Consider the following 62568-nt stretch of genomic DNA (forward strand, 5'->3'; position numbering starts at 1 on the left):
TCAGCTTCAACATCAGTCTTTCCAATGAATACCCAGGACTGATATCCTTTAGGATGGACTGATTGGATCTCTTTGCAGTCCAAGGGACTCTCAAGAGTCTTCTCCAACACCATAGTTCAAAAGCATCAATTCTTCGGCGCTCAGCTTTCTTCCTAGTCCAACACTAGTTTAAAAAAATAGTGTCTTTTTATTCCACCTCGCCACACTACAACATGCAGAGGTTCTTCATATAGAATCCGTGGATGGACAGTAGAGAATCTCAACCCCCCCTGAAACTTTAGCGTATCAGTGTAAATGTTTGTGGGGACAGGATCTAGAGCTCTCATTGGATTTTTAAAGAACTCCATGTCTTTTAGAGATTCCTAGCAAAAGCTCTTGACCTCTGGAAGGCAAATACCAATGTCTTAAGTTCCTGTTCAGCCTCAGCATTGATGTAACCTCGGGTAAAACTCAGCCTGTGTTTCGTCATGTGTAAAATGGGGATAGTAATGTCTACCTCTCTAGGTTAGCTATGCAAATTAAATGATACACTGACATTATAATTCACAATATATATGTCATACTATATAAAACTTATAACGTTAAAACGTATAAAAGACTAGAAAATGTCAAACAAACGAGAGTTACGATGAAAACCACTTTGTAACTTTTTTTTAACAATACAGTGAATTGGGTACCTGAGCAACCCTCCTGATGAAAACTTTAAAATATTGCATAAAGAGGTACTTAAAAATTGATCTTTAGGTGTTGCTGAGCTGCTATGAAAGCAAGTGAGTGAAGTCGCTCAGTCGTGTTTGACTCTTTGCAACCCCATGGACTGTAGTCCACCAGGCTCCTCTGTCCATAGGAGTTTCCAGCCAAGGGTACTGGAGGGGGTTGCCATTTCCTTCTCCAGGGGATCTTCCCGACACAGGGATCAAACCCGGGTCTTCCACGTTGCAGACAGATGCTTTACCATCTGAGCCACCAGAGAAGCCAGGAATATGCCAAGCCCCCAAATGAAGTGAAACTGGGAACTGTGGAGAGGGGGAAGTAAATGCCCAAATTGTCCTTAACCCTCAGGATGCCTGTCAAACCCTGGAGACCATAATGTCCTCCTTTCCTACCTGGAAAAGATATATGGGAGACAGGAAGTAACTCCAAGGGCCCTCCCAGATGGAATTCTAATAGGCAATCCTGCACTGCGGATAGAAGTTTTACTGTCTGAGCCACCATGGAAGCCTCTATGCTGCTGTTCAGTCGCCCAGTCATGTCTGACTCTTTGTGACCCCATGGACTGCAGCACACCAGGCCTCCTTGTCCCTCACCATCTCCCGAAGTTTGCCCAAGTCAATGTTCATTGCATCGGTGATGCTGTCCAGCCATCTCATCTCTGATGCCCTCTTCTCCTTCTGCCCTCAATCATTCTCAACATCAGGGACTTTTCCAATGAGTTGTCTGTTCACATCAGATGACCAAAATACTGGTGCTTCAGCTTCAGCATCAATCCTTCCAGTAAATATTCAGGGTTGATCTCCCTTAAGATTGACTGGTTTGATCTCCTTGCTATCCAAGGGACTTTGAGGAGTCTGCTCTAGCAGACTCCTGAAATATAATACAATTCAAAGGCATAATTTCTTTGGCATTTTGCCTTCTTTACGGTCCAGCTCTCACAACCGTACATGACCATTGGGAAGACCATAGCCTTGACTATGTGGAAACCCCTATAGGAAATTCCAAAGGATTATAATTACAATGCAACAATCAATGCAAAGTAAACTCTGACCCTCAGAAGGGAGGAGATATGTAAGTTTCTGATATCAACTCTGGCCAAGGGAAGAGAAGAAAATAAAAATTCTCCTTTAGAAATTCATAATTTACAAATCAGTTTTCTTATAAAATTGGAAGTCAAATCACATAACTTCTATAATCCTAAAACCCTGAAGTGGAAAATTTAATTTTAAGGGGGGTGGGCTGATGGTACCAGCACATTATTGACAGAAATAAACACACATAGTCTATGAAGGAACTAAATTTCAACACAGGCCTCAATTCTCACAAATTTCCAGGCAATTTGGGCAGCTCAGGGTAAAAAAAAAAAAAAAAAAGTTGCCAAACACATGAGGTAACAAGGCACCTTAATGGAGAACAAGTAGAACTGAGATGTGGTGGAAACAGATCTTCAAAGATATTGGAAGTACCAGACACATAATATTTACTGTAAACACAAAATGTTTACTGTATTCAAAGAAATAAAAAAGAAACTTGATACTGTGTGAGAACTAGTATATTTGAAGAAAGAATCAACTTTCTTTAAATGTAAAAGTATGTTAATTGAAATAGAAAATTCAGTAGATAATAGGTTAGAATTGTTGTTGTTGCTGTTCAGTCAATCAGTCCTGTCCGACTCTTTACAACCGCATGGACTGCAGCAGGCCAGGCTTCCCTGTCCTTCACCATCTCCCAGAACTTGCTCAAACTCATGTCCATTGAGTCAGGGATGCCATCTAACCATCTCATCATCCTCTGTCATCCCCATCTCCTTCCTTCTATCTTTCTCAGCATCAGGGTCTTTTCCAATGAGTCGGCTCCTTGAATCAGGTGGCCAAAGTATTGAAGCTTCAGTTTCAGCATCAGTCCTTCTAATGAGTATTCAGGATTGATTTCCTTTAGGATTGACTGGTTTGATCTCCTTGTAGTCCAAGGGACTCTCAAGAGTCTTCTCCAACACCACAGTTCAAAAGTACCAATTATTCAACATTCAGCCTTCTTTATGGTCCAACTCTCACATCCATACATGACTACTGGAAAAACCACAGCTTTGACTGGACAGACCTTTGTCAGCAAGGTAATATCTCTGCTTTTTAATATGCTGTCTAGGTTTGTCATAACTTTTCTTCCAAGGAGCAAGCATCTTTTAATTTCATGGCTGTAGTCACCATCTGCTCTGATTTTGGAGCCCCCCAAAATAAAGTCTGTCACTATTTCCATTCTTTCCCCATCTATCTGCCATGAAGTGATGGGACCAGATGCCATTCTTAGTTGTTTGAATGTTGAGTTTTAAGCCAACTTTTTCACTCTCCTCTTTCACCTTCATCAAGAGGTTCTTCAGTTCCTCTTCACTTTCTGCCATAAGGGTGGTATCATCTGCTTATCTGAGGTTATTGATATTTCTCCCAGCAATCTTGATTCTAGCTTGTGCTTCATCCAGTCCAGCATTTTGCAAGATGTACTCTGCATATAAATTAAATAAGCAGGGTGACAATATATAATCTTGACGTACTCTTTTCCCAATTTTGAACCAGTCCATTGTTCCATGTCCATTTCTAACTGTTTGCTTCTTGACCTGCATACAGTTTTCGCAAGAGGCAGATAAGGTGGTCTGGTATTCCTATCTCGAAGAATTTTCCACAGTTTGTAGTGATCCATATAATCAAAGGCTTTAGCATAGACAATGAAGAAGTAGATGTTTTTCTGGAGTTCTCATGCTTTTTCAATAATCCAACATATGTTGGCATTTTGATCTCTCATTCCTCTGCCTTTTCTATATCCAGCTTGAACATCAAATGTTTTAAGTTTAAGTACTATTGAAGCCTGGCTTGGAAAATTTTGTGCATGACCTTGCTAGCATGTGAAATGAGTGCAATTGTGTGGTAGTTCGAACATTCTTTGGCCTTGCCTTTCTTTGGGATTGAAATGAAAACTGATCTTTTCCAGTCCTGTAGTCACTGCTGAGTTTTCCATAGTTGCTGGCATATTGAGTGAAGCACTTTCACAACATCATCTTTTAGGATTTGAAATAGCTCAGCTGAAATTCCATCACCTCCACTAGCTTTGTTCATAGTGATGCTTCCTAAAGTCCTCTTGACTTAGCACTCCAAGATGTCTGGCTCTGTCTTAGAATTGCTGTGATAACCATTACAAGAGTCTACAACCTCAAAAAAGTAGAGGCAAGGGTTAGGGAGATCAACCCAAAAAAACAATGTTTAAAAAAAAAAAAAGACACAGAGGGGGAAGGTACAACAAATATAGTGCATATTACAAGATGAGAGAAATAAATAAAAATATATCAATCTCAGTGAATGAGCTAAATTCTCCAATTCAAATAAAAGAACAAAAGCCAGCAATGTTCTATTTACAAAAGACAGATCTAAAACATATGAACACAGACTAACAAAGTTTGAAAAAAGAAATACTAGGCAAAAAACAAATAGAAAGGAAAAAATAACTATAGTAAGATGAAAACCAACACTAGAGATAAACAGGGTCACTACAGGATAATAAAGTTTAGTTCACCACAGAGAGAAAGCACACTTATAAGTTGGTATGCTCTAATAATACAACCTCAAAGTATTTCTCCTACAGGGAGAAATGGATAAATCCATCATCTCACAGTGGGATATTTTAACATAAATCACAAAATTTGTAACAGTAATTGATAGGTCAAGTGAACAAAAATTCAGTAAGGACATGGAGATTTAAATGGTACGATTAATAAACTCTATGTGTTCCAGCCATCTCTTTGTCTGCCCCCACTGTCTATCCCTACTTCACTGTTTTAATTGCTGTAGAATTAAATAAACCATCTCTTAAGCTCATGCTTGTCACACAGTGAGTGCTTACTAGATGTTAGTGATAGCAGCAGCTTATTGTGTAACTTTGGTCGAGCCACTCAACCTGTGAGCCTCAACTACTACTTCGAAAAGTGGCCATAATAATAAATTATTTTCCCAAGTTTCTTTGCAAATGGAATGAGCGTAATGTTTGTGAAGATACTTCATGAAATATGGAGGAAAACATACATGAAGGAATCATTGCTCTCACCAGTTAACTGGCATTACAAAGCACCAAGTATCAAGATAAATAACATCAGAGCACTCACCAGCTAGGGCAGTGGCACAAAGGATGTCCAGAGGGCGCACTGTTATCCTAAGCAGTGGTGTGGACCCTTGGGCTCTTGGAGCTGGGAGCAAAGCTGGCAGACGGAGACCGATCAGGAAAGCGTCTAAAAGGGCGAAGGCTGCCCTCTGGTGGATATTGTTGTTCAGTCACTCAGTCCTTGAAAGCTGGTGTCCACCACAAACCACCTGGAGCCCTCAAATTCACTGCCCTGTACACAGTCAAGGGGCAGCTCCTCCAGGAGTCCCCTGGCCCTCTTCCTGAGGGAATTCAGAAAGGAATGTTAGTGGGAAGAACCACAGCTCCCACCACTGCGGCCGCCTCCGCTACCCATGCCACATTCCCCCCAGCCCTCAGCGACCGTGAGTGGCTCGCTTGGTGGCATGACCCAGACCCTCAGCGTGCCGGAGCCCCCGGTCACCATGCCCGTCTCAAGCCGGGGTTATCTTTGTTGTTGTTGTTGCTGCTGTTGTTCAGCTGTTCAGTCCTGTCCAACTCTTTGCGACCCCATGGACTGCAGCACGCCAGGTTTCCCTGTCCTTCACCATCTCCTAGAGTTTGCTCAAACTCATGTCCATTGAGGCAGTGATGCCATCCAACCATCTCATCCTCTGTCGTCCCCTTCTCCTCCTGCCTCCAATCTTTCCCAGCATCAGGGTCTTTTCCAGTGAGTCAGTTCTTCACATCAGGTGGCCAAAGTATTGGAGCTTTAGCATCGGTCCTTCCAATGACTATTCAGGGACCTACTTTACAGTTACAACTGGCCTGCAGAGTACCAAGAAGCAGCCAAGTAAATTATCTGGGATCCACACTTATTCCTCCATGCCCCCATGGAGCAGCCTATTCATAATCAGGTTGAACACTCCTGCCAGGATAGTAAGCTCACTTCTTGACTGCTGGTCCCTGGATACAAGGAGTCCAAAGCACCCAGGAAACAGACATAACTTAGAATTCAGTGTAACTTTTTTGGGCAAAAGTGTGCCCCCTTTGAGAACCAGGACCCTTAACCCTGCAGATTGGCCAAGCTGGTAAACAGGAGGTCTCCAGGGGATTATCAGAGTAGGGGTAAGTGGAGTCACGCGTGCTTCACCCCTGCGGTTCCTGTATGCCTGTATTCTTCCTTATGGGGGCATAGGTCCGTGAAGGTCTTTGATTCAACCCAAGCTTTGGTGCCCCTGGAGAAGGAAATGGCAACCCACTCCAGGATTCTTGCCTGGAAAATTCCAAAGACAGAGGAACCTGGCGGGCTACAGTCCATGGGGTTGCAAAGACTCAGCCACGACTAAGCACATCGGCACATTTTTTGGAGCAAGTACTGCCCGTCAGAGTCCCATTTGGGCTAGAAATACTTTATACCCTCACCTCTCTCAATCACTAGATGTGGGCCACCTCCCACGAGGATGTGACCTTGGGGAGGGGGACTCCCAGCAGCCGAGACAGACCTGAAGGAGGTGACAGCCATAGGCAGTCAACTAACTGCAACTAACTGGGGGTTGGGGGGTGGGGGGCAGCGAGCCCTTCCCCAAGGGCACATTATGAGTAAATGGCTCTGATTATCCACATGTCCAATCCCCCTCCCCCACCAGCCCACACTCATTTTTCCTTAAACTTGCTGTCCCCATGGTCCCAAGAAGATAGAATAGTTCTAAGAATCACATCCAGAGAAGGAAAGGGGCCTTTTCCTCCAGTGTCTCCTTGAGAGTGAGAACCCCTTCCCATAACCCTTCATCAGACTTCCCCTCTTGTGTCACTGACCAGAAAGGGAAACTGCATGGTTCTGGAAGGCCTTCTGGGGCCTACAATTCATATCACTCTGGTCCCAAGGCCCATCCTCTCAAGAAACTCTCTGGTCCCCTTCACAGTCCCTCCAGGGGCTCTTCAAAATTCATTCATGAAATGAATGTATTGAGCACTCCCTGGGCACTAGCTACTGTTCCAGGTGTTTGGGATGTATCAGTGAACCAAACTTACATTCGTGTGTGTGTGTGTGTGTGGCGAGGGGGGGTATTTATGAGCACAAACAAGTAAATTATTCAGTATGTTAGAATGTGATGCTTTTTAAAAAATCAAAAAGAAGCAAAGAAAAAGTCCTGTGCTGTGTTAAGCTGTGTCCAACTCTTGCAACCCCATGGACTGTAGCCCACCAGGCTCCTCTGTCCATGGGATTTTCCAGGCAAGAATGCTGGAGTGGATTGTCATTTTCTCCTCCAGGTGATCTTCCCCACTCAAGGATCAAACCCAAGTCTCCTGCATTGGCAGGTGGATTCTTCACCACTGAGCTGCCTGGGAAGTCCCAAAGGAAAGTAGACTAGAATAAAAACGATCGACATGGACACCCTACTACATATAAAACAAATAACCAACAAGGACGTAGTAGGCTTCCCTGGTGGCTCAGAGGGTAAAGCGTCTGCCTGCAATGTGGAACACCCGGGTTTGATCCCCAGGTCGGGAAGATCCCCTGGAGAAGGAAATGGCAACCCACTCCAGCACTCTTGCCTGAAAATATTCCATGGACGGAGGAGCCTGGTGGCCGTAGTCCATGGGGTCACAGAGAGTCGGACACGACTGAACAGCTTCACTTCTCACCTACTATATAGCACAGGGAACTCTCCTCGATGCTCTGTCATGACCTATGTAGGAAAGGAATCTAAAAAAGAGTGGATATGTGTATAGCAGATTCACTTTCTGTACAGCAGAAACTAACATACCATTGTAAATCAACTATACTCAAGCAAAAATTAATTTTAAAAAAAGGATTGGGAATGCTGCAGAAAGGGCTAACTGACTTAGTAAACAGTCAGGGGAGGTCTCACTGGGTGAGATATCAATAAAGTCCGAAAGGAAGTGAAAGAGGCATCAAAGAGGGGACCTAAGGAATGGGCATTCCAGGCAGAAGATCAAAGGCCCTGAGGTGGATGTAGTCAGCATTTTCAAGGAACAGGCCGGAGGCCAAAAGTACCTTGGGCAAAGTGAATGAGAGGGAGAAGAGTAGGACATCGGGTCAGAGAGCCAGCAGGGCCAGGTCATGGAAAGCCTTGCAAGTCACTGAGGACTCTGGCTTTCTCTTGAGTGAAATGAGGAGACTTTTTCTTGGATTTGAGCAGATCAAGTGATAGAATTGACTTACATTTTTAAAGGACTGATCAAACTATTCTGCTGAGAGTAAACTATTAGGGATGAGCTTAGAAGAAGGGAGACTTAGGGACTTCCCTGGTGGTCCAGTGGTTAAGGCTTCACTTTCCAAGGCAGGAGGTGTGGGTTCGATCCCTAGTCGGGGAGCTAGGATTTCTCAGCCAGAAAATCAGAACATAACAGAAGCAAGACAGTAGCATATTCAATAAAGATTTTTCAAATGGTCCACATTAAAAAAGATCTTTTAAAAAAGAAGAAGAAAAAGGGAGACTTACAGACTATTGCAGTAATCCAGCTAAGAGATGGTAATGGTGTGGACCAGGGTGGTCAGAGTAGAGGAAGATAGAAGTGATTAAATCTGGGGAGTTTCCATGGTGGTCCAGTGGCTAGGACTCCATGCTCCCAGTGTAGGTGGCCCGGGTTCAATCCCTGGTCAGGGACCTAGATCCCATAATGTCACAACTAAGACCCAGCATAGTCCAATATATAATTAAAAAAAAAAAAAAAAAGATTAAATCTCATGTCTTTTGAAGATGGAGCCGGCAGATGTTGCTGATAAATGAGACATGGAATGTAAGAGAGAGAGAGAGATGTCCAAGATTACTCAAAGGTTTTGGCCTGAGCAATTAATTGGAAGGACACAGAGATAGAGAGGGATCGACTGAGAAAGGCAGTAGTGGGAGAGATACAGGGGAACAGGAGATAGGTCAGTAGTTTAGTTTTGCACATGTTGATTCTGGGGTTCCCAGATATTAGCATCCATTCAAAGCTAATGTCCAGTAATCCGTAAAAGGTCTGGATTTCCCCGTCCCCCTTTCTTAGAGGAAGATTCCCGGCATACTCTTGTGACAGTGCCACGAAGTCCTCCCTGCAGGGACCTGGCCTCCTAGGACTTCAGGTCTGTGAACTGGCTTAGATGTGGAAATTAGCTGACAGGTTGAGATGCTCTATTGTGACAATTTAAGTTAGGTTTCTGGCCCTAAGACATGGTTTTGTTGTTGTTGTCGTTTTCCTGTTATGTAACTCTATCATATTTATTAAGTTGCTTATCTGTTTCATTCCTAGAGACACTCTGATCAAAGATCGCTGCAAGCCAAAAGATTCTAAGTATCACTTCATCCTGCCACAGGGAACAGGGAAGGCCCCCACCTCGTCTTTGGCAGTTCAGCCACTTTTCCTGTGTTCCTCTAGGATCCTGTCATCTCCAGTGAAGTCAGGGAGCCCATTTCAGGGGCGCCTCTTTCAATATCCAAACCACAGAGGACATCTCCCATAACACTTTTTGAGGTTACTAATGCTGCTGTCTCTCATGCTTTCACCTAGGTGAAAAACTACCCTCTGAGTTCCCTTGGGAATGTACTTGGTGGGAATAGGGAGTATGTGCAATTTCATGTGCTAAATCTTCTCCAACCTTCCTATCTTTTTGATATTTATTTTTATTTGTTTACTTGACTGTGCCAGAGTTGTATCACACCAGATCTTGGATCTTCATTTCAGCATGCAGGATCTCTCTTTCTCAGATGGGTCGTGTGGGATCTAATTCTCCCACTGGGGAGGGAATCCAGGCCCTCTGTGTTGGGAGCATGGAGTCTTAGCCACTGGACTACCAGGAACGTCCCCACATTCCTATCTTTGTAGACATCAGACATATTCACCAGGTAAGTCCTAATATCTCAGCCTCACTGAATACAGGTCACGTTGAATACTAAGTTCAGTCAACTGAATAAGCCAACTATGAGAGCTACTTTCAGTTGCAAGAGATAATATGTTAAATCTAAAATCTCCACTCAGAACAGTAAAATCAGCCTGAGCAAATGTTGCAGTCTTTCCTCCCTGACTCCACCCCAGTTCTACTCAGTTAGATTCTCCAAGTATGGAGGCCTGGTGTTGGTCTTGTTAACAAATACCCCAGGGAGTTTCCTAGTGGTCCAGTGGTTAGGACTCGGCACCTTCACTGCCAAGGGTCTAGGGTTCAATCTCTGGTTGGGGAACTAAGATTCCCCAAGTCGCCCAACATGGTTAAAAAAAAAAAAACACAAGCATTTCAGGTAAACTTCGTGGACCAAACTGGAATCCACCCTAGGAATAGTTTTGGGGGAACCAATGGTCTAATCCACTTTCCTCCTTTTAACACATCAGAACCTAAGGCCAGAGAGAGGAAGTGACTTGCTCCAGACCAAAAGTGAGTTCATGTCCAAGTCAAGACCATAACTCTGGCCTCCTGACTCTTTATGGGAATTTCTGCTGCTCTTCTAGGCCAGTTTTACCATGAACCTGGAGGGATCTGGTCAGCACACCTGAGAAGTTAGGGTGGAGATGGGTCAGAATGGTGGGCAAGCCAAGGCTGCACCTATTCAATGCTACAGGCACTGTGAGGAAGGGACCTAGTTTGGGAGAGAATGATGGGTTTCCTTCTGGTTGATTTTGGTTGTAAGTGAATCAACCCCCCCAACCCCCACCCACACACACACACAAAATGTACTGGCTTACACAGTGTAAAGCCCATATGTAGGTTTGCTTTAGACATGACAAGATATAGAGGCTCCGCTCACCAAGTTTGGTTTTCACTATCTCTGCTCTCTGTTGACTCTGTCCTCAGCAGGCTGTCCTCTCAGGGTCCTGTCTGCCAGGCTTCTGCACATCAGAGAAAAGAGGGAAGTTTTGTTTCAGCCATCGAAGCAGAAGTCCCTCTACTATAATCAAATTAAATGAAGTGCTGTAAACCAAAGAGATGTGATAGATTTTTTGACCCAGACCTAGGTCAAGTGCCCCTCTGAGTCATGTTACCCGACTCTGGGAGCACAAGGACTGAGAGTGGGAGAAAAAGTGGCCAAAGATCAAGGCAAGAGTGCCAGAGAAAGATGAGTAACTGCTGAAAGGCAAAAAGTACAGATGTTCCCAGGCCTAGGCATGATGGGGAACCTGACAATGGCCATGGAGAAGGTGACAGAAATAATCCAGTGGTGATATTAAGGTGTTGGTTATAATGCTATGGTGCTATGAGAGGTGGTGTTTATAGTGTCCACCTCTTGGGGTGTCTGCCCAGCCTTCAAACTCCACCTTCTCTGGGAATTGCCCTTCTCACATATAAAAGGGTAGATCCTGGACTTCCCTGGTGGTCCAGTGGTTAAGAATCTGCCTGCCAATGTAGGGGACACAGGTACGATCTCTGATTTGAGAGGATCCTACATTTTGTGGAGCAGCTAAGCTCATGTGTCACAACTACTGAGCCTGAGCTCTAGGAACTGGGAGCTGCAACTACTGAAGCTCGCACATGCATAGCCTGTGCTCAGCAACAAGAGAAGCCACTGCAATGAAAAACCCACACACGACAGCAAAGAATAAGCCCTTGCTCACCACTTGCTCACCAGAGAAAGCCTGCTCAGCAACGAAGATGCAGCACAGCCAAAATTAAATTAATACAGTTTTTAAAATAAAAATAAATAAATAAAAGGGTATGTTAACATCAGGGCTTCCCCAGTGGCTCAGTGGTAAAGAATCTGCCTACAATGAGGGAGCCGCAGGAGACATGGCTTTGATCCCTGGGGTGGGGAAGATCCCCTGGAGGAAGGCATGGGTACCAACTCCTGTATTCTTGCCTGGAGAATCCCATGGAGAGAGGAGCCTGGCGGGCTACACAGTCCACAGGGTTGCAAAGAGTCAGACAGGACTGGAGCAACTTAGTATCGCTCGAAACATTAACATCAAGTATGTTCAGTGTGACACAGGACCTCCGTGACCATAGCTCAGTGCCACCGCTACAAGTGATCAGAGATGCTCCTGCCGATTGGGGGTCCTTGATATCAAAAGTATCCCAAAAGTCATTTATTAAGGACCACATGGGCATCTGCCACTTGGGACCCAGTGCTCCGCGCTGCACGGAGTAAGGCATAACCCTCAACATCTGCTCAGACCTAACTGCACTCGGCCCCAGGGAAATAAACTCTCTTCTCCACATCTCCTGCCTTGTCCTCCAAACAAAAGACGGTTGCATCCCAGTGCCAGCAGGTTTGCACTGCTGCTGAAATTGCCGACAGCCACTGCTTGGAGTGTGGGGGAAGACTGGAGAAAGCTCTTAGGTAAGAGAAAATACAAATTAATTAGCTTGTCAAATCCTTCCTCTCAGAGCGCATTAATGCACAGATTCGGGCGTAAGGGGGTATTGTTTCCAAGCAAGGGCTCAGCATCCATTTTCTTGCTTCACTTCGTGTTTCAGCAGGTAGTATGGTGTTTGCAATAGTAGCATATGATGGCTGAGGAACATTCTGCAATGTTAAACAATACATTTTGCACTTAATTTGTAAATGCAGGCAAGACATTACATGCAAGAAGCCTGGCCCCAATTCTATACTGTTATAAAACTAGACATTGCTGTATGAGATGGTAACAATTGTGATGCAAGAGATGGGGATTTATATAATGCCATTAAAATAAACTGTAATATGTTCTATGCTAATGATAATTTATCATATACACACCATTTAAATGTTTGCACGTTATGTAACATTCATAGCTCATCTCTAAATTTAAGAATTGTTTTAAGAATTTTATTTTTAAAAAAAAGAATTTTTTTTCAATTCTAGTTGTTACTACCTCCACACAACAAAGTTTCCCCAAATTGAGATTTTAAAAAACTAAAAAAGACTGAAGAAAGATTGTTTAATTAGGAATTACAATCAGTAGAATAGAAATTATGTGAAAATTTAATTATAGCAACACGATTGATCATTTTGCTGAAATCAAAGCAAGAAAAATAGGTTTTATGGAATGAAGGTATAATAACATGAATTATCGCATCTTTGTTTTTTCACTCATCTAATTTTGCTGTTCCTTTAACAAAACACCTGTACATCCTTAATGACAATGAAATATAGTCATCTTTGGTACTTTGATGATGTTCTCTGTATAAAAAAGCAAAACAAAACAAAATATTTTTCATAGTGTCTTTATGAAGGTGTATTTGTCAAAGTAGGAGGATAGACCTGTCACTGCATTCTGGGAGAAGCCCCTGATTCCCTTCTGCATGTTCCTCTATTTTCCTTAGTGGAGACTTTTTTGTTCCTGGTGCTCAGTCTAAAGGTGAAAACAGTGGTGGAAGGTGGAATGCTGGAGATGGGGGTAAGGATGATGACAGGAGTAGTAGGTGATTGAGGCCTGGAGCAGAATGCAATCAGGCCTCCCTCCTTCCAGTCCTGGCTCAGAGTCCTGAAGACAAAGTCCTGTCCAACCAACAGATAAGCGAAGCAGGCGGCCAGGCGAGCAGGCGGAGCCGACTTGCCCGACCCAAAGGGGAGAATCGAGGCAGGCAGGGCGGCTCGACGGGTCAGAGCCGGCTCCGGAGTCCCAGCTCTACCCTTTGGAAGCCGCGTGACCCTAGGTGAGCCACTCCACCCCCCCTCTCTGCTTCCTCACTGACTTCATGCAGGGTTTTGTAAGGAGTAAGCGAGGTACCACTGGGAGTCAGACCCGGAGCCGAGAGCCTAGCACAGAGCAATACCTCTGTTTGGCTTTCGTTCTTCCAACTCTAGGTTGTCAGTTCCTGACAGCAGAAATCCGATTTTCTTCTCGTGGTTCTTTGGCGACTTGTAGGTGCTCCGGGGGAAAAACGTTTAAAGACACCTCCCTAGAAGGGAGGGGGCGCGGGCGCCGGGCTGTTGTTGCGGCCGAGATTCTTTCCGAAACGGAAAGCCCTGAATTAGGGGACCGCGGCTCTAATCTCTGTGGGGCTTGCCCGCTACAGGCGGAGGCGGGGCGGGGGTGGGGGGTAGGGGGGCCCCTCCTGGGGGTGCTGGGGCGTCATAGACGCCAGCCTGAGACCCGCCCTCTCTCCCTGAACCCTCCACGTTTGATGGAACCCCGTGCCCTGCTCTGAGCCCCCCACCCCTTCTCTGACCGCCCCCCTTTCTCTCACTGAGCCGCCTTTGCTCCCTGTCTCCATCCTCGCACAACCTCTCCCCGCTCGCATCCCACCCCCATCAGAAATCCCCTTCAGACTCCAAATCGATACCCTTCCTCTTTGAAAACTTCCCGCCTCACCCTCAACCCCCAACCCCGGGCAGAGCAAATGCTGTACCCCCTCCCATGGCCCCTGCTTTGTTCATCTTCTGTTACGGTAGCTCTGCTCTGCCCAGGAGCTGTGATCAGACCTTCACACCTCCGTTCACACCCCACCCCACCCCACCCCACCTTCCTGCAGCAGGCTGAGCTCCTGGAAAGCAAAAGCCAGGTCTGACCCATCTGCAGACCCCCAAGCAGAGGCAGTGTTCAGAACGACTTGTTGAAGGTGGCTGAGAGTGAGGCTAAGGGATTAGGGGGGGAAAGAGAGAGAGACACCTGGGCCAAAGGTGTCAGCTAGGTGCTGGAGGACAAGACCTAAGAGGTCAAGACTCCTGCCATTTACCAGCACCTGAGGCCCCAGGTGCTTTTCTCAGGCACCACTTCTTCAGGCCACACTGAAAGCTGGTCTTTTCCCCCTTTGACACAGAAGGGAATTCAGAGAGGTTAAATTCTTGCTTCAGGCAACATAGCCAGTGAGGGATGGATCAGGTTTAGAATCAAAGGCACCAGCATACATTTCTGCCCTGGGACAGTGTGGATCTGGGGCTTAAAGGTGAATCTGAAAGGTCTCCTGATTCCCAACACTCGCCAGAGCTGTGCCCCCACCCTCCCACCACCCTCTCCTGGAAGAAGCCAGTTCTGACTCAGGCCCATTCCCATCTATCTTCATCCTCGGGGTGATCCGGGAAGGAGCTCAGAGTCAGGAAGGAAATGTCCCTCAGATTTGGCCTCCCCCTCAACCAAGGCCCTGGCTCTGGGGCCGGAAGGAATCACTTTAGGGCTCTCCCTGGGGACCCATGACCAGAAAGATAAGCGATCCGGTTCAAGACACAGGCAGGGCAGGCTGCTGGAGACCCCCCTCGTGATGTCCACCACCTCCCCCTCTTTGAGGGCTGACTCTTTCAAGGGCTCTCTCACCCACAAAACCCGAGCCTATCTGATCTTGACATCATGACTCTGCTCTCCAGGATCCTGACCTCCTGGAATAGACTACTGTCACCTCTCAGACTCCTGAGAGCAGGCTCTTTGACCAAGCCCCATCCAGACCTATGGGGGCAGGGCTGTGTCTCCCCTCTCTGACTGGGGGCTCCCAGGGCTGGAATTGTGTCTCCCCAGCTCTTGACCACTCCTGAAGGGAGGTGGGCTCACTTCCACTCACCCTTGTCAGACTGGGGGCCACTCCAGGGCAGTGACCTGCATTGACTCTGAAGGCCCCTCTTTCTGTAACCTGGTGTCTGTCCAGAGCTGAGAAGGAGGCCCCTGCCTGCCCTTCTTCCCAACCCGGATGCTCCTTTAAGACCAAAAGGATGGGGGTTGTATAAGATTCAGACACAACAGCCCCATCCTCCCCCTCCTTCACAGGCCAGGTTTCCTGCCATTGACAGCATCCCAGCTGGGCTCTGCCTGGCCTCATGCTTAACCCCTTCAGGACCAGATCTCAGGGCTATTGGCCTGCACCCCAACCTTCATCCATAAAACCAGGAGAATGAAAGTCCCTATTTCATTGGGTGGTTTTGAGGATTAAATGTGTTAATCATTGTGTGAAGTACTTAGAACAATGCCTATCATATATCAGTTTCAATACACGTTAACTAGTATTCCACTTGATAAATCATTTCACCTATCTGAGTCTCATTCTCTTCAGCAGCCCAATGGAGAAAATAATAAACCTACTTCTGAAATGTAGTCCTGGGGATGAATTCTGATCATGTACATGAGAGCATTTTGTAGAGCAGTGTAACAATACAATATGGATGGACCAAAAAAAATAAAAATACTCCCTTTAACTAGGTAATAAAATCCATTACCAGGAGATGGGCCTTGTAGTTTTCAGACTTACTACCTTACTTGCCAGGCTGAGGGTGCAGTGGAAAGAGTGGATTTGGGGTTGGAATTAGGTACCCCCAATCTTGTTTCCTTGCCTATCAAGTGGGGTGGTCACCCCTGCTGGGTCTGCTGTTTAGGGTCTTTGTGGGGGACAAAGGAGATCAGAGAGCAAAGGCATGAATGTGCTTTGCAAACATTAAAAAGTGCTAGAAGGGAGGGAAAGAGATTTGTGAAAAGTGGAGAGAGGTGCAGGGACCCCTTGGCAGGGGCATTAGTCTTGGGTCTCTGGGTGCTGCAGAGTTTGCCCCGTGGGGAGAGAGGACGAGGTACGCTCCTGGAACCAGCGTTGTGGGGACAGGACTCCCCCTTGAGAAGTGAGGTGTCAAATAAGAAACTATGCCAGCTCTAGTAGTCCCCGATGGGGGCAAAGAAGGAAGGAGGTCCTTTCCCCAGGCTTGGACCCATCCCTTCATTACCCTCTTCCCAGCTAATTACATTTGCCATCAGAGGACCTTGGGCAGAGGCCCCTCCAGTGGGATCCCTTGTGACCCTCCTGCCAAGACTTGTTGGGAAGGGCTCACCCTATGTATCTGCAGCACCTCTGTCCCCACTTTTAGGTTGCAGATTCCTGGCCTCACCCCTAGGGAGAGCAAGCTTGACACCTTCCATACATGCAGGCCAGGGCAGGTCTAAACCTGCTCCAGAGTGAAAAAGCATGGTGTACTAGAACCCTGCCCTGCCTTCCCATCTGAACGAAGAGGACCCGCCAAGGCCCAGCAGAGTGGACTGACCCCACGTGAATAGCTTGTCCCCACCCTAGGCCTCTAGAGGAAGCTTGGGAACCAGAAACCTTGTTTGGGGTGCTGGCTGTGCCCCAAGCTCACTGTGCCTCTATGCAAACCACTTAAGCTGCCAGGGCCCGTGTGACCACTGGCTAAATAAAGGAGCTGGACATGGTCCAAGGGTCCTCTCCTGCTCTGAGACTGTGACCAGGAAGGAGTTAACAGAGGCCAGGCTCCAGGTCAGGAAGGCAAGGGTTAATCTGGGGGGTGGAGGCTCTCTTGGCTTTTCCTGTGGAGAGTGAGGTTTGGCTGCCACCAAAGTTACTTCCAGTCCCTGCTGTCCCTCCTGCCTTCATTCTGGACCTGCCCGGAGACCCTGGCATTCAGCCTCCCCATGCAGAGGTGAGTGCATCCTGAGCCCGGGGCTGGGGTGGGAGGGCACCGAGGTACCCAAGGGCATGGAGGCTGGCACCAAGCCAGGGAGCACTGTCCACCAGCCCACATCTGTGTCCGGAGCCGAAAGGTGGGCAGAGATCATCGGCCCACCAACCCCAGTGCTGGGAGAAGGTGGGCAGAGGGACAGAGGGTACAAGGATGTCTGCCAGGCTTCTAGGGAGGGAACGTCTGCGGTCGGGCACCAAGGAGCCCAGAAAGCCAGGAAGAGGCAGTGGACAGCAAACTATTTTGGTCCCTGTGTTTAGGAACTTTTTATAGCCTCCTGCTCAGGGCTGGGAAGAGGAGGATACCCATGAGGTCAGACAAGCACAGAGCCCTCCTGGGGCCTTGGAATCAGACCTGTTGTCAAGCTGAGTCTTTGGGAGGCAGGAAGGAGGGCACTGCCAGGCTCTCCTTGCTGCCTGGGCTCCCAGTCACCAGCTACCTATGGGCTGACTTACTGGACACTAAGTGGGCATATGTAAGTGTGTGTGTGTGTTTATACTCATGCAGGCTGCCCTGGGGTGAGTGGGATTGGTAGAGTTTCTACTCCGAGACCCCTCACCAGGGGTCCCCTCCCCCCATCCCTAGCAAGTTGTGTTCCTTCGTTGCCTCCAGCCCAGGTCTCAGCCCCTAGAACTGCTGTGTCCCTCTCAGCTGAATGGAGGATGGGAGGAGTAGGGAAACAGAAGTGGGGTGGAGTGTGCTGGGCTGTGTGGGTGGCCCATTCTATTACTGCCAAGGGAACTGTCAGCTCTTGATTTACAATCCCTCCGGGCCCCCTTCCCCAGCAGAAAAGGGAGGTGGAGGAGAGGGGTCACGGGGGTCTCAGGGTGAGGGACCCAGGGGGCAGGTTTCTGGGAGTACAAGTTCCTGGGAAGAATCAGTGGAAGGAACTTTTTAGTGAGGTAAGGGGCCCATCTCTTGCAGAAATCACTTGGTGTTAAAGCAGCAAGAATAAAAGCAAAAGATAGGGGAAAGTTCTGATAGGCAAGTGAGATTCAAACTACACAGTAAGAGACCTGTTTTCCAGTCCTGGGCCCAAACTCTCAGTAAGACCTGAACTAGCCCCTCCTCTCTGCGCCAGTTTTCTCACTATGATATGGAAGTACAAGGGGCAAACAAGGTGATGTTTACAAGTTGGGCATTTTGGAATTCCCTTCGAAGGGGCACAGACTGAATGGCAGATAGCTGGCTGAAGTGACGTGGGTGACCATCTCTCTCTCTTTCCCTGATGGCTCTGCCGGACCTGGGCAGGGCAGTTGGCTGCAATTACCGGAGGCTCCTACCCTGTGGTTATGTCCCTGACCTCTCTGCTTGGGGGCGGGATGGGTGGGTCCTGCAGGAACCAGCGGGTGGCTGGGAAGCCTCCTTGTCTTGGACTCAAAGTTGCTAGGTTGGGAAGAGATATTTTTTCCTGTTGAGGCTACTTTCGGGAACCAGGCCGGGGAACAGCCCCATTTCCTTTTCCAAGGGTCTGGCTTGCTGATGCCTGCTTGGCGTGGCCCTGTGGCCAGAATGGGGCACGCTCAAAAGGGCCTATGTCTCTGGATGGTCAGAAAGCTCCTGCCCATTGTCTTTGAGGGATGGGGAAGGGATACCTGAGCCTCTGCCCCCTGGGCATGGCACCTGGCTGACTTGCATGGGGGAGGGGTAGCTGGCTGACCTTATTCCCAGGAATGCCTTCAGGAGAGGGGCAGGGTCATCTCTTACTCTCCCCCTGACCATTCCTCTTTCCCCAGCAGGTCCCAGGGTGCCCCAGCCAATTGCTCTCAGCTCCTTCACTACCTGCCTGCCTCCAGTGGCTTATGGAGCACTGTCCTGCCCAGTTCTGCTAAAATGCTCCTGGCGTCTCCCTCCACCCCGTCCCGGGGACGGACGCCCAGCGCCGTTGAGAGGCTGGAGGCCGACAAAGCCAAGTATGTCAAGACGCACCAGGTGATCGCGCGACGCCAGGAGCCGGCTCTGCGTGGGGGTCCCGGGCCGCTCACCCCGCACCCTTGCAACGAGCTGGGGCCCCCTCCATCGCCCAGGACGCCCAGGCCCGCCCGCCGGGGCAGTGGCAGGCGACTGCCAAGGCCTGATTCCCTCATCTTCTACCGACAGAAGCGGGACTGCAAGGCTTCGGTGAACAAAGAGAACGCCAAAGGCCAGGGGCTGGTGCGGCGCCTCTTCCTGGGCAGCCCCCGAGACGTCGCCTCTAGCAGCGCAGGCTCATCGGAGCGACCCGCCGCTCCCGGGGGTTGGGCCGCGCCCCAAGATGCTCCGGAAGCGGCGGGAAAGCGGGCATTGTGCCCCACGTGCTCGCTGCCCCTGTCGGAGAAGGAGCGCTTCTTTAACTACTGCGGCCTGGAGCGCGCGCTCGTGGAGGTGTTGGGGGCCGAGCGCTTCTCTCCGCAGAGCTGGGGCGCAGACGCCAGCCCCCAGCCCGGAAAGTCGCCGCCGCCGGGCTCCGGGGACGCCAGCGACTGGACGTCCAGCGAGGGCGGGGCAGATCGCCGGGACGGTGCGGAGGGCGGCGGCTCGGAGGCGGCGGGCTCGGAGCGGGACGGGCGCCCCCAGGTGTCGGTCGTGGAGCGCAACGCGCGCGTCATCCAGTGGCTGTACGGCTGCCAGCGCGCCCGCGGGCCGCCGCGCGAGTCCGAGGTGTGACCGCCGCCGCTCGGGGGCCGGCTCTTCTGGAGTTGGGGGTCCGGGGAAGGGCAAGGAGCGGGCGCGGGGCTGGACCCAGGCAAGGGCAGGGACTCCCTGCCTCACGCGTCGAGTGCTTGGGGGCAAGCCCTTCCCTCTGGATCGTGGCGTCCACTCGTGAACCTTCGGAGCTTGTGACCAAACGGTCCCGAAGTCTCTTCCCAGCGCGCACTGAGGACGGGAGGGAGCCGGTCTCGCGGCCCTTGTGGGGGCCGGGAGGCGAGTGAAGACTGGGGTGGGAGATCAGAGAACCTGCTGAATAAAGTCAAAACGTTCTTTAACGCACGCGGAAAGTTGGATTACAGGGCAGATGCGCGAGGGTTTTGGAGTGTGTCTTCCAGACTGACTGTGTGACCCTGGGCCAGCACTCCGCATCTGGGAACCGCAGCGACACCCCCTCGGTTGATCAAAGTATTTTTGAAATGGTCACAAAGCGCTTGGCAAAGTTGAGGAAGTGCTCAATAAACGAAGCCACTAGGGCCACTACCCAATTAGTATAATACTAACACTAGCACTATTATGATCATCTCTGCCACTGACCGCCGCCCCCCAACAGGTGTGGGTGGGGTCCAAACTATTTCGGGGAATAGCGCCCTTGGGAAGTTTGGGGGAGGGGTCTGCTCCCAGAAATCTGGGGTTCACTAGTCCCTGAAGGCCCCATTCCTGGAGCTTTGCTGCCCATTTTGGTTACTAGGTATTTGAAGGGCTGAAATGCGGTGGATCCAGAATCAGGATAAAAAGGGACTTTTCAAACCAGGATTTTGCCAGCCCACAGCCTCACCTGTCACTGCCTTTTTTCCCCTTAAAACAAGGTCACCTGTTTTCCTCACACATTCACCCCTCCAAGTCTTTATTCATTTCTCTTCCTTTTAGCTGGGTTACCTTCCCCTTTCCACTCATCTGAGATTCCATATATGCATTCTCTCGCTCTCTCTCAGGAACTCCTGAATTTCCCAGCCGGCCTCATCTCCTCTGAGCTCCCAAGTACAGCCTTATTTTTGGGCCTCAACTTATCACCTTGTGTGGGACCAGCTGGTAGTCTGGGTTCTCTTGTTAGTCCCTGACCTTCCCCTAGTACAGGGACAAGGCCACAAGGAAAGTTTGTCGAATGAAACGCGGCTGGAGAGAGCGGCAGGACTGGTCCATACTGGTAAGATGGTAGCCCAGATTGAATACAATCTGTCCTGATACCAGGGATGTCTCTGGTCATTTTTCTCCCTGTAGGTTTGGGGGGCAGAAGGCGAGAACCACTCCAGTTGAACCCGGGCCTGAGGTCGCCCACCCCAAAGCATCCTTCTCCGTACTGACATAAAAGCACGCGGTCACCGGAGGTGTCAGGCCAGGTTTTTATCGCGGAAGGGGGGAGGAGCGGGCGCCCAGTTCGGCCGGCCATCCGGCCGGCTAGTCGCCCTTGGGCGCCGCTTTCACCCTCATCTCGGCCAGTTTGTGGGTGAGGAAGCCCCACTTGAAACCGGCCACGGGATCGGCTTCGCGCGGCTCGGGGGTCTCGTCCCCGGCTTCGGGGTCCGGCTCCGGGGTGGGCTCCGCTCCGCGCAGCATGGATGCGGCGGCCGCCTGCTGCTGCTGCCACCTGCTGGCTAACGCGTCCCAGAAGCCGGGCCCGCGCGCCTCCGCCGCCGCCTGCGGGGCGGGCTGCGCCGCCAGCGGGCTGCGGAAGAGAGGCGGGGTCAGGGGCTGGCCGGGAGACCCCGGAAAGGACAAAGGACAGGAGGCGGGCTCAGGGGACCTGTCGTGGGGTCTGTGAGGCCCGGACGAGGTCGACGGCTGGGGGTGATGGAGGGGGGGGTACCCGGGAGACTGGGAGGAAGTCTGGGCCTGGAGGCGGGAGGAGTACTCAGAGGTACCGGGATAGGGGTCAGGGCTTTAGGTGAGCGGGTCAGGGCTTCCCTGGCGGCTCAACTGGTAAAGAATCCGCCCGCAAAGTGGGAGACCTGGGTTCGATACCTGGGTTAGGAAGATTCCCCTGGAGAAGGGAAAGGCTACCCACTCCAGTATTCTGGCCTGGAGAATTCCATGGACTGTATAGTCCATGGGATCCCAAAGAGTCGGACACGACTGAGCGACTTTCACTTTCACTGGGAAAAAGGGGCCGGGATCAAGATCCATGGGGAGAGAGCCGGGCTCAGGGGCTCAGGGTAGGTACTCGGGGAGAGGGAGGAGGGGAGATGGAGGCTGCGGGAAGGTGAGGAGAGGAGCCCTGAGAGAGGAGCGGGCGGAAGGATGGGAGGTGGTGGTGGGACCCAAAGGGAAAGGTTAGATCTGGAGATGGGGAGGTGTTGGGGGGGAGGGGCGCGGTCAGATTCTGGAGGCGGTCTTCCGGGAAAACCCGCAGAGCCCGGGGGAAAGAGGCGAGGCGGGAACAGGGGTCTGGTTTCCCGGATAGAGGGAAAGAGGGTCCAGAAAAATGGGGGACGCTGGGGAGAGAACGGGTGCAGCGACCCCGAGGAAGGAGAAAGGCCTAGATCAAAGACTAAGGGGAGAAGGAGACTCGGGAGGTAGCAAAGAGATGTCGGGAAGATCAATCAAGGAGCGGTGATGAAGCTTGAGGTAGGGAGAGTCGAAGGGCAGGAGAGAGAAAAAGAACCCAGGGGCAAGAGAGATGGGCGGGTCGGGGGGAATCCTAAGGAAGAAAAGAATGGGGGAGAGGTGTCAAAAGGTAAGTGTGACTGGGCTGGAGGAAAGGGCAGAAATGGAGTGTGTCCCAGAACAGAGCTGGGGGAAGACCAGACCCTGGATCTGACCCTGTGGCCCCCAGCATCAAGAACCTGCTAAGACAGTGGTTCCTAAACTATTACCCTCAAGTCCTCAGGAAGCTCGCTAAAAATATAGATCCCGGGCCTCAGCTGACACCCACTGAATCAGAATCTTTGAAGGAAGGTCTGGGAATCTGTGTCTGTCTCAAGGGAGGATGAGGGTTTAGACCAATACTTAAGAACCACTGATCTGAACCACTCCCTGTTCCAAACACCTAAAACTTCTCTCCTAGATTCCCTTATTCTAGGGAGGTGATCCCTCCCACATGGATGGGGAGAGACACGGTAATACCTTGTAGCATCTCAATCCCAACAGCTGGTAAATTCCTCTCGAGATCTAATCTAATCTCCCAGATTGGCCTCTTTCCTGCTGAGAGAGAGAGAAACAGGAACAGCCAGGGGCTGGCCCTCCCGAGTCCTCCATGGTCAGAAAGACAAAGCAGAAAGGACGGACATGGGAGAAGAGGGTCCCCAGGTCTGTTGCAGACGGCCTCCCCTGAAACACACACGCACTGGTCAGCACAGGGCTCCGGTGGCAGCAGCTTGTCCTCATCTTCTTTGTTAAACAGAGACGACATCGTCAGCCAACCTTTCACCCCAACCCCTTGAACCTGGGAGAGAGGGGCTGAGCGTCAAGGAGGGCCCCAGCACACCTCCCAGGACTCCACAGAGGCATCTGCCCAGCTCCCCAGGGTTGGGGCAGAGAAAAGGAGAACTCACCCGGCGGGCCAGCTGTGACATGGGGCTGAAGGCCTCTTCAGTGGGTTCTGCCATCTCAGACTCCACTAACACTGGGTTCTCCTTCTGGGACACAAGACCCCCACCCAGTATGAGAGAGGCCCCAGAGGAATACGACCTCCCTTCCCTCCTGCCAACCTGATGCACACAGACCAGGTACTCCAAACCCCATGGAACAAGACACACCTAGCCCCCTGACACCCTCCCAAACTGCACACAGGTATTTGTACCTCTATGCAAAGCTACCTGTCATACACATTACCTGTAGAGTAGACCTGTGAGCTCACACACCTGCCCACCCACACACATTCATACACACTGCAAAACACATGGACAAAGGCTTGCACGCCAATGTAGACACACCTGTACATGAGTGTGCCTCCATATGACTACAGCTCTTCACCTGCACATAGATACATGTGCTGTGATGCACTTACCCAAGGATGCTCATACAGTTCACACCTGTGCTCTTCCACGACTGCAGACAGGTCCACGGAGGCCCACTCAGCACACAAAACTTCTCCACCCATCCACAGACACTAAGACACAGATGTACACACACACCCAAACACGCATACCATATCGCAAACAATACCTGCGAATGCTTCCATAGTCTTCTGTCCCAAATGTATACACCTGAAAATGCCTATAACCTGTTCACACCTGCACACACACACACCTTAACTGGGGATTCCACACAGACACCAACCCCTATACTGACCCACAGACACTTCTACAGGGTCAGCCCTGGACACCAACCTGTGTAGACGTACATTTATTCACACTGACATACACATACCTTAGAACTAGTTCCTGCCTCTGCCATGTCTATTTGTGTAATTGCCATGCCTATTGGCTCAGACAGTGAAGAATCCACCTGCGTTGCAGGAGACCTGGGTTCAACCCCTAGGCTGGGAAGATCCCCTGGAGAAGGGAACAGCTAGCTACCCACTCCAGTATTCTGGCCTGGAGAATTCCATGGACAGAGGAGCCTGGCAGGCTACAATTCCTAGGGTCACAAAGAGTCGGACACAACTGAGCAACTTTTACTTTTACTTTCCAGAGTAAGACCCTTTTCAAAAACCTTTTCTTTAATGTCAGAACAAACATGGTCCGAGTAATGGCTCCGATCTGATGCTGCTACAGTGACCCTCAGTGTGACAAACGCTGCTTCCCCTGCCCCCAGTCCCAGGGGCTCCCTTCCTCTCCAAGCAAATCATCCCACTTCTGCTCAGCTCTGCCCGTTAGAAATGTGTGTCAAACTGAGTGTATCTGCATGGGTGCTGCCCATGGGTCTAAAAGGATCCCTTCCATGTGGCAGCCCTTGAGATCTTTGGAGACCTTGACCACTCCTCAGGTGCCCCCCCAAGTCTTCCCTTCTTCTTTGGTTTTCTGGAATGTCCTGACTTTCTGACACTTCACCATGCCATTGGTCATCCCTGAATTGCCAGTTGCTTCCACACAAGTCCGTGTCTCTCTCTCTCCCCTCCCCTCCTCAGAACCAGTCCCCTCTCCTTCTTCGTACCTTTCACTCCTGCTGCCCCTCTACGCATGCCCCACTCAGCAAGCAGGATGGCACCCACCTCCTCTGCCAGGTCCTCCTCAGATTCCCCACTCAGGGTCTGTAGCACTTTGGACTTGTAGGTTTTCCAGAAGGCCTGGCTCATGGCTGCATGGGAAACAGGCCTGGCACCCAGGCACGGGAAGCTGATGGTTCAGGGGGCACCCAGTGGGTCTGGCTCCAGGAAGCTGGTGAGTCTGAGAGCCTGTCCCAAGCATCAGGTGACCTCATTAAAGATGCACCAGGCTCCCCAGATGGCACAGTGCCCAGCAGGTGAACCCAATCCAAAAGAGTCTGTGGTGAGACCCACCTTCTGCCACTTCAGCCCCTATCTTGACCCATATTTACAAGAGTAATGAAAACATAATGAAGACATCTTTCTTCACAGAAGCCTCCTTCCTGGGCATAGGAGTTCTTGAATTTGATTATTTGCAAGGGCTCCAGAAAAATTCTTTTCCATTCACAAATTCTATTCACAAAGTCTTTGGGCTCAGGACCCACAGTGGTGCCTCTGCGGCTGTAGCCATACCAGTTGTGCCGCCAACAGGACCCTGCCCTATATCTGCACTCAGCCTCTATGGTCTGGAGTGGGAAGGCCCCAAGGCTCCCAGTGGGTGACCAGGGCTTACATTTCACCGCTTTGGGCTGGAAACCGATTCCTCTCCCCAGGGATGCACGTGCTGGTCTCCCTGTTTCCTGGCAACAGGTTCCAAAGAACTGGAGCCCCTGAATTATTGCTGAGTTCCTGTGGTCAACCTGGAAGGAAAAACGCACCTGGCTCTGATGCATGGGGAAAGGCTCTCTGGCCCTCTCCCCAGCCTGAGCACACACCATCTAGGCTGCTCTCTCCCTTTGATGCCAACCCATGCCTGCGAGTCCAGGGCTCAGAGCAAGGGGTCAAAGATGGGAGGTCCCTCTGTGAGACTCTCCACTTCTCGTGAGAGGAGCTGACCCCCTTGAGTCTGACAGGATGCCTGAGCACTGTGATCTCTGGGAGGAATAACTGGGGAGGGGTTTCCAATGGCGAGGGCTTTCTCAAGGACCAGAGGTATCTCGGCAAGCCCTGTGGGAGCCGGGATCCCAAACGTCTTCACTCTTATTCACTTATTCATTTATTAACATCACAGACATTTTTCAGTGCCTCCCAGAGATGCAACATTATTTCCCCCCTCCCCTCAACCGCGGAATCTAAGATGGGGGAACCAGGAAGGTGTGACAAGGCCAGAAGACGGCGCTGAAATCGGTTGGGCCAGGCTGGATGGGCTTGGCCAGCGGACCGGCCGAAATGCCCGCAGGGCTCACATCACCGAGCCCCGTCCAGTGACGGACGGAAGAGGACGCTTGGTGAGGCGGGATCCCCGAGCTCAGTCACTGACGTCGAAGACCGCCTGGGGGCGCTCGAAACACGGCTCGCGCGAGTGACGTCATCATAGGCGGTCCGGTGGAGCACGACCCGTCCGAGAGCGTCATATGACGTCATCCAGCCGTCCGGAAGCGCCCCCACGTGTCCTCCCACCTCGGTTCTGGGACCTCTGATCCCGGTATCACCCACCATGGGTCGCTCCCGCCGTACGGGCGCGCACCGAGCGCACTCCTTGGCCCGTCAAATGAAGGCGAAGCGGCGGCGGCCGGACCTGGATGAGATTCACCGCGAGTTGCGGCCCCAGGTCGCCGCACGGTCCCGGCCAGACCTAGGCGCTGAACCCGATCCCGACCTGCCAGGGGGCGGCCTGCATCGCTGTCTGGCCTGCGCGTGAGTTCCCAGCAGGCCCAGGCCTGAGGAGGAGAAGGGTCCGCGGTACGGGCCGGGGGTGTGAGGCCCGGGGTGTGCAGGGTTTCCTCTCTTGGGACCTGGGTGGGTCTGCCGGCCTCCCATGCCTTCAAGCCCGGAGCCTAGCGTCAGCAATGAGCTAGGGTCAGGGAAATAGGTGTACCTGAGAGGCATCACCTTCTAACTCTCCTCCCTACCCACCTCATCCCTACAGGAGGTACTTCATTGATTCTGCCAACCTGAAGACCCACTTCCGATCCAAAGATCACAAGAAGAGGTATGAAGGAGCAAGGGGAGGATTGATGGGTGGGTTGCCACGCAGACAGAGCTTGCTGTCCGATCAGCTTTCAATTCCTATTCTTTTTTCTCAGGCTGAAGCAGCTGAGTGTGGAGCCCTACAGTCAGGAAGAAGCAGAGAGGGCAGCGGGCATGGGTTCCTATATTCCTCCCCAGCGACTGGCAGTTCCCACAGAAGTATCCACGGAGGTCCCTGAGATGGACACGTCTACATGACTTGGCCTGAGGATGCGAGGCAGAGGAGCTGCCCATGGACAGTGGTACAGGGGCCAGGCTGGGAGAGACTGTGCCAATCTCTTTTGGTTTGGGGAGTGGATGGCCGCTTCCAGATACCCTCCCTTCCAATAAAGGAAATGTATAAATAGGGCTTGCCTCTCACTCATTAACCTCTGGGCCACTCCTCCAAATTCAAGCCCTGTAAAGATTTCTCTACTACTCCTGTGTACAGGACCCAGAGTGTTTACTCCCTGCTTGATTCAGCCTTAGAGCCTGCATCCTTGCCATCCCTCAGGGGTCCTGGCATCTGTGCTGAAGTCCCCCATTGGAGCCCAGGTGTGTGTGGGGTAATGGGTAGGATCAGGTTTATACTCTTGCTTACAATGAGGGCAGGGAGTGACCCCCAGGAAAAGAAAGGAGATTGTAGCCCCTGTGAATCCAGGGGCCGAGGCGAGAGGCTGCCTGCTTCGTCATGGAGCCTGTGGCGGCCGCCGCTGCCCCACCATCTTCCAGACAGCATAGCAGGAGCCGCCCAGCCCGAGGACAGCCAGCACTGCAGCCACAATCCCCGCCAGCGGACTCCGGGGCTCTGCCTTCAGCTCCCCGGCTATCTGCATCTGGAGATGCACAGAGGGTCCGCCTGAGGGGTCAGTCAAGACTACTGGGAAGGCGAGTGGGGTGGAAAGGGGCTCAGAAGCTACAGCTGGGGGAAGGAGATATGGATGTCATCGCTGCCCCAGGGAGATTCCACCCCGATCCCTCTCGCTTCACTGCCCATCTGGGCCCTGGTTGCTCAGGCGGCCGGGAACGTGACAGCCTGGTGACTGGGTAGCATCCCGGCCATGGTAAGGGGCGGACGGGGTCGGTGCTGGAAGCCATCAGTTGGGGTGCTTACCTGTAGCACTCGGAAGTAGCCAGGGGTCAGGCGTCGAAATCGCATGGTGGGTGCCGCTCGTCTCCCAGATGTCCTGTGGGGTGAAAGCCAGAATGAGGACCATGGCGTTCATTCATGATACCAAGAGACGGAAATCAGGGCATAGAGGTTCCTGACTCTCATATGTGAGAGAGCCTTGCCCTCAGAGGATGCTCACCAGCGTCTGCCTTCCCAGGTCTGGCAGGGGGCGGGGCAGCTAGACCTTTAAATCTGTCCCTTCCCCCGCCGGCCCGCCCTGCCAGCCTTAGGAGCAGCTGTCAGGAGAGATCAGCATCAGGCCTGAGCAGCTCCTCCCCCTCCCACCGGGAAGTGCAAGCCAGGGAGGCAGGAGAGGCCCTGCCTGGCAGTGTGGACAAGTCTCAAGCCTGGACCAGGTGTGGGAGGGCCTCCCCGGCCCTGGTCTTGGCCCTGTCCCTGCCTCAGGTAATTGGATGTCACCCATCAGCTCTCAGCAGAGGAGGGGTTGGGTACCTTTAGCACCCCTTCCAAATAGGGGCAGGCCTTTTTTACTTGATTTCTCTTAGATCAACCACACCTACCTTGGGGGAAGGCATATTTCATCCCTTTCCCCAAGATGGAGTTCCTATAGGAACTTCCCTCCTTTTGATAGAAGATCTGCATCTACTGATTGAAAAAGCTGTTAGAGGTGTACTAACAAAAATTTCCTGGAATTGCCTGGTGGCCTAGTGGTTAGGATTCTAGGCTTTCACTGTCGTGTCTCGGGTTCAATACCTGATCTAAGAACTGAGATCCTGCAAGACTTAAAGTGTGGCCAAAAAAAATCTGTGCTGGGCATTATTCTCAGCACTTTATGTGTATGACTTCATTTGGTATTGACCATCTCATAAAAATGCAGAGAAGCATATTTGCAGAATAGCATGTAGAGTGTCTGCATATACTATAGAGAGAAGGGAGGAACACCCAGAAAACTTGACAGTGGCCCATTCTGGGCAATGGGATGGGAACTTGCTGGGGAAAGGACACAACCTCCTTCCATTTGGACTTCTCTGGTGGCTCAGCCAGTAAAGAATCTGCCTACTATGCAGGAGACCCATGTTCGATTCCTGGTTGGGAAAATCCCCTGAGAAAGACATGGCAACCGACTTCATTATTCTTGCCTGGAGACTTGCCAGTATTCTTTCCACGGACAGAGGAGCCTGGTGGACTATAGTCCATGGCATCGCAGAATCGGGCAGGACTGAGTGACTAACACTTTCACTTTCCTTCCACTTAATGAGCTACTATTACCTTTGACATTTTTGCCACAAATAAGTTCAAAGACCTTTTATAAACTCATAAAACTACCTTAAAAATAGAAGCTGCAGGGACTTCCCTGCTGGCCCAGTGGTTAAGACTCTGAGCTCCCAGTGCAGGGGGCCCAGGTTTGATCCCTAGTCAGGGAACTAGATCCCACATGCTGCAACTAGATCCCACATGCTGCAACATGGTGCAGCCAAATAAATGAATAAATATTAAAAAAAAAAAAAAAATGGAAGCCGCAGGACTTTCCTGGTGATACCATGGATAGGAATCCTCCTGACAATGCAGGAGACACAGGTTCGATCCCTGGTCCAGGAAGATTCCACCTGCCGTGGAGCCACTAAGCCTTTGTACCAAACTACTGAGCCCATGTCTAGAACCTGTGCTTCACAAGAGAAGCCACTGCCGTGAGAAGCCCGGGCACCGCAGCTCTGTATTAGACCCCACTCTCAGCAACTAGAGAAAGTGCGTGCAGTGAACACCCAGTGCAACCAATAAATAAATTTATTTTAAAAATCCAGATTAAAAAATTGAAAAAAAAAATAGAAGCTTCCATTTACCACGCCTCTAACTTCTCAGCCCTGCCAGGTGCTCCAGGGCGGAGAGTGGGTGCGGGGGGCAGTAAAGGCACCAATATGCCTGTTAGGCGCCCAGGCCTTTTCAGGGAGGATCTGAGTACAAGTGGTGAGTTCTTGTTGGTTTCCCCCCTACAAGATTGTGAGTTCAGGGAGATCAGGCTGGCTGGCATCTCACCTCGAGATCTTGTGCCCGCTCTGGGTAGGTGTTCGATGAAATCAGGATGATGGGGATACGTCTGTGTTTATTAGAGCACCACAGGGAAGCTCATGTGGGAAGAGGCAAAAACATTACAGGAGGAAACAGCACAGAGGATGTTAGAGGGACACACGGAGAGCAGGGTAGGAGGACATGAGACCAAGGACAAAGCCAGAAACGTGAGGGCCAAGTTGTGAATTTGAGCCTGCTGTTTCACAAATGAGGTAGCAAGGCCTCTGGGGACCTGGCGAGCTGGCATCCTCTTGAAGGAAGCAGCTGACAATCTGCACTCATGCTTGATGCCACGTGCAAAGGTGGAACGGGGTCAACAGAGCTGGCCAGGTTCCAGAGAACTCAATTTGTATGTGACATTGATGAATGATAATTAACACACACACATACCACATGGACACCCATGGACCAAATTCAGACTTTGGGTCTCTGACGATTCAGTTCATGACAGACTTTGGAGGCAGTGGTAGAGAGTCCAAGTTAGGTGACACAGAGAGGGCAGCCCTCCCAGGCCCCTCCCCACAGAATTAAAGCAATAATAACTCAGATCTACCTCATGTTACAGGTTTCAAATATTAAAGGACATCCTCAGAGCTAAGGTCTAATTCCTTCCCTGCTCTTCTAGAGACGAAGAAACGGGTTCAGAGAGGTGTAAAAGGTGGACTCAGTCACATAGCAAGTGGAACTGATTTTTTTTAATTGACACATAATTGATTTACAATGTGTTGATTTCAAGTGTATAGCAAAGTGATTTTGATAAATACAGAATATAAGAATATATATATTCAGACTCTTTTTTCCCTTATAAGTTATTATAAAATATTAAGCTTAGTTTTCTGTGCTATATAATAAGTCCTTGCTAGTTATCTGTTGTATACATAGCCATGTGTACGTTAATTCTAAACTCACGTGGAACTAATTCTGCCTGATTCCAAAGTCCTGGGAGTTCCCTGGCCTGGGATGATAATGATGATGATAACTGCAGACACTTAGTATGTGTCAGACATTGTTCTAAAAGGAAAGCTCTTAACCTGGGCTTCCCATTTCATCAACTTGGATGGCAAAAAAGTTATATATTTATTTCTACTGACCTCTCACCAAAATTTACCATCTCCTTCTTCATGGATTGAAGTAATAGTAGTATCTGTGGTTTTGTCACCAGTAGACGTCAAAGATATTTTGATATCAAATTGTGGTTATCACAAGTATCTCAAAATGTTACTTATGCTCATTAACAATTTCAAAATGCTGACAGCTATTAACCCACTTCTAAATCACACTCTGTTTCAGACGCTCCTAAAACAGAGCTGCCATCGACTGTGGCCAGTCGAGGGTTAATGGCCAAATGGTGAATCCACCTGCTCTGGCATTGATGACTCAGATTCTCAGTCTCTCACACACCTATCTGTAGTTGTTTGCTGACCAATAGGTATGAGGAGGTGACTCAGAGACCACCCCCACAATTCAATGTTATTCATGCTGAGTAACAATACACTGACACCATTAGAAAAGGAAATTTTAATTTGCCAGTCCTGTTATTGATACATGTTAAATGCATATTACTATATGTACTGATAAATACATATTACTCTATCATAAATTTGTGGGTTTTAATATATTTTGATAGTAATTGTCCTCGCAATCTTCAGCATTTTGCTTTATGCTTTTAAAAGCAATGTTCAGAGAAAAGGTCTAGGGTTTCCACCAGACCGTCAAAAGGGTCCACAGTGCAAAACAAAGAGGGGGCTGGAAACCAGTTCTAAAGGTTTCAGAGCTGTTAATTCAGGTACTCTGCACAGCCCTCTGAAGTAGGAGCTAATACCCATTTTACAGACAGGGAAATTGAGGCCCGGTGGGTCGGTTTAGGCCTTGTCACACAAGCTAAGAAGTTGCAAGGTTGGGGTTTGGACCCAGGCTCTGGCTTCCTAAACTTTCTGTGCCTCTCTGCTGTGACCACTGCTCATTTTTTGGTTCCTTTTTGAGAAGGCCCGAAGGTCAGGTCGCATCCTGCCATTTGAGGCCAGTTTTGGGCGGGGATCCCAGGTCAGCTCCGAGGTCACCGTGTCACACACCAGCGGCACCACCCCCAGCTTTGGCAGCCCAGATATTCTGGGATGCCTGAAGGGCGGGGCAGGAGATGGAGCGGTGGCCGGCCAATGGCCGTGAGAGCGCCTCACCTGGCCTGCTTTGTGGGCCCAGGTATGCTGGTGGCTCCGCCCCCGGCCCGGCCCGGCCCAGCCCCTCCCCAGGTCGGGGCTCCGGGAGCGGAAATTCCTGCGCGGGCGAGGCGGAGCAGTTGCCGATCCGAGGGGCCGAACTTGGCCATGGAGCCAGTGGCGACCTGGACCCCCAGGAAGGTGGCGGCTTGGCTGAGAGGTGGGTGGGGCCGGGGCAGTGCTGGGCCTGAGGGGCCCTGGGCCGGGGAGAGCGAAAGCAAAAAGGACCTGCCGAGTTTGTAAGTCGGTTAGTCATTCCGCAAGTATTTACAGAGCGTCTTCCGTGAACCTGGCAGAAAGGTAGTCGAGATGACTCCGGTGGGGTCCCCCGAGGACCTAGAAGGGGTCTTCCTTCCCCCCAGTAGCCCAGGCAGTGGTTCTGTAATTAAAACAGAAGGTGTCACCCCAGCCGACCTCCTGCAGTGTATCTCATCTTCCCTCTGCCCCCGGGGCGCAGTGGCCTGTAATTAATCCCATTTTTCAGATGGTGAAAACTCTACACCAAGCCTACGAGTGATTTGCTCAGGCTTTGGACTAGGGCCTGCCGGGGGTGTCTTTTCCCTCCCCCCACTTTGAGGCTCCCAGCGAGAGCAGAAGCCCAGGCCCAGCCCCTCCCGAGACCTCCAGGGAAGATGAGCCCAGGTGGGTGGGAAAGGGCCCAGGGTTCGGCGGACTCAGAGAAGTGTGGACGGTCTGCCGTGGAGCCGGGAGATGGGAGATGAGGACCACGTTCCTCCCAGGGGGAGCCAGAGTTGGAGGGGGGCAACTGGAGTTGTCTGGGGACAGACTCAGGGTGACCATCCCTGGGAAGAGCCGGGACTCAGGGCTGGAGTCAGACTCCCAGATTGAGTTCCAGGCCCAGCCCCTCCGCTCATCAGTTCGGTGACCACAAGTCTCCGTTTCCCTATCCACAAAATGGGAAAGGCCACTCTGATCTCAAGAGGTGGGGCCAAATAAGAATTGTGATGAGGGCCTGGCTCAGCGTCACAGTCTGTTGGGAGGGAGACGACACAGCGCGTTCACGGTGCACGGGAAGCGGGATGCTTGAGGCCCACGGCCAGGAAGTATAAGCTCGTGAATTCCTAGTGAAGGGCTCCTGGTGTCACACACACATACCCCGTAAAGGACTCTGGCTTGGAATGGCAGGGGTTCCTTCAAAGAGGGAGAAAGCTAACTACTAACCTCTCTGTGTATGTTTTCCCATCTGTAAAATGGAAATAACAGTATCTCTACTTTCTAGATTTGGTGAAGATTAAATGTGTTAATGTGTATAAAGTCCTTAAGTTTTTCCTAGCACATAGTATTTATTTTTGAGTGTCTGCCTTATGCCAGGCCCCAGCCGGAATTAGAGATGAACACTTGTTTTAAAGCCCAGTCCTTGGAAGACCTCGTGATGGGAATAGGAGAGGTTGGTGCTCTGGTGCAGGGGTCTGTGGAGGCGCCAGGGCAATGAGCCCAGCAGGGGGCCCCAGCCCAGCCTGGGGAGTTGTGGAAGGCTTCCTGGAGGAAGTTAGATGACCACGGACATGAGGGAGCTGGAAGAGCAGTGCAGGCAGAAGGAAATGCGCCTTCGGGGACCGTGAAGCAAAAGAGCCTCCCGAGAGCTGCAGGGAGTTAGTGCTCTGGATCAAGATTGTTGAGCTTGACGGGCTGTGCCAAGAGATGAGACTGGAGAGGCAGTGGTGGCCGGATCGTACGGTGCCTTGCAGATCGTGGTAGAGAGTCTGGCAACACAGTGTGGGGGCTGTTATTGACTGAACAAAGGGACTTGCTCAAGCTGTTGACATGTGTCATGTCATTTAATAGACATGAGTAGAAGTGACGTGTTTTTATTTTCCCCATTTTTTTAGGTGGAAACGGGCACAGAGTAATTCAGTTACTTGCTCAGTTGCTATCACTCAGGTCTCCCTGACTCCAAAGCCTCATCAATCATGACTTGCCCAAGCATCAGAACCCCTGCAGGATTTGTTAAAAAGCACATTGCTGGACCCTGCCTCTAAGCTCACGCCACGCGGCTTGCAGGACCTTATTAATAGTTCCCAGACCAGGGATTGAACTCAGGCCACAGCACTGAAAGCTCAGAATCCTAACCATAGTCACCATGCTGTACATTCTATCCCCCAAACTGACTTATAAATAGAAGCTTATACCTTTGGACCACCTTCACCCATTTCCCCCACTCCCTAATTCCTTACCTCCAGCAATCATCAGTCTGTTCCCTGTTTCTAAGAGTTTGGGTTTTTTGGATTCTATATATGTGAGATAATACAGTATTTGTCTTTCTCTGATTTATTGCACTTAGCATAATACCCTCAGGGTCTATCCATGTTGTTGCAAATGGCAAGATTTCCTTCTTCCTGGCTGAATATTTGTGCGTGTGTGCACGTGAGCGGGTGTGTGTGTGTGTGACATTTTCTTTATCCATTCATCTGTCAATGGACACTGAGTTTGTTTCCATGTCTTGGCTATTTTTCTTTTTTATGGCCACACCACATGGCTCATGGGATCTTAGTTCCCCGAGTGTGATCGAACCCAGGCCATGGCAATGAGAGCGCTGAATCCTAACCACTGGACCACCAGGGAATTCCCAGAACTTGTATTTCTAACAAGTCCCCTGATGAGGATGCTGCTGCTGGTCTGGGGAACCATCCTTTGAGAACCACTCCCCTGTGTGATCCTACTTCTCAACTCAGTAGTAGCCTTATCTGTGAAATGGACAGGACAGAACACAGCCTTGGCCTTAGGGTTGACATTAGGAGAAGGGCTCTTCCACTGACCGGAAAGGCCTTGACACCCCCCTGGGTCCCCGGCGCTGACCCCTGCTCTCCCTCCAGGCCTGGACGATTCCCTGCAGGACTACTGTTTTGAGGACTGGGAGCTGCCTGGCAAGTACCTGCTCCAGCTTTGCCCCCGCAGCCTGGAGGCCCTAACCGTGTGTCCTCTGGGCCACCAGGAGATCATCCTGGAAGGGGTGGAACAGCTCCGGGCCTTGGTGAGTGAATGGCGGCCCAACTGGCTGCAGCTTCTGCCCACCATGGGGATGCTGATGGGGGCTGGCCCCTGCCGGAGTTAACCTGCCCCCTCTCTGTACAGAGCGCGGGGCTCCAGTCAGAGAACCTGCGGAGCCTGACAGAGGGGCTGCTGGAGGGAACCCAGGCATTCCAGAGCTTGGTCCGAGGTCACTTGGGGGGCTGTGCAGAGCCTCCTGCAGATGTCCTTGGTGCGGCCGTGCAGCTGGTACACGAGGCCCGTTCCCTCCTCTTCTGGCTCAACAGGTACCTTTGTCTCCTCCCAGGGTCTGAGTGACTGGTGAGGGGACCCTCCACATCCATGGCCTCCTCCAGGGACCCGGGAGAGAAAACAAGAGCTTGGCTCTTGTTCAGATATGGTTCAGTTCAGTTCAGTTCAGTAGCTCAGTTGTGCCTGACTCGTTGCAACCCCATGAACCACAGCACACCAGGCCTCCCTGTCCATCATCAACTCCCGGAGTTTACCCAAACTCATGTCCATTGAGTCAGTGATATCCAACCATCTCATCCTCTGTCGTCCCCTTCTCCTCCCGCCTTCAATCTTTCCCAGCATCAAGGTCTTTTCAAATGAGTCAGCTCTTTGCATCAGGTGGCCAAAGTATTGGAGTTTCAGCTTCAACATCAGTACTTCCAATGAACACCTAGGACAGGATGGACACCTAGGATGGACTAGTTGGATCTCCTTGCAGTCCAAGGGACTCTCAAGAGTCTTCTCCAACACCACAGTTCAAAAGCATCAATTTTTCGGCACTCAGCTGTCTTTACAGTCCAACTCTCACGTCCATACATAAGTACTGGAAAAACCATAGCCTTGACTAGACGGACCTTTGTTGGCAAAGTAATGTCTCTGCTTTTTAATATGCCGTCTAGGTTGGTCATAACTCTCCTCCAAGGAGTAATATTGTGGGACTAGCCAAAAAAGGTTAATTGGTCTGTGTAAGGGGCTTCACATTGGTCTGTAATGGGGCTTCCATGGCGACTCAGATGGTAAAGCGTCTGCCTTCTATTCGGGAGATCCAGGTTCAATCCCAGGATCCCCTGGAGAAGGAAATGGCAATCCATTCCAGTACTCTTGCCTGGAAAATTGCATGGACAGAGGAGCCTGGCAGGCTACAGTCCATGGGGTCGCAAAGAGTCGGACACAACTGAGCAACTTCACTCACTTAAGGGCACTGGGTTTCCTAGGTTTCCACCCGACCTCCAGCTTGTAACCACATCTCATCAGCAGCACTGCATAAGGAGCTGGCTGCCCCTTCACTGGCCGCTGCTTGTCCCAGAGGTCTCAGCTCTAATGTCACCTCCTCAGGGAAGCCTTTCCCGTTACACACTCATAGCTTCCTATGTGTCACAGGAGTAGAAGTTAAATCTTTTTTGAATTTTTATTTATTTTTTGGCTGCACTGGGTCTTCCTTGCTGTGGGCAGGCTTTCTCTAGTTGTGGGATGCGGGGGCTGCTCACTGCAGTGGCTTCTTTTGTTGCAGAGCACAGGTTTTAGGGTGCATAAGCTTCAATAGTTGTAGTTCACGGGCTCTAGAACTTGCCGATTTCCAATAGTTGTGGCACATGATTGTCCTGTGGCACGTGGGATCTTCTCAGTCCAGGGATCAAACCCATTGCCTCTGCATTGGCAGGCAGATTCCTAACCACTGGACCACCAGTGAAAGTCACTCAGTTGTGTCTGACTCTTTGAGACCCCATGGACTATATGGTCCATGGAATTCTCCAGGCCAGAATACTGGAGTGGATAACCTATCCCTTCTCCAGAGGGGTCTTCCCAACCCAGAGATTGAACCCAGGTCTCCTGCATTACAGGTAGATTCTTTACCAGCTGAGCCACATGGGAAGCCCAAGAATACTGGAGTGGGTAGCCTATCCCTTCTCCAGCGGATCTTCCTGACCCAGAAATTGAACCAGGGTCTCCTGCATTGCAGGCGGATTCTTTGCCAACCGAGCTATGAGGGAAGCCCATAAATCATTATTGGACCACCAGGGAAGTCCCTAATCATTATTAATGCAATTATGTATTTAATATGTCTCTCCAGTGCCTAGAACTGGGCCTGGCATTCATTAAACACTTGACAAATAAGTCCTGTGCTAAAGTCTTTTGATATATCAGTCATCTCTTTTCAGTTCAGTTCAGTTCAGTCGCTCAGTCGTGTCCGACTCTTTGCGACCCCATGAATCACAGCATGCCAGACCTCCCTGTTCGTCACCAACTCCCAGAGTTTACTCAAACTCATGTCCATCGAGTCAGTGATGCCATCCAGCCATCTCATCCTCTGTCATCCCCTTCTCCTCCTGCCCCCAATCCCTCCCAGCATCAGAGTCTTTTCCAATGAGTCAACTCTTTGCTTGAAGTGGCCAAAGTACTGGAGTTTCAGCTTCAACATCAGTCCTTCCAATGAACACCCAGGATTGATCTCCTTTAGGATGGACTGGTTGGATCTCCTTGCAGTCCAAGGGACTCTCAAGAATCTTCTCCAATACCACAGTTCAAAAGCATCAATTTTTCGGCGCTCAGCTTTCTTTATAGTCCAACTCTCACATCCGTACATGACCACTGGAAAAAGTCATCTCCTTCACCCCAAACCAAAACCCATCGGGGCCTTAGATGTGTAGTCGGCTCAGGGTGGTTCAGTGAGCTGACTGTTAAGCTCAGTCCCCTAACCACTGCTCCATCCTCCCCTCTGCCAGGTACCTCTTCTCCCACTTAAATGACTTCTCATCTTGCCAGGCGATTGGGGAATTATGCGGGGAGCTGGGCCAGGCCTTGCAGGAGGTAGGAGATCCAGAGGCCAGGCTTGGCCGAGGCTATAGAGACCAAGTCAGGCTAGAGCTTTTTATAACTCGTGAATCAGCACAAGATCGGGGGTGAGAGCAGGGATCGGCAAGAGCAGGCAGAGAGGAGGCCCCGCCACTGGGGAGGGGGTGAGGGGGTGTGGGGGCTCCTAACTGGAGGGGCAGCTCAGCAAGTTTGATCTCAGGAGGGTGTGGAGCGGGGGAGGGCATGTGTGGTGACCTCTGGGGGCCCAGGGTCAGGGAGAAGGGACCTTGGGCGAAGCTCTGCTGCCATGTCGTTCTGGGAAGGGACCAGGGTGCGGGACATGCTGGGAGGGACGGCGGGGAACCCCCCTGCCCTCAGGAGAAGGCAGGGCACCCTGCTCAGGGCCGGCCCCCACTCTCTCTCTGCTTCCAGGACTGTCCACCGGCTGAGAAGGAAAGCAAAGTCCTGAGAATTGTGAGTCGGGGGCTGAGCGGGCCACGGGGATGGGGTGGGACGGGACTCAGGCTGCCCTCCATCTGCCAGAGCAGCCACGTGGCCGGGATCTGCTGCAACATCCTGAGCTGCTGCCCGGAGGAGCTGCTGAAGCAGAAGGCTGTACTAAAGCAAGTGCCGCTGGACGATCCTTCGGTGAGCCCTGACCTCTCACCTCTCACCTCTGGTCCCCTCAAGCAGCCTCATGTGGGCCTGGAAATCTGATTCTAGGTTCCGACACAGTCCTATCCTGTTACAGCTGGATGGTCCTTTCTGTACAGACAAAGGTCCAAAGGACCTCCCCTGGGGTCTCACCGTCATTCAGCCCCTTCTCCAGACCAGAGGGGCTGCAGTGGGTGGGGTCTCGGGTGACACATGCCAGCCCCCGGGACACAGACCTGGCAGGTTAGGGGAGAAGGGGAGAGGACATGAACTTTTTTGCTTCAGTCCGTGACCAGCTGGGAAAACCCCAGCCCTGCCCTGCCCTGCTCCTGTCCCTGCTTAAGCCTTCAGGAGAGTTGCTGAGAATCTGAAAGCTCAGAAGTCAGTAACCTGCGCCCCTCAGCCCTTAGGGGAAGAGGAGGCAGGGCCCAGAGAGGTGCAGCAGCAAGCCCTAAGGCACAAAGCAAGTCGGGCGGTACCAACTTGAGACCAGCTCTCTCCCCCTTTCCACCCGCCTATGAGTCCTGGTGCCCAGCAGGGGTCCTGCCCGCTGGCCCTGCAGCCCCCCCGGCCCTCAGTGACCGCAGCCTTCGCCTTGCAGGGCCTGGAAATCCACACCACCAGCAGCTGCCTACACTTTGTGTCTCGAGTGGGCGCCCAGGTGAGAGCCCTCCACCCTTCTCAGCCGCCCAGCCCCACGGTACTCTTTACCTGCCAGCAAGCCCCGTGAGAGTGCACCCCTCTGAACCCCACCTCCAACACCAGGTCCCCACCGACCCCCAGCTGCAGGTCCTGCCTGGAGACGAGATTGTCCAGGTCAACGAGCAGGTGGTGGTGAGAGAAGGGACGGGCACAGTGGGAGGAAGGAGTTCCTGAGTAGAACCCTGGTTGTTGGGTGGAGGGGTTTCCTTCCTTCGGGAGACCAGGGTGGTGAGCTGCTTGCCGGGAGGTCAGCCAGCTCACATGGGTCCGAGGGGCTCTGGGAGGCTTCCTGGAGGAGGGCGAGGGGAGGCTGAGCGGGAGGCTGAGAGAGTGATCTGAGGGGAGGGCTGTTGGGTTGCCCCAGACTCCCGTCCAGGTCAGTCCAGCCCCGTGTCCCCGTCCCCTAGGTGGGCTGGCCCCACAAAAACGTGGTGAGGGAGCTGCTGCGGGAGCCGGACAGGGTCAGTTTAGTGCTGAAGAAGGTCCCGGTGCCGGAGACCCCACAACAGGTACCTGCCGCTGTCCCCGCCGCCAGTCTGCTCTCAGACTGGGTGTGGGCCCCAGCTCCATCAGCTGTTTCTGGCTGTTCCTTAGACCCCTCCTCGGTCCCTGGACTCACCATGCCCAGTGAGCCCATCACCGGCTCCAGCCTCCGTGTCTCCCAGGTAACAGCCTCGGGCCCCGGGTGGGTCTTGGAGGGTGAGCCACAGCTCACCTCATCTCTCCCCCATCGCTCCAGGACCCCATCTAAAGACATCTTTGACTTCGACCTGTCTTCAAACCCAAGTCCTGGACCCAGCTCTCCTGCCTGGACAGGTAATATCAAAGCCCCATGTGTTAGCAGGTGTCCCCAGACAAGGCATGTGGGGTGTCTGACTCTGACCCTGGGCTCTTACACCCCCAGCCTACCGCTGGGCCTGGGTCTGAGGCTCATGGAGCCTCTCTCTTCTCCTCCCGCCCTGACAGACTCAACCTCCCTTGGCCCCGAGCCCCTGCCCAGCCCCCCTGCAACCCCAGCCACACACCCGGCAGAGGTGGCAGACACTCCGGAGCCCCCAGAACACCCTGATAGGGTAAGTTCAGGGGCTCAGCGTGGAGGGGTGTGTGGCTCTGGATGCAGACTCTTCTAACTGCCTGTGGTCCTTTCAGAGTCCTGTCCCTGGCTGCAGGAAATCAAAAGGTATGAAATGCACCTGACTGGGTAGGTTGGGGGGTTTTCCTCTGATCTGAGGCACTCTTAGAAGTCTTTACAAGGCTGGGCAAGACCACCCTCCCAGCACACACATCACACACTTCTCTTCCAGACACAGTTCTGTTTCTGGGTTCAGACAGACCTGTGCTCCCAGCCTAGACCTCTCACCAGCTCTGTGATTTCTGGGCAAACAGCTCGTCCTCTGATCTTCACCTTCCTCATTTCTTAAAATGAGAAGAGTCACCCCCCGCCCAGAACTGACACTTGTTACAATCCAAGCACAGAGCATGGGTTCAGAAACATCAGCTGGGGGTGCTCGTGGGGGGCCAGGGAGCAGCTCTAGGGGTCTGGGATGCCCCGCCAGCCCCTCACTGACCCTTGTGCCCTGCTGCTGCAGGCGTGGCAACGCGCCGGCGGGTGTCGTGTCGGGAGCTGGGCCTGCCCGACTGTGATGGCTGGCTCTTGCTCCGCAAGGTGCCCGGGGGCTTCATGGGCCCGCGCTGGCGCCGCTGCTGGTTCGTGCTCAAGGGACACACACTCTACTGGTACCGCCAGCCCCAGGTGAGACCCCATACACAGAGGAACATGGCTCCTATTCCTCCTCCACCATCCAGGCCCATTGGTGGTCACAGGTGGGCCTCAGCATTCCCATCTGTAAAATGGGGACACTCTTCAGAGAGAACTGGGGTGTGTGCAAAAGCAATTTGGAAAAGTTTATCACAGGCCATGTAGAATCACTGATTCTGCCCGCCTTTCCTTCCCCTTCTGTTAATCTGTTCATCCCAGTGATAGGTGCTCAAGCAATTGTCTGCTCATTCCACTAACATTCAAGGTGCCTGCTGTATACCCAACTCTGGGCTGGGCTCTGGGACATGGGGAAGAACTAGACCTTTTCTGTTTCTCAGTGGGGACAGGGATAAATACACAGGAACAATACGGGAACATATAATGTGATGAAGGAAGAGCCCAGGGGTGGGTGGGATCCCTGCAAAGGTGACCAGTCCACCTGAAGAGTGGCGAAGGCTTCCTGAGAAACTAGTGCCTGAATGTTAGTTAGACAGAAAGATGAAAGAAAAGCAGGCAAGGAGAAGAGCATATTGCGAAGCAGCTTAGTCTGTGTCTGTGATGGAGCAGATGTATGAGCAGGCTCCTCTTTCCTGTCTCTTGCTCTGGATAGCTTGCCTCCCATTTCCAGGCACAGAGACACCCCTTGGTCACAACCCTACCCCAGCTTCCTGCCCTGAGCCCTGGGCATTGAGAGATGAGCAGTTAGACAGCCCAGGAGATGCCCTCCCCCACCCCACCCCTGCCCTTAGGAGCTTGCCTGGGCCTCAAGGGTGTTGGAACTCCAAGCTGACCCTCACAGTGTGATCCCCCAGGATGAGAAGGCCGAGGGCCTCATCAATGTCTCCAACTACAGTCTGGAAAGTGGACAAGATCAGAAGAAAAAATAGTTAAGTCCTGGGCTGTGACAGGCTGGGGGTGGGGAGAGAAAGTGAGAGGCAGGTGACAGGAGGGGCGGGGTGGGGGCACAGGTGGCTGGGATTCCCAGGCCAGCCTCCCTGGGCTCAGGATGGGCACCCCCAGGTGAGTGAGGCCCTCTGCTCCCCGGCAGTGTGTTCCAGCTCACCCACAACGTGTACAAACCCTTCATCTTTGCTGCTGATACCCTGACGGATCTGAGTATGTGAGTGCCACCCTCTCACCCCTCACAGCTTGCATGTGAGTGCTCGGGGCCTGGGCTCAGGAGCCTGGATTCAGATCCCAGCTCTCTGAGAGGGCTGGTCAAGACACTCCCTTCTTAGCCTCAGTTTCACCTTCTATAAAATGGACTAATTAGAATTCCTATCTCTCAGATTGGCTCTGAGGATTAAGTTAGAAGATGATATAAGTGAAAGCCCCACCCAGCACTCTTGAGAGTCCCTTGGACTGCAAAGAGATCCAACCAGTCCATCCTAAAGGAAATCAGTCCTGAATATTCATTGGAAGGACTGATGTTGAAGCTGAAACTCTAATGCTTTGGCCACCTGATGTGAAGAACTGACTCATTTGAAAAGACCTGGATGCTGGGAAAGATTGAAGGTGGGAGGAGAAGGGGACAACAGAGGATGAGACAGTTGGATGGCATTAACAACTCAATGGACATGAGTTTGAGTAAACTCCAGGAGTTGGTAATGGACAGGGAGGCCTGGCACGCTGCAGTCCATGTGGTTGCAAAGAGTCGGACACGACTGAGTGACTGAACTGACGACTGACAGACACCCAGCATACAGCTGCTAAGTCACTTCAGTCATGTCCGATTCTGAGCGACCCCATGGACTGCAGCCTACCAGGCTCCTCCATCCATGGGGTTTTCCAGGCAAGCGTACTGGAGTGGTTTGCCATTGCCTTCTCCAACCCAGCATACTGACTCAGTGGAAACTCTCTGAAACCCATTTGCCCCTCCACAGGTGGGTGCGTCATCTCATTACCTGCATTTCCAAGTACCAGTCTCCAGGCCGGGCCTCCCTGCCCCGGGAGGAAGGTGGGTGTCTCACAGGACTGGATCCCACTGAATCTCACCTGAGCCTCTGCTTTCCTGGGGTGGGGGCTGGGAATCCAGTTCCCCAGGCCCACCCCATGGCTTACCCAACCCTGTGAAGCTTCAGTGGGTCCCCCCAACGGCTCCTGTCCACCCCAGACTGCTACAGCGAGACGGAAGCCGAAGATCCTGACGACGAGGCTGGATCCTGCTCTGCCTCAGTGAGTCGGGGGCTGGTGGAGGGGGTGGCGGGGTGAAGAGCAGGACGTGGAGCTCAGACTGATAACCCTCCTCTCCTTCCACCCTACCCGCAGCCCAGCGCGGCCCAAGCTAGGAGTTCGCTCCATGGAGATCCATTACCTGCAGCCACCCCGCAGGGCAGCCCGCGGACCTCCTTCAGTCCGGCGGCGACAGGTGCGGAGCAGAGTTGGGGGTGGAGGCGTGGGGGTGGGGGTGGGGGAGTTGGCGGGGGGGGGCAGGGGTCCGGCACACCCTCACTCTGCTTCCCCCTCCCACAGACAGCAGCGAAGGGGCCCTCGAAAGAATGGTCCGGGGGCTGAGGCTGGGTGGCGTGACCCTGCTGGGCCAGCAGCAGCCCCTCACTCAGGAGCAATGGCGAAGCTCTTTCATGCGGCGCAACCGAGACCCGCAGCTCAATGAGCGAGTGCACCGTGTGCGCGCACTGCAGAGCACGCTCAAGGTCAGCAGGAGGCTGGGCTAGATGTCTAGCTGGGCTTGATGTCCAGATGTCTAGCCCTCTTGGGCTCGGCCGCGAACCCGGCCGAGTTCTGGGTTCCTGGGGCCAGGCTCTCGACTTTGAGGATGGGGGCTGGAGCTGGCTGGGATCTGGGCGCTGGGCCCCGGAGCTAGCTCTGGACTCGGGCTCTGCGCCTTCCCCAGGTGATCCTGGCCCCTTAACCCCGACACTTCTTCCAGGCAAAACTGCAGGAGCTGCAGGCTCTGGAGGAAGTGCTGGGCGACCCCCAGCTCACCGGAGAGAAATTCCGGCGGTGGAAGGAGCAGAACCAGGAGCTCTACTCGGAGGGCCTGGGGGCCTGGGGAGGGGAACAGGCCGAGGGCGGCTCCCAAGTCCTGAACTCTGACCCCAAGGAACCGTCTTCCCACCCGCCACCCTCTGACCCCGAGGAGCACTCCCCTCTCTGCCCCCTGACTCCAGAGGGTGACCCCCGACCTCCTGACCTCTAACCTTGGCCAGGACCCTAGGTTTCCGACCTCCAGCCTTGAGGACCACCTCTGACACATCTAGGACAGAGCATTCCTGCATGCTGTTCCGAGTTGGAGGTAGTGCTTGTCCGTGGTTCTGCCCCAAGCTGACTGCCTCTGCTCTACCTTTCGCCATTTCTGCCCCTCTGCCCGCCCTGGAATGGGGTAAAGTGAAGTGAGCTGTGTGCCAAGGAAGGAGCGAGAGGCAGGGGTGCAAGAACTCTTTCTTACCTATGCTCTACATGTGCCCCCTCCGCCCCTCAGCACATCTCCATTCCCCAAGCCAGTCTGTACAGAAGTTCTTCACTTGAACCAGTAGATACTTTTCAACTAAATAAAGTCAGTTTCTTCAACATGAATCTGCATGTGCCTTTGACTTCTGTATTAGAATCTGGAATCTGCTTCTGGGAGGGAACGGGGATGAAACGCTGTCAGATGGGGGTGAATGCTCTTGGTAAGTAGCCCACTGCACAGCCCACCTGCTGGGTCTCTACCTGAAGCCCCATGCCTACCAGGATGGTGGGGGCTTCTCCTTAACGTCCATCTCTCCCCAGCCCTTCAGAGACCTGATGGTGTTGTCCTGCCCCATCTCCAGGGGGGAGCAGGTGAGAAATAGAGACCACCCTTTTCCTCTACAGATGGGGAAACATACCTCCCATGGAAAGGCGGGTGGGAGGGCAGCTCTGGAGACGGGTGGTGGGATGGGGTAGCCGGTGGGCAGGGATGCAGGGTGAAGTCTGCTGGGAGGAGCACCCCAGAACGAAACACCTTTCTCCTCTTCTCTCTCCTTGGCTGGGTCTCACCTCCAGCTCCTGGACGCAGAGCAGGGACCTGCCCCTGTGTCTCCATCCAAGCTGCACAAGAGACCTGACCTGCTCTCACCAGCCTCCGGCTCTGACCTCCCCGGTGCGTCCTCTGCGGCACACCCAGGGGTCAGTGGGAGGAGCTTCTCTTGCTCCGGGAGTTCCTTGGTGGAATGCGGACAGCTGGGGGGGGTCACAGAGGCCTCTGTGATATCACCACGAGGGGCAGGCAGGCACGCTTGGAGTGACATTTCTTTGAGGAGTGAGGGGGAGACTGAGCAATATGATGGATAACCAGAGGAGCTGGTGGCAGCAATGGACCGACACCACCTACATCAAACTTTTGAACCGCTTGGTAGGCGGCCCCTGCCTGGCTGCACTGCCCAGGCTGGGCATCCCAGGGTGGGATGGGGCATGAGAGGACTGGACTGGGTCTGGAGGGGCACGGGCTGCCCTGATGGCCCCCTCCTCACCCTTGCAGAGGGCGGCTCAAGAGCCCTACCAGCAGCCAGAGGAGCAAGTGCGCATCAACCGCCGAGACATCACCAGCAGAAAGGTAAGGCTGAGACTGGGCCTGCAGCTGTCGGGGGGCTTGCAGCCATCCTCACCCCCACGGTGACCCCTCTGCTGCGGTATCCATGGGGCAACAGGCCCTCAGGATAACTGCCCCTTCTGCTTCTAACCATCCCAGCGGGGATCCCTGCAGTGACCCACTCCCCAACCATGATATGTTAGTAACTGCCTGGCTGTGACCCTCACAGGAGCCCCCATATAATGGGAGCCACTCCCCAGCAGAGACCCTCAAAAGAGTCTCCCTTGCAATGACCCCAACAAAGACCCCCCCCCCACCACCAGGAGTGACCCACTTTTAGTGACTATTTAGGTAGTGACCTTTAACTGATGCCCCTGATTCCATGATCCCCTTTCAGGCAACTTCTCCCCCCAGAAGTGGCCCCCATGGGTCCCTATTCACTGAGAGCAAACTTCCAGGCAGAGGCCTCCTATGGTGACACCTGCCTGAAGGAAGGTCCCCCGTCCTCTCCCAGGATGCCTGGGACATGCAGGAGTTCATCAAGCACATATATGTCAAGCAGCTTCTCCGACATTCAGCCTCCAAGGTGCTGCTGGCCGTGCTGCTGGTGGTCAACGCCATCACCATCGCGCTCCGCACTAACTCCATGCTTGGCCAGGTGGGACTCCAGCCTGACCCCTGCTCTCACTCATCTCACAGGGGCTGGGGCAAGGCACCTCCCTCCCTGGGCCTCAGACTTCTCATCTTTGCATGATGGTTGGATTGGATGCTTTTCAAGGGCCTGTCAGCACTGAGATCAAGGAAGACTTTGTGGTGGAGGGGGCCCAGCTTTGAGAAATGCTTTGGATTTGCAGAGGAAGGAAAGGAGAAAAATGTTGTGAGCAGAGGCAGGCCAATGAGTGTCTTATGGGGAAGGGTATCCCATTTTAATCAATAATCACTGAGCAAGAATCACTCTGCAGCAGATACTGTGCTCTGTGCCAGGTGTGAATATGACAGACCAAGGTCTGTCTCAGACAGACACCACAAACATGTCATTGCAAATGCCTGGATGTCACAGAGTGTGTGGAAGCTCAAAGGAGGCATTGGACCTAATCTTGGGGCCAGGAGGGCTTCCTGGAGAAAGGGACATTTAAGTGGAGAATAAAGAATGAGCAGGTGTTGGCCAGGCAGAAGGAGGTGGAGAAGAATGTTTTGGGCAGAAGAAGTGAGTTCTGGGTACCCAACTTGAACTCCACTATGACTTGGGTCTTACCCTTGAGGTTTTAATTTCTTACAAGGTGTCCACCACATACGTGAATTGTCCTATTGAAAGCCAGTGTTTTAAAAATGTTCCTATGTGGGGACTGGTAAGTTCAGAGAGGAGGTCAACAGCCAGATCACACAGCATCTTCAAGTTATATTAAGGAGGATGTCTTGGAAAGCCAAGGTTTATTTTTTTTTTACTTTTATTTTTAAATCGAAGTGTCATTGATTTACAGTGTTGTGTTAATTTCTGCTGTTCGGCAGTGATTCAGTTATGCATGCATATATACTTTTTTATATTCTTTTCCATTAAGGTTTATCATAGGATATTAATATAGTCTCCTGTGCTATACAGTAGGACCTTGATGTTTATCCAGGCAAGCCCGGCTTTAAAGTATGGCAACGTGAGAGTGATTGGCATCCAGGGAGCTGGTTGCCAAAGCTCAAGGAATGGATGAGCTTGCCTGGGGCTGAGTACTGAGTGAGAAGGGGTGGCCAAGACAGAGCTCTCTGAGAAGAGCCTCTAAGTAAAGGGCAGAAAATAGGAGATGCAAAAGGGTAGCAAGGAGGAGCGGCCGGAGGAGTGAGAGGATCCCTGGGAGAGTACGTTACCAAGGGAGCAAGCGCAGCGTCAGATGTGGCTAGGATAGGAGGCCAGAAAAGGACTCTGAAACATCCCTTGGATCTTGCCCTTGTGACCTTGACAGGAGCTAACTCTGATGTGGTGGAGGCAGAAACCCATTTGCCAGGGTTTGCAGAAAGAGTGACTGGAGGGCAGATCAAACCCATCAATGGATCACGAAAACAATTCAGAATGCAGGTAGCGGCATTTTGATGTAGAATGAAATAAAATGAAAAAGAATGAAATAGAAACTGGTGGGGAAGACAGGGAGGGGAGGAGCCAGAGGGAGAGAAAACATTATGGTGTAAAATATGTATTTCTTTGAGCCCAAGTCAAAAATGCTAAGAAAGCTGGGAGAGGGTGTGTGCCATGAAGCTCAGATCCTAGAGACCTGTGAACGCCAGACTGGTTTTGTACCTCACTCCGCAGGCCATAGGGAGTCATGGAAGGTTTGTGGGTAAAGAAGGCAACTCTGATTTAGCCACAGTTGCTCATGACTTGGAGAAGGCAGGGCGACTGTTCAGGAAGCTCTTTCAATAAATAGTAAGGAGAGCCTATTGCCACCTGTGGCCAATGGGGTAGAGCTGAAGGGAAAGACAAAGGAAAGGAAAAAGCCTTTCCTTGTTTTAGGTAGACACCTCTAGCCCATGATGCCATTTGGGAATTTGGAACAGGCTGGAAGCCCATAAACTTCAGCTCCCATCTGAACTTAAGAAGCTCTGCCCAGGGAATTCTGTGGTGGTCTAGTGGTTAAGACTCCATGCTTCCACTGCAGGGGGCATGGGTTCAATCCCTGGTCAGGAAAGTAAGATCCCAGATGCTGTGCAGCATGGCCAAGAAAAAAAAAAAAGAAGCTCTGTCCAGCCTCACGCTGGCTGGTGGATGGAGCTGGTGGCAAGGTATGGGGAGCAGGAGGCTTGAAGTCCTGAGTCTGTGGGCCACAGAGGTAAAGAAAAGGGGGAGCCAGGTGACTTTTGTAACTGGCAAAGTGGAATCGGGGGTCTGGGAGCTGTTCATTTCACAAACAACAGCAGTGTCACAGCTGAACAGGAGATGGCATGAAAGTGAGTTGTTTTAAACAGAATTCAGAATCATGGAGTCATCCATCCATCAATCCATCCACCCCGGGAGCATGTCTTGGACCCATGTGTAGGGGGATACTCAGGAGTTTGGTCAAGCCAAGCCTGGGGATTTGGGAGCTGGTGCAGCCGGAGTGGTGGAGACAACCAAAGAAGCAAGGATGGGACTTGGTGTCCTCCAAGTCAAGGGCCAGGGCTTTTCCTCCCAGTCCTGGAATCTGTTCTGTCTTTCTCCACCTCCCTTTTCCTATTCTAGAGGTTAGGGACAAAGGCTTGTAGTCAGACAACAATCTTTATCACTAAATGTTTGACCTTGGGACACCTCTCTGATTCCTCAAGTGCAAGATGGGAATAAAACCTACTTTGCAGGACGATGGTGATGGTAACATGAGACAAGTTTGTGGTTTTAAGAATGGTGCCTGGCACGTATGTGCAAGCGATACTCTAAAGGGAACTACAAAGATGCTGAGGCTGAAGAGCAATAAGAATCTGGGTCTCCCCTTCCCTACAGATATCCTCTGTCCCTGGTCTTGCCAAGGCCCCGCTCCACTGACCTTCCTGCCCTTCTTTCTCTCTGTCTTCCGTATAGAAACACTATGAGTTGTTCTCTACCATAGATGACATTGTGCTGACCACCCTTATCTGTGAGCTTCTTCTCGGCTGGTTAAATAGTTTCTGGATTTTCTGGAAGGTGAGATCCTGGGCCCTCCCTGCCATCACCTCTACTCCTCCTTTGGGCTGGCACCCCATCCTGTCCCCACCACTGTGTACCTGGCCCTGAAACCTGAGGAGTGTGTGTGTGTGAGTGCATGTGTATGTTCATGCACATGCATGAAGAAAGACCGACTTCTGAGATGTCTGTGATGTGGCAGAAAGTAATTTGTATTGGAAGTGCAGGCTTCCTGGGTCCCCATTCCTGATCCAGCTTTCCCTAGTTCTGTGCTCTTGGGAAAACCTTGATTTCCTTATCAGAGAAATGCAACTGAGAGTATCCACCTTAATTTACCCCTGGGTTGGGAAGATCCCCTAGAGGAGGGCCTGGCAACCCACTCCAGTATTCTTAACATGGACAGAGGAACCTGGTAGGCTACAGTCCATAGGGTTGCAAAGAGTCAGACGTGACTGAAGTAACTTAGCATACACACACGCACACACCTTAATTTACAGGGTTCAAGAGCAGAGTGATCAGCAGAGATTTTCTGTAAAGGGTGCTGACCTTAAAAATAATTAAGTCAGTTATTTTACCAGCAAAACAAAACGGGGGCTTTATATGGGAATAGAAGAGGATTTGCAATTCAGGACTAGCAAGCTATAGCAAAAGCCACAGCAAGTCCAAAAATGGAGAGGAATGTTATTTTATGGAGAAAAAGGAGGCAGTTAGGAGAGGTTGATTTGAAACAAAATCTGTAGGAGAAAAGTGAGAGTGCAGGGTGAGATGGTCTTATTAACGGAGTTGCTAGAATGTTAGATTTCTTGCAGGAGATGCGATGTACCTCTTTTCCTGTGGGGCCTATAATTGACGATTCTTTCCCCGTTGGTGATTATTCCGTTGAGTCTGTAATTGACAATTCTTCCTGTAATCGACCTGTAATCTAGTGGTACTGCATGGGAGCGCCCCCTTTTGGCCACCCTATTGCATTGCAGGGAGGTTTCCCTATGATTTTCTCAAGGGCCAGGTAAATATTTTAGGTTTTGCGGGGCATATAGTCTCTGTTGCAAACACTCATCTCTGCTGTGAGACCACAGAGCAGCCATAGACAGTATATAGACAAATGAGCATGGCTATGTTCCAGGTAAATTTTATTTGTGGATACTGACATTTGAACTTTAAATTTTACATGTTATGAAATATTATTTCCCTTTTGATTTCTCCCCAACCATTTAAAAACATTAAAATCACTCTAAACCCATGGGTCTTAAAAAAAAGAAGCTGCTGGTCAGATTTGTCCTTGAGCTATAGGTTGCTGACTCCTATTTGGGAGAGTATCAAAAAGATATCTGGGTAGGAACAGATCGTAACATTACGTAAAATGAAACAAAGACTCAAATTCTTCGTTTAAATAGGACTTCTAGAGTCAAAGGATTTCTGGATTTTCTGTCAAGGGATTTATCTTGCCTTTGGGCATGTGCAAGAAGAATCTTTTAAAAAAAAAAAAGAATCTTTAAAAAAATTACCCATCAAATCTTTATACCTTCTTAAAAAGGAAGTATCATTTAAATACCATTATCAGGACAACCAACTAGAATTACAAGCTTTCCGGGGCTTAGAAGTGTCACTTCATAGAACACAGAATGTAGAACCTAGAACAATATTTCTAAAGTATGGATGTCTTAAAGCCTGCTTTGTGAGAACAACACTTGGGAGGATGTTTATTAACAGAAAATAGAATAGGGTGATGCATATTTACTTGTCTCCATGGTGGAGGGGAGAATAGGCACCATGATTTTGTGATTATTTCAATGTACCACTCTTCAAGATACAGGCAGATATTTGTTCCCTAAGAGAGAGCATTTCTTATGTGAAAGTAGCCGTGAGATTTCTTTTGTTGCCCATAGAACTTGTTCAGAGACTAGATAAGAAATTCAGGCAAGGCTTTGTTAGGGCCTCTGCAGTAGCAGTGGGGAGTGAGAACAAGTAACAGTTTCCTTTGCTCATCTTTCCCGGATTCCTTGTATGAGGTGAGGGTAGTGGTGTGACCAGGGGTCAGACTGGAGGGCTGGTTTAGGCTGTTTGCCTGCCCTTTTGGTGGTGGTGTGTGCAGGAGGCATGTGCAAATACTGCTTTTGACCCCTTGTGTTTGCTCCCAACCCCCTGCTTTTGCTCCACGGTCTTTTTGTATCTTGTTGTCCATAATTTGCCCCAACTGCTCAGGCAGGCAGTTATTTTTCGTCTCTTACAATTTATTTGTATTGCTTGAGGAAGTCTGTGCAGGTGCAAACATTGCAGCAAAGGGTCCCAGGTTCCAGCCTGTCTCATTTGCAGGAGCAGTTAGGAGGGCCTGCACTTTCAAGGCTAAACTCTAGTGTTTCGTTAGCACAAGAGAATGGGAGCAAATTTTGTGTTCCTCCCAGCCACTCTGTGTATCTCCTCAAGGACAAGATTTCTCACCCTTGGCACTGTTGACATAATTGGCCTAGATAATTCTTCATTGGGAGGGGACTGTCCTGTGCATTGCAGAATGTTTAGCAGCATTCTTGGCCTCTACCCGTTAGATGCCATTAGCATCTTCCTAGCTGTGACAATCAAGGATATCTCCAGACACTGCCAAATGTGCTCTGGAAGGTAAAACCGCCCTCCAGAACTAATGGCTGAAAACGAACGTCCCAAACCCTAACCTTTATCTGGGGCCAGCCTCCCAGTGCCAAAAGCCAAAGCTTGTTAGAGACCCTCTGCTGTCTTCTTCCCCACCCACAGCCCCTCTCCTGGTCCCAGTGTACAAGGACTACTCCCTACTTAATGGGTGGGTGGAAAGGGAGAAGGCAGGGGAGGGAGGAAAATCTGCAAGTTAATATCTCAGATATTACCCAGCCACGTGGGGATCCCCAAAGTTTTGCCCCCAGCACCCCCAGTGCTCATGTGGCTCCTGTCTCCTTTCCTCCACAGTCTATTTATTACTATTTTACCACTTAACTATTTCTCAGTTTTCTTGCCACCTCTGCAGCTCTGGTACCCCATTCTAGTTCCTGTCTTGTCTTCTCACCAGGGTGTTGCTATGGCTTCCAGTGTACCCCACCTGCCAACAAAATAGTTTTCCCAAAGCACAAGACAGAGTACCCTTAAACATTCCAGTGGCTTCCAATTGTTTATAGGATCAGGTCTAAAGGCCTCATTGTGATATGACCCGCGTTCTTGGCCTTCTCCAATCAATAGAAACTGACTGGAGGCCAGACAAGAGATTCAGGCGAGGCCTTTTAGGGCCCCGGCTGCTGCAGAGGGGAAGGAGAACGTGTAACAGACTGTCTTGTTCCCTCAATCCCTGACCTGTGAGGCAAGGCTGTTCCTTACACGGGGTGGGGTAGGGATGTGTCTGGGGTCAGACTGGAGGAGTGACTTAGGTGGCTTGCCCATCCCTTACCCAGTGTTGTGTGCAGGGGGCATGTGCAACACCTTGATTTTGCTCTCAGCATCCTGTTTTTGCTCCGGGCTCTTTAGAAGTGGCAAATTGAGTTTTTTGGTCTTTTTGTATCCAGAATTTCTCCCATCTGCACATGCACTTAGTTATTTTTAGTCCCATATAGTTTCTCTGTATTTTGTTGCTGGAGTCGAGGTGTGTCCAGGTGCAGGCATTGCAGCACTGTAGCAAACAGGGCCAGGTCCCAGCCTGTCTCAGCTGTGCTTAAGGCTTTCTGTGAAATGGCTCCTATCTGCTTCTGCAGCCTTATCACCCCTCACCTCACCCTTGGGTGCTCCAGCTACATCAGGCTGCTTGTATGACATTCCCAAAGACACACTTACAAGTGTGCACACACGCACACACACATATATACGCACACTGCTGTTGCTCACTTTCATGCCTTTGTCCATGCTGACACCTAGTCTATGAAAGCTCCTTACCACTTACTCACTTGCTTTTCTCCTACTTATAGCTTAAGACTCATTCAGATGTCTCCTCTTCCAGGAAGTCTTCCTGGTTCTCCTAAGCTAGGTTAGTTGTTGCTCTGTTTCCTTAACACTCTGTACTCACCTCTCAGTTCACTTCAGTCACTCAGTCATATCCGACCCTTTGTGACCCCATGGACTGCAACACGCCAGGCCTCCCTGTCCATCACTAACTCCCAGAGTCTGTCACCAGGAGTTAAAATTTGCCGTCTGTCCACCTCCCTCAAAATAGCCTATGAGCTCAGCAGGGCAGAGATCCTGTATCTTCAGGCTCTGATCTGAGGTGTAGCATATAGTAGGAGCATAATATTGAATGGATACAGGGATGGATCTGTAGGCAGGCAGCCTTGTGTCTCCTTGTGTATGTTTAGGCACCAACAGTCTGAATGTGACATACCAGGAGGTCTTGTGTTTATTGGACTGCCCAATAAATTTAAGAACTTTTTTCCCATTAAAGTAATTTAAAAAAAAAAATAGTTTTCTTTTTGGAACTTCCCTGGTGGTCCAGTGGCTAAGATTCCATGCTCCCAATGCAGGAAACCCAGGTTTAATCCCTGGTCAGGAAACTAGACCCCACATGCTGGAACTAAGCCCTGTTGCAGCCAAATAATATTTTTTCAAAACGGAAAAAAAAATTGTTTTTTTTTTTTAGTTCTACCACTTTATTGCTACCTACGCATCTCCCTCCATCCTCGTGCACACATGCTTAGTCATGTAACCCCATGGACTGCAGCCCGCCAGGCTCCTCTGTCCATGGAGTTTTCCAGGCAAGAATACTGGAGTGGGTTTTCTTTTTGAATATTTAATGCAGCTACATATTGGTCAAAACTGTCCTGAAAGGAGCAAACAAAACCCTTGTTTCTACTCTGTCCCTTCATCCCTTTCCCCTACCCCCACCCTCTTCAGATAATCTTTGTTATTTATAATCTCGTTTATCCTCCTAGTGTTTATTTTGCAATCATAAGCAAATGTGTATATATTCTTAGCCCTCCCTTCCCTTACAGTAGCGTAGTGTAAATGCTGTTATACACTTTACTTTCGTCATTTAATGGGTCTTTCTGTGTCAGTACATGGAGACCTTTCTCATTGTTCCGTACTCCACTGAATGAACGTGCAGTAGTTTAGCCAGCCAGTGTTCTGTTATAATTGCTGGACACTTTAGTTATTTTCAGCCTTCTACAAATGTCATTTTGTAGTTGTACCAGAGTTTGTGTGGGATGGATTTCTAGAAGTGGGATCACTGGTCGAAGGTAAAGGCAGACTGTTTATTAGAGAAAAATCTCCCCCATAGTGGTTGTGTTTGAATTTGTCATACCTGTGAGCTTCCCTCCTGCGTCCGTATTCTAAAGGAGTTTGTGCCGTGTTGGACATGGGGCTTGCATCCTATGCCTTTACAGTGAGAGTTAGCTGACCTCTGAAGTGGCTATTGAAGCCCTGTTCCTTAGTGTTTTCATTTATGTTCATTTTATTAACTGTAGTCTGAGTCCCACAAAGCTGGAGCATCCAAACCCTCTCAGGTCACCTAACTGCAGGGCAAGGCCTTTGTCAACGGCACACTAGCCAAGGTGGGCGATAATCAGCTTAGGAACTGGCGTGTGTGAGGGGCTCGACTGTGTGTTCAGACACTGCGCTTGGCTGTGGACACGTGTATGAGACAGCGAGCGCGTGGGTGTTTTGTGGCATGTTTGGGGGGGCGACAGCGGGGCCACAGTGGATGGCACGTGACTGGCCCTGCTCCAAGAGCACCGTGGAGTCCCCCATCCTGAGGGTGTGGGGAGGGCAGACCCAGGATGAACCCATGGGCTGGGCCTGACAGACCCTGCTGGGGCTGGCCCACCCCCCCCCCCCCCAGGACGCCTGGAACATCCTCAACATCCTTATCATCTTTATCTTGCTCCTGGGGTTTTTCGTTACTGAACTCAATGCCGTCGCTATCACCTACACCCTCAGGTAAGCTGGGGACTCGGAGTGAAGAAGGGACCTGTCTGGATCCCGGGAGAGAGGGGAGGGGATGGTGGCAGGTGGGCACCACCTGCCTTTCTAGGCAGGTGGGGCGATGGTGAGGAGGAGGGGTTGGGGAAAGGCCGAGGGGCGCCCCTGAGAGGCTCTGCCGCAGGGCGCTTTGTCTGCTGCACTTGTGCATGGCGGTGGAGCCCCTGGCCCGGATCATTCGCGTCATCCTGCAGTCGGTGCCCGACATGGCCAACATCATGACCCTCATCCTCTTCTTCATGCTGGTCAGTGTCCTCCCCTGCCCCCAGCCGCGCCCCCCCTTTCCTGAACAGGCCCCGGGTCACTGGGGATACGGGTGTCTGGCGCAGAGAGGAGGAGGCTTTGGAGATGGGAGGAGGAGAGGCCCGCCTCCCTGTGATTCCCCTGGCAGCTCCTCTGCACGTGCTGTGTCCTAGGCCCGTGGGTGAAGTCCGGGCCGGGCCTCCCGTCTCTCCGGCAGGTGTTCTCCGTGTTTGGGGTCACTCTCTTTGGCGTGCTCGTGCCCAAGCATTTCCAGAACATGCAGGTTGCCCTGTATACCCTCTTCATCTGCATCACCCAGGATGGCTGGGTGGACATCTACAGTGACTTTCAGTGAGTGCCCGTGGGGCTTCCGGGCCCCCAGTCCAGTGAGCTAGGCAATGAGGGGCTGGGGCATCCAGGGGCAGAATAAACTACCTGGGGAGGGAGAAGGGCTCTCAGGTGGGAGTGAGGCCCCAGGGCTTGGGATGAGGGTGGCAGGAGGTGGGGGGGAGGGTGCCTGGGGCTTTAAACTGGAGAAAAGTAGACTCCTGGAGCTGGGGCCTCCAACTTTGTAATCTACTTGAAGCCTTGTCCCTATGAAACTCCATGTATTCAAAGTCCCGCGGCAGTCTTGTTCATGGACCGCAGTCTCCCTTCATGCTCAGCAGTTGGGCAGCTTGGCCTTGGGCCAGGCAGCAGGCCTGTGGTTGCATCTAGGGTCCCAAGGCAGCTCCCAGTCCACACTGGAGCCCACCAGACTGCCTCGACACCTAGGAATGTAAGGTCTCATTTTATTCATTTTGAGACCCACTGTCCAAGGTCATGTTTGGCCACAGAGGGCTGCCTGGGTTCTGTTCTTTGCCTCTTTCCATTTAACCCAAATCCTACTTGTTTCCAGGCCATTTCAGGGGCTTGGTCCCCCTGACTGATTTCTTTTTATCTCCCTCGTGTGAAAGCAGAAGCCCAGTTGGTAAAGTGGCTTCTACTCTCATTCCATTATGTTATAGACAGTGGACAAGTCATGGAATGTGCGATAAAGGTGGCCTGGGCTTTTGAGTCTTTGCTCCACTTACTAACCGTGCAACCTTCCGAGCCTCAGTTTCCTCATCTGTCAACGGGAGATGATAATACGATATTTAACCATGTCATGGGTTGCTCTGAGGATTAGTAGAGAGTGGCATTGTGCACACACATGCACACATACACATGTGTAGCAAGAGAGCAAAAGCTATTATTTGGGAAAATATTTTATGGGAGGTTTGCAATAGGTATTAACGGTGGTGGGATCTTTTTCCTGTTCATTTTCCCTCTGACTTTTTTTATAATGAACCTGAGTTATAATAAGAATGACATGATAAAGAGTACAGCCAATAGATTAAATTTGATAATGCTGGTGTATGAATCCTCACCTTGCAGGGCTGGCTTGAGGATGGCCCACTGTCTGGCAGTACAGCGGGTGCTCATTCAAGAGCAGCTGTGGGGACAGTTAGGATTCAGGCCTTAGATCTGCACAGCAGCAGTGAGGCGGCAGAAGTCCCAGTAGGCTTTGAGATAATCTCTCCATCTCGTAGATGAGGAAACTGAGGCCCAAAGGGCCAGGGAGGTGATAGGCCCCTGACTGCCATCTCCAGGATGGAGACAGGGGAGTACGGAGTGGAGATTGGGGGCGCCATCTACTTTGCCATCTTCATCACCATCGGTGCCTTCATTGGCATCAACCTGTTGGTCGTCGTGGTGACCACCAATCTGGAGCAAATGATGAAGGCAGAACAGGGGCAACAGCATCAAATAGACTTCAGTGAGGTGAGTGAGATAGGGAGGGCAGAGGAGGGAAGGGGAGAGTGTATATGAGTGCTAACTTGAGTGTGTGTGTGTGTGTGTGTGTGTGTGTGTGTGTGAGTGAGTGAGTGAGTGTGCTCACACACTCGAGGGCCTAAAGAAAGCCAAGCCTGAGGCCTAAAGGCAGCAACCCTCACTTTGATTGCCAACTCACCAACTGGGGCTTCTGAGGGGTGTGGCGTTCCTAGATGTCTTGCTCTGTGACAACTTGAAAGTGAGCAACTGGGTGACCTTAGGGCATTTAAACCAATCTAAACCTCAGTTTCTTCTTCTATAAAATTGAAGTGATGATAATTCTATTTACTTCATGGGGCTATTATGAGACTTTCATGGGTCAGTGAACAGTACTTGGCACATATTAAGAACTCGATGAACATTAGCTATAGTATTACTCATTCAGGGGTAGAGCTTCCGAAAGGTGGGGAGTATTGTGTAAAGTGTTGAGGGCTGTGGACTGTGACCCAAGAATATTTAGGGTTTCAGAGGTTTGCTGGGTAGGGTTTACAGGAGGGAAATGATGGGGGATGCACTAAGTTGTGGAAAGGGGTGAGAATTTTCAGAGGTGAGGGACAGACTGCTGCATTTCAAGTTGAGCTCCCACAGTCAAGGAGGGGAGGCTAAGACTGGCTGGAGCTGAAACGAGGGGCATGAGAACCCTGGTGTCCTGAGACTCGTCTCCCCTGAAGTCGAGCAGGAAGGGGCCAGGGGAGGGGGTCCCGCCAAAGCTATCCTTCCGTCTCCACTCTCCCTTCCCCAGGTAGACGACAAGGAGGGAAGTGGGAATAACAAGCTGCCGCTGGTGCACTGTGCAGTAGCCCGTTCGGAGATGCCTGGCGTCCCCCAGGAGCCATTTATGGGGGGCCCCCTGACAAACCTCTCGGAAAGGACATGCGACAACTTTTGCCTGGTGCTCGAGGCGATACAGGAGAACCTGATGCAATACAAGGAGATCCGCGATGAGCTCAACACGTAGGGCGGGTACTGGGGGTACCTCCCGAGTCTCATGAGTCAGGGCTGAGTGGACCCTCAGATTCTTCTGGCCTCACACCCACATTGATGATGGGGACCCTGGGACCCAGAGCGGTTAAGTGACTGCCCCAGCCCCCACCCCCAGCCTGTCTGTGCAGGATATATACCTCCTCGTAATCTCACAAGGGGCCTTGAGCCTTGGCCTGGGTCTCTATCAGAGTCAAGGAGGGGAGGGCGCAGGGGGCTGGACCCCAGGGAAGAGATGGAAGGGCCGCCCCCCAGCCCCCTCCCTTGGAACGCACTCACCCCTCCACCTTCAGGATAGTGGACGAGGTCCGCTCCATCCGCTTCAACCAGGAGCAGGAGGAGGAGCTGCTGCAGAGGCGCTTGTCATGGAACATGTCCTTGGAGAGCAAGTCCTCCGTGGACATCCGTGAGATGACTCGCGAGCAAGACTTGATCACGGCGCTTGTCAACAGGAAAAAGGTGCAGCTTCTCAGCTTCCCTCTCCTACCCAATCAGTGCTCACCCCCCACCTCACCCAGCCCAGCCACCACTCCCTAAGTCAAGGTTTCTGCCTCTGTCAAGGTCTGGCCCGCCCCCGCCCCGGGCTCCCAGGCACCCCAGCAGTCACCGCCCATCTGGTTAGATTTCAGCTTTTCTGGGAGGCCCTGCCTCTCCTGTGGGTCTCCACACACTAAGCCATCTTGGTCTTCAGCGCCCTCAAGCTTCCTCTTAAGGGGACTTGAGCAGCTCAGTTCCTGCTTGGTGGCAGATGCTTAGGTTCACCAGGGGGGCATAGGACCCCCCCAGGTCTTGTCAGGTACGTAAGAGGAGCAGCCTCCTGAGGGAGGAAAATTCTAGGGAGAAAAAGGCCATGCCCCGCTCCAGGCATCTTCCTGAACCAGGGATCGAACCCACATCTCTTGCATTGGCAGGCGGGTTCTTTGCCCCTGGAGCCACCTGGGAAGCCCCATAGAACAAGGCACATTCCCACACATTTCGTTTCCTTCTCTGCTTCCCATCCCATCTGACCTGGGAGCCTTGTGGGTGTCTATGGCCTGAGAGGAAAGCTTCATGGTCCGAGAGGAGACTAACAGATGAGAAGAACTTCCCTGGGAAGCCGGGATGAGCCGCTGTTGAGCTGGAGGAGGGGAGTAAGGGGGCATCTGCCATGTCAGGGGTGGGGGATTGACAAGAAGACCTCTTGGTTTGCAGGTTCAGGAATCCAACACAAATGTTAACAAACACAAGACCAGCCGCTGAGAGGGCAGTGCAGGAGCCAATGGGCATGAGCGCACACCCAGCTGCTGCATCTTCCTGTAACACTAGCATGACTTGGCACATCCTGGCCTGAGCCCATCCTCTGCCTTACATCTGGGCAGATGCCTGGGGATGGAAGGGGGCGGTATCTCTAGGACTTGGGCCTGTGAGGCCCCAGGTCCAGAGGAGCACAGATGGAGAAGGATAGTGGATAAGAGTGGGAGCCTTACAGCAAGGATGAGCCCACAAGGGAGTGCTGGCCAGGGCAGCCAGGATTTGCCCTCAGGATGGGCATCCCTGGTCCCCTGCTAGACCAGAACTAGATGGGGTCTAAGCGGGCCCAAGTACCAAGAGGAGAAAGATGAGGCCGGTGGGGCCAGGTATCATGTATCGACAATAAAGTTTTGTGTTGGGATTGATGTGTCTGACTGGTAGACCTCCAAAACCTTTGGGGGCAGCCTTGCCCCCTCAAAAGCCTCTCTCGTTGGACGAGAGAGTCACTGACCGTCCCCCAGAACTTCCAGTCTAATGGGAGAGAAAATCTATAGCCTGAAAATTTTTGATTTAATGGTAGAGAGATAATTCCTGCCTTAGGGTCCTAAATTTGGAGGCTGAAAGTCTGGTCTTCAGGGTTGGGAGTGCCTCTCTGATGGAAACACCTACCCTCTCTCTCTGTCTGAAGGTGTAAAACACTGGTCCTCATTCTGGAGAGCTCTAGTCTCATGGGGTCACCATTGACCAAGTCATGCAGGTACAGAAACTCCACCCTGGGTCAATGGAGAATGAAATGTGGGTCCTGGCAGGCTCTCTGGAGGAGAAGAGCATGGAAGGCAGTAGGAGGAATTTGAGGGTCAGGTGAATGAAGTCTGGGAGAGAACTTGGGACCTGTGAGACCTCTTTGGGACCTTCACAGCAGGACCGCTGAGAGCCACAGCAAGTCCCTGAGCTAGGCAATTCAGTCTGACAAAGTGGTGGCAGTGGTGGACACTATGAAGAGCTGCCTTGATGGATTCTCATTCTTGGGCAAGTCACCAGGCCTCATTTTGCCCATTGGTGCAATTGGGAGAGGATAAGATTGAGCGCCAGCTCTAAAATCAAATGGCCAGAACTCAACTCCCTGGAGTTGGGAGTCTGATGAGATCAGCCATGTGACTGAGACTCAGGTTCCCTGCTGTTGTGTGAGAGAAAGGCTGGAAGGCCCAGAGTTCTGCCCGGCTGTTCAGCATGTACTGACAATTAGGGGCCTTCGGGACAGTCACCAGTTGGAATGGGAATCCCCAGAGGTCTACTGATTGCAGCTGATGGGAAACTCCACCCTTCATTCCCCCCAATGGGCATGGCTTCCAGCCCTGAAAAGCCCCCTGGGGCCTGCTGGGAAGGAGTCTGGACCACCAGGGCAGGTGTGGGACACTCAGCCGGCAGGTGGGAGGTGACACCAGCGCCAGCAGTTCCTCACGGTCTTGGAGCTGCTGGCTGTGCCTCGGTTTGGACCAGGACTCCCTGCCAGTGACCTCCGGGACTATCAACCAGCAGAACGATGGGCGGACAGTGGCTTTTGCTGCTGCTGCTGTTATTAATTGGGGATGGAGCCCTCCATCTTCCTGGTGAGTATCCACACACACCCTTTCCATCCATCCTTCTCTGGGGGCTCTCACAGCCCATCTTCTGGCTCACCAGGGAGGGGAAGCAGGTGGTGGAAGATGTTAGTGTCTGTCCCTAGGAGGACCTTATGTGAGCATAGCCATCTCCAGCCCACCCCTAAATGATCTGAAGCCTTAGGGCACCCATGAGCTTGGGGAGCAGGGCAGGAACATGATGGGATGACCTCCAAAGAGCTTCTGGCTTGGCCTGTCCATCCTCACTCAAGACGCTATCCTCATCTACTTCCATGTCGTCTATCATCTCAGCCGTCTCCCCTTTTCTGTCTGTCCTTTCCATCTGCTCTGGGCCAGTAGCTAGGGGTTTCAATAGGCTAGTTCCCCCTCAATCTGGTCTAGAACTGAGGGCCCCTGCAGGGGCTTGGACCCCTGCTGCCCTCCCCTGCCCTACTCCAACTGCCACCGGTACTGTCTCACTGAGCCCAACGGAGGAGTGCAACCCTGGATCCTGAGTTCATGGGACAGTGCAGGGGAAGATATGGGGAGCTGTCAGGAAACTGCGTGTGTCATCAATCTCCTGAGTCACGACTTTTTCCAGACCGGGTGTTTCCTTGGCAAAATAATACCCAGGAAGCAGATACCAGTTTTGGTGAGAGGCACAGAAGGGGAAATCATTACCAGCAGCAGGTCCTGCTTATTGAGCACCTACTGTATGCTCAGCACTGTGCCAACTGCTTCCTATGCATTGTCTCATTTAATCTTTATGAGCACCCCTGAAATAAGCACTGGTATCACTGCTGTTTTACAGTTGAGGAAACAGACTTGGAGACATGAAGTGGTTTGTCTGCTCTTCACAGCACTAGGAGTCTGTCCCGGGTCTGGCTTTGGAGTCCAGGCCAGGTTCCATTGCTTCTCAAAGGAGTTGCTGTGGGCAGGAAACCTCCATATCATATACATGTGAATTCTTGCTGCTGCTAAGTCGCTTCAGTTGTGTCCGACTCTGTGTGACCGCATAGACGGCAGCCCACCAGGCTCCCCTGTCCCTGGGATTCTCCAGGCAAGAACACTGGAGTGGGTTGCCATTTCCTTCTCCAATGCATGAAAGTGAAAAGTGAAAGTGAAGTCGCTCAGTCGTGTCTGACTCCCAGCGACCCCAGGGACTGCAGCCTACCAAGTCCCTCCGTCCATGGGATTTTCCAGGCAAGAGTACTGGAGTGGGTTGCCATTGCCTTCTGCGTGTGAATTCTTAGCAAACCTCTAATTGCAACACACTTCCAATCAAAATCACAGTGGGGTTTTTTGCAAAAGCTGATATGCAGATTCCAATACATATGAGGGAGAA

At 51.7% G+C, this 62568-nt stretch overlaps 6 protein-coding genes across 13 annotated transcripts; 4 read left to right on the forward strand and 2 right to left on the reverse strand.

The window, feature by feature from the left end:
• Positions 1-16934: 16934 nt before the first annotated feature.
• FAM110D (family with sequence similarity 110 member D) lies at positions 16935-20301 on the forward strand. Of its 3 annotated transcripts, none has more exons than XM_065927537.1 (2): positions 16935-17078; positions 18857-20301. In XM_065927537.1, the coding sequence occupies exons 1-2, from the start codon at positions 17071-17073 to the stop codon at positions 19761-19763; spliced, it is 915 nt and encodes a 304-aa protein (XP_065783609.1). In that variant the 5' UTR covers positions 16935-17070; the 3' UTR covers positions 19764-20301. The 3 variants fall into 3 exon arrangements, with proteins under 3 accessions (XP_065783609.1, XP_065783608.1, XP_065783610.1); XM_065927536.1 differs by having other exon boundaries at positions 16973-17078; positions 18854-20301; XM_065927538.1 differs by lacking the exon at positions 16935-17078 and adding an exon at positions 18589-18665.
• Positions 20302-21203: 902 nt separating this feature from the next.
• Positions 21204-24981, reverse strand: C3H1orf232 (chromosome 3 C1orf232 homolog). Its single transcript, XM_065927540.1, has 4 exons — positions 24898-24981; positions 23297-23380; positions 23090-23187; positions 21204-21471 (listed from the first exon to the last, which is right to left on the reverse strand). The coding sequence occupies exons 1-4, from the start codon at positions 24979-24981 to the stop codon at positions 21204-21206; spliced, it is 534 nt and encodes a 177-aa protein (XP_065783612.1).
• Positions 24982-26329: 1348 nt separating this feature from the next.
• Positions 26330-27307, forward strand: ZNF593 (zinc finger protein 593). The gene is made up of 3 exons (XM_065927541.1): positions 26330-26628; positions 26861-26923; positions 27018-27307. Exons 1-3 carry the CDS (start codon positions 26429-26431, stop codon positions 27157-27159), a joined length of 405 nt encoding a protein of 134 aa, XP_065783613.1. The 5' UTR covers positions 26330-26428; the 3' UTR covers positions 27160-27307.
• A 322-nt stretch (positions 27308-27629) lies between these two features.
• Positions 27630-28099, reverse strand: ZNF593OS (ZNF593 opposite strand). Its single transcript, XM_065930972.1, has 2 exons — positions 28055-28099; positions 27630-27776 (listed from the first exon to the last, which is right to left on the reverse strand). The coding sequence occupies exons 1-2, from the start codon at positions 28097-28099 to the stop codon at positions 27630-27632; spliced, it is 192 nt and encodes a 63-aa protein (XP_065787044.1).
• A 4303-nt stretch (positions 28100-32402) lies between these two features.
• On the forward strand, positions 32403-44788 carry CNKSR1 (connector enhancer of kinase suppressor of Ras 1). Of its 6 annotated transcripts, none has more exons than XM_065930112.1 (21): positions 32403-32515; positions 35190-35347; positions 35449-35630; positions 38079-38163; positions 38581-38622; positions 38692-38796; positions 39404-39463; positions 39568-39636; positions 39912-40013; positions 40099-40169; positions 40244-40320; positions 40471-40577; positions 40654-40684; positions 41094-41257; positions 42013-42149; positions 42312-42383; positions 43147-43220; positions 43377-43438; positions 43532-43631; positions 43736-43917; positions 44154-44788. In XM_065930112.1, exons 1-21 carry the CDS (start codon positions 32464-32466, stop codon positions 44421-44423), a joined length of 2202 nt encoding a protein of 733 aa, XP_065786184.1. In that variant the 5' UTR covers positions 32403-32463; the 3' UTR covers positions 44424-44788. The 6 variants fall into 6 exon arrangements, with proteins under 6 accessions (XP_065786184.1, XP_065786185.1, XP_065786186.1 ...); XM_065930113.1 differs by having other exon boundaries at positions 42076-42149; XM_065930114.1 differs by lacking the exon at positions 39568-39636.
• A 739-nt stretch (positions 44789-45527) lies between these two features.
• Positions 45528-59947, forward strand: CATSPER4 (cation channel sperm associated 4). Its single transcript, XM_065927542.1, has 11 exons — positions 45528-45599; positions 45726-45800; positions 46291-46434; positions 49312-49413; positions 55175-55272; positions 55439-55559; positions 55775-55908; positions 57189-57364; positions 58158-58365; positions 58686-58851; positions 59584-59947. The coding sequence occupies exons 1-11, from the start codon at positions 45528-45530 to the stop codon at positions 59629-59631; spliced, it is 1344 nt and encodes a 447-aa protein (XP_065783614.1). The 3' UTR covers positions 59632-59947.
• The last annotated feature ends 2621 nt before the right edge of the window (positions 59948-62568 follow it).

Source organism: Muntiacus reevesi, chromosome 3 (genome assembly GCF_963930625.1).
Source record: "Muntiacus reevesi chromosome 3, mMunRee1.1, whole genome shotgun sequence".
Classification (NCBI taxonomy): domain Eukaryota; kingdom Metazoa; phylum Chordata; class Mammalia; order Artiodactyla; family Cervidae; genus Muntiacus; species Muntiacus reevesi.

Bases quoted from the DNA above. Each gene is read 5' to 3' on its own strand.
- CNKSR1 (XM_065930112.1), top strand. From the start codon at position 32,464: ATGGAGCCAGTGGCGACCTGGACCCCCAGGAAGGTGGCGGCTTGGCTG. The intron at 40,578-40,653 runs GTAAGTTCAGGG...TGGTCCTTTCAG, and splicing joins CCCCAGAACACCCTGATAGG to AGTCCTGTCCCTGGCTGCAG. The intron at 43,439-43,531 runs GTGAGTCGGGGG...CCCTACCCGCAG, and splicing joins CTGGATCCTGCTCTGCCTCA to CCCAGCGCGGCCCAAGCTAG.
- CATSPER4 (XM_065927542.1), top strand. From the start codon at position 45,528: ATGATGGATAACCAGAGGAGCTGGTGGCAGCAATGGACCGACACCACC. The intron at 45,600-45,725 runs GTAGGCGGCCCC...TCACCCTTGCAG, and splicing joins TCAAACTTTTGAACCGCTTG to AGGGCGGCTCAAGAGCCCTA. The intron at 55,909-57,188 runs GTGAGTGCCCGT...TGCCATCTCCAG, and splicing joins GACATCTACAGTGACTTTCA to GATGGAGACAGGGGAGTACG.
- ZNF593OS (XM_065930972.1), bottom strand. From the start codon at position 28,099: ATGCGATTTCGACGCCTGACCCCTGGCTACTTCCGAGTGCTACAG. The intron at 27,777-28,054 runs GTAAGCACCCCA...GTGCATCTCCAG, and splicing joins GCTACTTCCGAGTGCTACAG to ATGCAGATAGCCGGGGAGCT.
- ZNF593 (XM_065927541.1), top strand. From the start codon at position 26,429: ATGGGTCGCTCCCGCCGTACGGGCGCGCACCGAGCGCACTCCTTGGCC. The intron at 26,629-26,860 runs GTGAGTTCCCAG...TCATCCCTACAG, and splicing joins CATCGCTGTCTGGCCTGCGC to GAGGTACTTCATTGATTCTG. The intron at 26,924-27,017 runs GTATGAAGGAGC...CTTTTTTCTCAG, and splicing joins TCCAAAGATCACAAGAAGAG to GCTGAAGCAGCTGAGTGTGG.
- C3H1orf232 (XM_065927540.1), bottom strand. From the start codon at position 24,981: ATGAGCCAGGCCTTCTGGAAAACCTACAAGTCCAAAGTGCTACAGACC. The intron at 23,381-24,897 runs GTGGGTGCCATC...CTTGTGTCCCAG, and splicing joins AGGAGGACCTGGCAGAGGAG to AAGGAGAACCCAGTGTTAGT. The intron at 23,188-23,296 runs GTGAGTTCTCCT...CCTCTCTCCCAG, and splicing joins TGTCACAGCTGGCCCGCCGG to GTTCAAGGGGTTGGGGTGAA.